The following is a 71,841-nucleotide window of genomic DNA, read 5'->3' on the forward strand; positions in this document are numbered from 1 at the left end:
TGACACACACGGAGAGGCCACTAAACAGCAAAAAAGCAACTTTGGAGCGCTACACTGTTCGCTCGCTGACGCCGCTTCCTGTTGTCTGCAGTGCACAGATAGAGGACACGTTGGCTTAGTTTGAACGTATAGTAACGTTGGAAGAGCGGTTGTGAAGACTTCTCCTTATTACGGCGAATGAAATGGAAAAGATGGGAATTCGTAACAGACGTCAGAGGAGCGACTTACTGTGAAGATGACTGCGTGGCGTGAAGGTGTCTGCATGAAAGGCACTGCACTTCCCGCGAATAACCGCCGATATCCGTGTGGAGGTTGTCCACTAATAGAAAAGCATGATAACAGCCGTAAAAATATTACAAATGAAGCATTTGGTAATATACAAACTCCGTATTTTGCTTCTGAGTCAGTCCACAGTTCAAATATGGTTTGCCGGCGCTAAACAGGAAGTACGTCACGGAAAATCTCAAGCATCCGGGCGCTTGTCGTCTGCTTCCATGCACCCAAATGAAACTGCAGCGGAAAAGCAGCTCGAAGTCTCACACTCCTGGGCGCGCGAGTGGCGCATCTTTCGCGTTAAGCGAGTGGAGTCTGAAACACTCGCGCTCCAGGGTGCCTACTTAACGCACCCAACGAAGAATCCGTCAACGACGACCGTGCTTTTGGCGGCCGTAGCTATGGAGACAAGCCGCGATTAACCGCATGGAGGTCCACTGGTAGCCACAGAAGGCCAGACGTTGCAATCGTCTGCGGCGATAAGCTGTCATCCTGATTTTATACCGGGTGTTTCAGTTAAATCCCCGGGCTAAATTATTCCGCGGTGCACCAATCGACGAACTTTCTTTTTTACAAGTATCTATCCGATACCACCTACAAGCTACGCACCGTGTGAATGAGTGGGAGGCGCTCATTATTTATATAAAAATTCAAACGAGTTTCGTGAAAATACATTACTTCTAAACCGAACGCACCATGAATGTGAATGGAAGGGTGATCGTGCACCAACGCCGGAAGTCTTCCCCTCCTAGTGTGAAGAAGTCTTGCTGCAGGATGGTGGTCGACGCTGACTCCCAATTTCCGTACCAGCAGGGACACAGGGATGTTACGCCGACGCTGTGACACAGCTTTGCAGCATGCTGCCCATAGAACCTGTGCTACAAGTGCACTCATCCGGTGGCACGACTGTCGACGATGGAAAGGCACTGGGCAGATGATGTTCGTATGCTGCCCAACTAATTTCCAAAAAATTATTGCAATCCGACAGTCAAAAAGCACCTGGCGGTTGGTCCCTAACTTCGCCGAAAGAATCGGAAAAGAAAGTATAAATGCGGTTAGTGAACATTGCGCGCTTCCACGACTTTTCTAAAAAAAAATCCTCACGAAACTTTATAGTTTCGGACTCTCGAAGATCAGGCGACGACACCGAGAGCTCTGGTCCCTGGCCCCTGGTCTGCGGGTGCGGGTCCACATTTTTGGTATTGTGCGTGTAGCGCGTCGGGTGCGGGTGTCACTATTGACTCCGGAGTGGTAACAGGTCGGACGCGGGTTACACGTTCAATTAAAACACATCCGATTTCCAAACCGAAACCTGAAACCAGGTTGAGGGCGGGTGAGGGTCTTTTTTCGGGTAAAACGCGGGTTGCGGGACTGGTGCGGGTAGTGCACCTGCACTCTTAGAAATGATGGTGGTGGTGGTGGTGGTGGTGGTGGTGATAGGGCTTGCCGTTGTCGGCCTCACGTATGTGGGCAACGTCACGACTCACGCCCTGGGGGAATGTGCGTCCTGGGCCGACTTCTAAGGGAACTGTGCCGACATATATCTGAAAGCGTCTGAGGAAAACCCAGGAAGACCCTTAGAAATGAACTTCACCACATAGCACGCTCCTAGCCAACCATCATCCCGAATGACAACTTTCTCGCCCCTGATTTGTTGAAAACGGGAGGTGGAGCCTATTTTGTGCTCATTATGCACGGCACAAAATAGGCTCCTCCTCCCGTTTTCAACAAATCAGGGTCGAGAACGTTGTCATTCGGTGTGCTGGTTTGCTAGGAGCGTGCTATGAGGTGAAGTTCATTTTTAAGAGTGTGCGGGTACGTGTCGGATGCGGTACGAGATATACCAAACCGGTGCAGGGCCTATGCCTACACTCTAAAAACAGAACTTCACCGTATAGCACGCTGTGCTCCAACCATTGTCGCGAATGATAGGGTTATCGCTTCTGATTGGAAGAGAGAGGGAGGCAAACGCCTTTTTGTGGCAATTTTCATATATCCAAATTGCCAGAAAAAGGCGTGCGCCTCCCTCTCTCTTCGAATCAGAAGCGATAACCATATCATTCGCGACAATGGTTGGCGCACAGCGTGCTATGCGGTGAAGTTCTGCTTTCAGAGCGTATAGCAACAGCCCGCGTCTCCGCACCTCTGTGTCAAAGGAGGCGAAAATCGACCTTCGAGGACTTCATGACGTCGTATACTACACTCTAAAAACAGAACTTCACCGCATGGCACACTGTGAGCCAACCATTGCCACGAATGATAGCGTTATCGAATCTGATTCGAAGAGAGAGGAGGCGTACGCCTTTTTCTGGCAATTTGGATATATGAAAATTGCCACAAAAAGGCGTACGCCCCCGTCTCTCTTCGAATCAGAAGCGATTACCCTATCATTCTTGCCAATGGTTGACGCACAGCGTGCTATGCGGTGAAGTTCTGTTTTTAGAGTGTAGTAAAAGATAGAAATTAATTTTATGATACTTTCGTTTCACAGAGAGATTCAATATTTTGGAGAATACAGTGGTGTACACGTGTATTGACATAAATTCTGGAGACACGAGATATATACAGCTCGTAGTTGGCAGTTGCACTTGAAGTGTTGTAAACCAAATAGAAGACCAACGACACACAGCACAACAAATGACTGATGCAACGCGGCCTCGGTGCCCGAATTAATCTATGAGCAATCCCGTCTTTTATCTCCGTCATGCATTCACTTAGTAACTAGTAACGATAAACTGGAAGCAGGCAAGGTCTCCTGTTAGGGGAGAACGGCAGCGCAAGACCCCGCCCAGGAACAAGTGTTGAGGTCACTCTCTCTCGTCCTACTTCACCATAAAGACTCTCACCTGGAAGAGACTCGACCGGCCAATCTTTCTTCCACCAGCCTCGGTAGAGCAGCAACCAACTCACGTAAGTGCAGCGAGTCACATTTTCTCCGGGCTGTACCGGGTATACCTCAATTCGGAAGCAGTTAGTACTAGTAATACAAAAATACAGTGAAGCTTCACCTGGCTTACCTTGGTTTATTCGAGATCGGTTTATTTGGTTAAAAAAAATCATAATAAATAAACGAAGGAATTGCTTCAGCGTTTTTTGTATTATTAATGCTCGTGCCGAGCTGGACTACACTTTTGACATTCATCGGAAGCCGTTATGTAAGTGATATCTACCTGTACGGCTGGCGTCAAAGTTAACTCGAACAACGCTCCAGCCTGCTAATCGGGAAGAGAGCCATCCTAGATGCGCCTAGCAGAAAACAACGCTTTCACAACGAGGGTCACCCTCTCTAACTGTAAATATATGACCAAAACACCCTCCGCCGTTGTTTCTACTAAGAACCACCAGGGTCCGCAGGCCGGAATGGTGTTCAAGTTTACCCTGATGCGAGCTGTACAATCAAAATCGTCTTTACAGGCGCTTTTTTTTAAAGCTGTTCCATCCAAAGCTTTGTCATGCTCTACGAAATACCGGTTTGGAAATTGACTGTTTTTTAAAGGCACACACATTATAGGAATCAGATTACTACCCAATTTTCATTTTTCAATCAATCAATCAATCAAGGGTGGTCGGGTGGCAGGTTTTTGACGAGCCATGTGCCTGCTGGTAACCGGGATTCGAACCTGGAGCACCTCCCAGTCTTCGCGTGGAAGGCGATCATCTCAGTCACAGAATGGGCCATACGGGGGATGGTAACGATTTAGGGAAACTAAGTGTAGTGCATGCTGTCAAAAGAGCCATACGTGACGAACAGGAAGATGAAATGAAACGACGAACTCAAGGCTGCGAAACTTTTTAAAATATGGAGCTTCTAGAGTATTTTTTCCCCAAACCTCTCTATTTCGTGCTGGCACCACGGAGCAACCGTGGCTTTAAGCGGTGTACATATGTGAACAGATAGAGAGGGGCGGTGAAGGGGAAGGGGACAGCAGGAAGGAAGATTATGTCATTAGCACGCCGACTGTAGGGGTACAATGACGACATCTGTCCTGAAAGTCTGTTGTAAACGAAGGGATATCCTCGGACAGCACAGCCGTCAACGTAATTGGAAATGACCGCGTACCTGCCTGTAGCGGACCTAGTCTCAGGGGAACCTATTATTTGCAGCTTCGGTCTCAGACCAGAGCAATCTAGTAAAAGTGAAGCAACGCAACCGCGAATGATAAGTGGGTGATTTGGCATACACGGAGAACGCGCTCCCTTAGCATCCGACTTTCGAGCAGTTTCATTCTAAACTGCTGTGATAGGACGAAACGTGTGGAGGTACCTTGATATGGGCTATGACTTCTGCGCAAATGCATGTTTTCTTCTTTCTTTCTGGGATTGCATGCATGGTGAAGCGCGTGCCAAAGTAAATACAAGCGCAGGTTCTTTGTAGCGCATACTATTGTCGCTTTCCTAAATGTACCATATTTCTATGTACAGAAGGATTGTTGACCAATTTTCCGGAGAAAAAATTGCGATGTGTGACTTTCATTATCATGTGTACACATCAAATTTCAAAAAGAAACATGACAAACAACGGGAGGAGCGGTGCTGCAATTTAAGTACTCAATTAAATCCTCAGCGATGGCTTTATGAGCGGGAACCAACTGACCGCTTTGAGTTCCCCGAAGAATAGAGCGTCATCCTTCATAAGCGGTTTGCGGCTTTAACAACTCCATATTTTTCATTTCCATTCTAATCTTATCTAATCTGATCTAGTGGACTTATAAAGTGAGTCATATGTGGTACTGAATGCTGTTTTTCGAACGTTGGATAAATTAATGTTAGACCAGTGCATTGAGACGTGCAGTGATAAATCGCGCAGAACATATCTGCGTACAAAAGCTAAACAGTAAAAAGTAAGAAAATAAAAAGGAGTGAAAGAAAGAAGACGAGTCTAGTCGAGCACTAACAGCACCACTGTTGCCAGCCAGATTTTTACGTGGAGTATAATTTTGACGATGATATTTACGTGTAAAGTGAGGGTGAAATACGAAACCCTGATAGGACACTATCAAGTGATACCAGGTTAAGAAAACATACGCTGTTTTATGCTCTAGCTTATTCTCGAAGAAAGCGAGTGAGAGAAAGAGAGAGAGAGAGAGATGTGGGAAGGGCACAAAGTGCGACCGCGGTTTCTTACCATCACATTAGAGTAAGAACTCGAACGGTGGGTTGGCTGGTTTAAAAAAAAGGGGAAAAAACGTGGAAGAACATGAAACGATATTTATTATAAACGAGAATTATTCATCTCACTCAGTCTGAGTTCTGCTTCTTTATACGTCCCTCAAAGAACGAAACCAAAAAACGGAAGTTATCTTGTCTGCAATTGAAAACGAAGCAGACGTAGATCATTACGGGTGGCAGGGATTACACCGTTCCAATTGGGCCGATAACCACAGCCGATAACGCAAATGCGGTTGCTCGAAGGGTCGAAAGTCTCAGAGACCCGTTTTCACGATGCTTGCATCACGAATGACCTGGAAGTACAGTGAGTGAAGCCCCGATTTTCCAAAGACACCCCGTAGGGGGTCCCCAAGATCGACGGTCGCACATTAGCCGAGAGACAGAAAAACCCGTTCCGAGTGTTCGTCGAGTACTGAAACTGCACGACGGCTAGTGGTAAGCGCGGAAGAAGAACGGGTCGGAAGAGTAAGGAAGTCTATTTTGATTAGGTTTAAATAAACTATTTGGAAGATGTGCGCTTTAATTTTCAGGGAGAGGAATGTGTGTTGGAAAAAGGTGGCGCGGAATGACGCAGGAAACAAGGAATTCTACACAGTAGAAAAATACGCTGTTTTTTTACGCTGATGTTCCAGAGTCCTATCATAGCACAATTCAGCAGTACAGTACCACATGTACATGAAGGAAAATGAAGAAAATAAAATTGTACAAACCCTGCACCCGCCGCAGGTACCCACCGACCCTCAGCAACTAGTTACTGTCTAAAGGATATAGAGTACATTGTACAGTGTGATGAGGGTCATTGGTGTATACAGGCTGTCCCTGCTAAATGCGAACATATTCTTTACAAATATATATATCACTTTTTCCGAGATGAAATCAATTGCAATGTAGCATATGCTGAAGGGCACTCCTTGGGAGGGCATTAGCAAACTCCTGGGCCGCACCTCAAGTGGCGAATTTCCCCATTCATTGTCATTAACTTATTTGTTGTTGTTGTTAGCAAACTCCTAAGGCAATGCCTTAATTAACTTTCAATAATTAACTTTTTAATTATAAAAGCTACGAAGTTGTCCCAATGAGAACATCTGATCTCTTCGGTCACCTTATACCGGAGCCGTTTTGAGAACAAAAATCCGTTCGATAGATCGTCCGCAAAAAATTCGTGAAGGAACACCATTTTCTTCTTTATTTTGTTCATTGCGCATCTTCGGAGAGGCGCCTTTCTTTCACCCCCAATGTGAGAGGGTGAAGTAGCACAGTGCCGCCTCATGCGTCGAAGATGAGCTTTAACTGGCGGAAACAAAAACAAAAACAAACGTATCGGGTGACTCTATCGGAACTGCCCTTATCTTTGGGTTGCATTTTCTGTTTTTTTTTTAAATCTTTTTCCAGGACGCAAGAGGCGATAGTGTGTCCTTTCATCCTCTCATATTGAGGGGGTGAAGGAAAGACTCGTCTCTAGAGATGCGCAATGAACAAAATAAAGAAAAAACTGGTGTTCCTTCACGAATTTTTTGCGGACGATCTATCGAACGGATTTTTGTTCCGAAAACGGTTCCGGTGTCAGGTGACCGAGAAGATCAGATGTTCTCATTGGGACAATTTCGTAGCTTTTATAATTAAATAGTTAATTATTGAAAGTTAATCAAGACATTGCCTTAGGAGTTTGCTAATGCCCTCCTAAGGAGTGCCCTTCAGCATATATTGCAATTGATTTCACCTTGGAAAGAGTGATATATATATATATTTAAAAAATATGTTCGCATTTAGCTGGGACACCCTGTATAGTCTACATTCATTTGAACTCTTATTATTTCATTTACCGGACTCATTCATCAGGTGGAGCCTGCTTGTCTTTGTGTGTGTGTTTTCTTTGTTTTTAAATACCTCTTGGTCATCTTGAGGCTGGTTTTTCTACTTTATTTTCTATTCACGAATACTATAGTGGCCTGACACAACTTTGTCGGGTCTCACATCTCCATATTTTTTATGTCTCAATCAATCAATCAAACTATATGTACACACTAAAAACTGAACTTCACAGCATAGCACGCTCTGCGCCAACCACTGCCACGAATGATAGGGTTATCGCTTCTGATTCGAAGAGAGGAGGGGGCGTACGCCTTTTTGTGTCAATTTGGATACATGGTAATTGTCATAAAAAGGCGTACACCTCCCTCTCTCCTCGAATCAGAAGTGATAACCCTATCATTCGTGGCAATGGTTGGCGCAGAGCGTGCTATGCGGTGAAGTTCAGTTTTTAGAGTGTACGTAGAAAGAACAAATTCTAAAGATAACGTCAAGCATGCGAAGGTGAGCAATTAAAAAAAAAGCAAGAGAGAGAGAGAGAGAGATGAAACGGTTAGGAGCATCTGCACTCTTAAAAACGAACTTCACCGCATAGCACTCTCCTAGCCAACCATAATCTCGAATGATATCGTTATCTTCCTTGATTTGTTGAAAGCGGGGGCGTACGCCTTTTTTGTGACAATTATGAACAGCATAAGTGTCACAAAAAAGGCGTACGCCTCCCGTCTTCAACAAATCAGGGCAGATAACGATATCATTCATTTATCGAGATTCTCATCATTCTCATCATTCGAGATTATGGTTGGCTAGGAGAGTGCTATGCGGTGAAGTTCGTTTTTAAGAGTGTGCGTTTAGCTATTTAACAAACTTTCGTGCATGAAGCTGCGCTTCTTCGGGTGACCGCTCTGAAACTGAACTGCGTGAAGACGCGCTACAGCTTGGTTGGTTTAAATAATCGCAGGCCCTCCTAACCGTTTATTCTCTTTCTTGAACCAAGTATACCACAAATAGTACGAGGAGGTGCAACGTTCCAGTGTTCAAAGTTTGTGATGGGGTTATAAACGTGCGTTTATTCAGGCGAGGGCGAATATTGTTTTCTTCAAACGAAAGCGCAATAGGCTGCAAAGACGTGACTGGTGCACACCGACATAAAGTGCAAAAGAAGAAAGCAAAATTTACACCCTGAACAGAACACCCACAAACATTGGCGCAGTCACGAGGGGTTTGGGTGAGGGTGGGATTCACGGTACAGGACCTACACTCTTAGAAATGATGGTGGTGGTGGTGGTGGTGGTGATAGGGCTTGCGGTTGTCGGCCTCACGTATGTGGGCAACGTCACGACTCATGCCCTGGGGGAATGTGCGTCCTGGGCCGACTTCTAAGGGAACTGTGCCGACATATGTCTGAAGAACTTAGAAATGAACTTCACCGCATAGCACGCTCCTAGCCAACCATCATCTCGAATGATATCGTTATCTTCCCTTATTTGTTGAAAACGGTAGGCGTACGCTTTTTTTGTGACAATTATGAACCGCATATAAATGTCACAAAAAAGGCGTACGCCTCACGTTTTCAACAAATCAGGGAAGATAAGGATATCATTCGAGATTATGGTTGGCTAGGAGCGTGTTATGCGGTGAAGTTCATTTTTAAGAGTGTAGCTGCATCTAGTTCCGCGCGTCAACTCCGCCCATAACTACATTGTCTTGGCTCAGAAACCCTACACTCTAAAAACAGAACTTCACCGCATAGCACGCTGTGCGCCAACCATTGCCGCGAATGATAGGGTTATCACTTCTCATTTAAGGAGAGAGAGGGGTGTACGCCTTTTTGTGGCAGTATGGGTATATGGTAATTGCCACAAAAAGGCGTACGCCTCCCCTTCTCCTCGAATCAAAAGCGACAACCATATCGTTCGCGACAATGATTGTCGCACTACGTGATATGCGGTGAAGTTCTGTTTTTAGAGTGCGGGAGATCCAAAAGAGGTGATGTGTGACCCTACTTTGACTTTTCAGGATGCATTGGCAATCATCGTTGACCCTGCTTACCATCCTGCTGGGCGCCTGCCTTGCTCATCCTTCTGGTGCACCAGCTGGCTCTTGCGAGTCCGAGGACCCCAAGCACGGCGTGGCCCCACAGGGAACTCAATCCCCGTATGCCGTTCAAGTTGAACCCACTGTTTCCACGCAAGGAAACCCTGTCTCAGGTACATAAAAGACGATATGTGTAGTGTATGTGTAGTCCTTCAGCATGTTACATGATGCCGAAGCAGAGGTCATTGAGGTCCGTTTTGCTAAATCTCCAGAGCACTGCAAACATGACAGCCACTTCTTGCGCAGTTTTAGAAACAGTCACTATCGCTCGCATTCCAGGTTGCATTAGTTATCATTCCATAGGTATCGCTTCTTGCATTTATAATCTCATCATCCTCCCACGGACTCGTTGTTCCTTCCGTTCTGTTTTATGGATTTCCCCTAATCTACATTAGTTATAGTCTTCTTTTCTGTACGGAACTCTTTCGGTTCTGAAAAATAATAAGGGTGTAAGACATTCGATTCAACCCCAACGGTCTGTTTTGTTTTTACTTAGCGCCAACCGTTGCGTGAAGAGCCGACAAATCTGCGTTCCATTCCTGTCCCTCGCCTCTCCACGCTTATGTATTACTTTGTACCCAGTATTTGAAAGCTCAGGGTAGAGCCCTGCACCATCCGCGGATATCCGCAAGATACTTGCGGATTCGGATGAAAATTTAGCACTTCCTGCGGTATGCGGATCGGATGCGGATGGCTCGAGGTCGGATGCGGATCGGACGCAGATGTGAAAGCAGCGGATCGGTAGCGGATCGGATGCGGATATACCGCGTGCTGTAATTTTTCGACTAGCAATTTATGGGTATTGCGCGCCGACAGCGAGCGCATGCCTGGGTTCACCTTTGACCATGCACGGCCAAGACGGGAGAGGAGGCATTCTGGCGTCTCGAACCACGCGAGCACCAGCGAGGTAGCGTTCCACGCGTTGCAGAAGTCTCTCCATATAGCGTTTGTTGAAAGGTTTACCTTTGCTTGTCGTCGTGAGTCCTTCCGTGACAGCATGGAGGCATCCGAAATTATACCAACATATGCTTCCTGCGGTCTTTACGCGTCCTTCGAAACGTGCGGATTTTGCGGATCGGATGCGGATGGTGCGTTTTGCTCAGCGGGTGGATGCGGATGCAAACTGTTGTGTATGCTGCGGATGCGGGTCGGACGCGGATAACGTGTGCGCGGATGCGGGTCGGATGCGGATGCCAAAAATCTCATCCGCGCAGGGCTCTAGCTCAGGGGCATATTGCCAACGTTAAGTAATTCGCGAGTCTTTTTATCGAATCGCTGGTCTTGATTGCTCAGTAGAATAGGGCCAATTGAAACAATTGGCTCTGAGCATCACGCGAAAGCTTGTGGCAGCGTTTGTGTAGCTTCGGTTCAGGGCCGAACTATCGAAATCCGAGTAGGGTAAGGTGGGGCAAGATGCGACAATTTTTGCTCGACGCCGCCTGTCTCAGAGACGCTTTGCCCCATGCGCTTGAAACCTTACTCATGGGTAGCTCTGCACGTTCGCTTTATTGCACGTGAGAATTGTCCGGATTGGTATTTGCGTTCAAGAGAGAAAAAAAAAAAAAGGAAAAATCAATCGGTTACTTCTGCCTGGAATGTAAAGACCCGCAAAACAGGCGCGATTTTCTGTAGTCCCTTTTCTTGTCAGCTGTGCAGCAGCGTGTCGCAGGTTTATTCTGTCGATGTAAGTCCACATCCTATTATTCATTCATCTAGATACATGAAAAATATGGGCACTCTTGGTTATCCGGTGTTAAACTGAAAAAATAATGCATCCGATGGTATCCACGGGGGAAGACGCGACAACTTAATGTAATTTAAATGTAATGCAATTTAAATTTAATGTATATTGTACAAACTGACCACTCAACAATTAAGTGGCGTTATGCTTGTTCCTCAGAGATTCGTTTTTTTTTTTTTGCATATTGCCTAGGATTTTCCAGCAAAAATTTCCTGCGTCCTAGGATATTTCCAGCAAAGCAGAAGCGCACTCAAAAGCGAGCGACCTGCGACACATCAGACTGGCGGTGCCTTGTTTGCAAAGGACGGTGAAGTGAAAGACCACCGGGTTCTGTGTGGTTTTATCGCACATCATGTAGGCGGTGGGCTCAAGGGGGCTGTGTAGGTGCTTAAATTGCAAAAACTAATTTGTATTGTTCATTACCACGGCGTGTCTCATCTTGCTCCACGCGCTGTCTCGTCTTGTCCCGAGAATTGGGGCAAGATGAGACAATCTGAATTTTGGAATTTCTTGTTCTGTGTTTATCTTAGAACCGGTTACGTCCGTTCTGATTTACAAATCAGAAGCTCTAGGCCTCTGAGAATGTGCCTATGGGTAGTTTTTTTTGAAAAAAACGAAAAATAAAAATTCCATATTCAATTGCAAATTTCTGTCTCATCAACCTAAATGCGAGTCACAAATACTTTACTGCAGCGCTACACTGTCCATCCGGAATTACGTTACATGCTTGCTTACGTCACATGGATATGTTGCTGACGTGAGTACCGTTGTCTTTGTTGCAGTGACGGTGTATGGCAACAGTCCATACAGAGGCCTTCTGCTGACCGCACGTGATGTGTACAGTAGTCAGATTGTACATGGCGCATTTACTGCTGACGGCAACACTAAGACGGTGGACTGTGCTGGAGGACGGGCTGTAAGTTACAAGAAGAAGGGCGCTCCTGTTGCTTGCGCTTTGTCATTGAAAGGGGTACATGTAGGATGAAACTAGGGGCACTAGGATGGTAGGGGTCATAGATTGAGAAGTTACCCGTCAAAAAGAACTCGTTACAAGTTACCGTGTGCAAAATGTAACTAAGTTAATAACGAAGTTCTTCAGCCTGAAATGTAACTCGCAGTTACTAAATTACTTAAAAAAAGAACGGGTTACTTCCAAGTTACTTCGGACACAAAATAGCATTACGCAGGTGCAGCGCGCGTGAGCAGTTGAGTTAGACCTTGAGTTGTCTGCGGAGTAGTGAAACACGCTTAGACCGTTTTCGTTTATGTCTAACAATAGACCTCTCCCTGTTTGTAAACAAATGACGTCATAGTGTTGGACAGCGCCAAAATTTGGTAGAATGGAACTACGCTCGAAGCTAGAGGCGAACAAGGTCGCGCCCGAAAGCCACGGTCTTGAGGGGATTACGCCGCGTCCCTTAAAGGGACGCGACCCTCGGTCCTACTTTTCTTTCAATGGGAGGCAGCGAACAAATGCCCGTTCGTGGAACCCAGCCCTCTCCTTCCGATTTGTTTCGGTTTCAGTGTGTCTATCAATGTCATGATGACGTTTCTCTGGTAGAGGTCTATTCGAACGCTTTGCATCTTACTCCCCTGTGGGCGCACAATGGTTCAGCTTCATTTCAATGGCAGCGGTTCTTACTTCCTGAATAAAATACTGTCATTGATTGAATATCACGTTCTATGGCAAAAAATGCCATGAAGGAATCTGAGAGAAAGTAAGAAAATATGTGGACGCGAGTCAAAAGCGAGTTAAAAGTAACTTGGAACTTAACTTAAGTTACTTTGGCAAAGTTACCCGAAAAAGGAACGAGTTCCTCTGAAAGTTACCACTGCCCAAAAGTACCGAGTTAGGTTACAAGTTACCAAAAAAGGAACTTAGTTACAGTAACGAGTTACCTCGAACTCTGGTAGGGGTTCGTGTAGGATGAAAGCTCGGCAATCGCTACAACCCAAAAGCGCTGTGACGCGAGCGAGTTGAGTATGATCCGCAAGGGAAGCAAGAGGGAACAGGCGGTCGTGTCGTTGTGTCGTCTCTGCACTCTCTTGCGTCATGGACCTTGCGAATCTGTACAGCTTTGAACTCCAAGGATTTTCGCAGGATTTTGACCTTAAGGGGGGGGGGGCACCCGCGGTGGTTTACCCAGAATCGCAAGCAGGTGGGGTGTTGCAAAAAATGGGAAGGGGGTGCCATAATGACAGTTAAGTTGTGAGAACTTGGCGGTATGTGTCTAAAGCTGATGATGATGATGATGATGCATAGAAGAAAAATGGCTGAGGCTGAAACAACAGAGATCACATCGGTTGTTGTGCAACAAAGGGGGAGAGGGTTGCAAAACATTTTGAGGTGCTGGTGGGTGTTGGGGGTCTGGATAAATCACTGGTGACCCATATTTGTTGGTTCAGGGGAATTCTTAGCCTATTTTTGATGTAATTTGGCCTCTTTTGCAGGTATTTTTTTTGGGGGTAAACGAATGAAGCCTCCTTTAATAAGCTTTCTTGTATAGTGGACTACTGAAGAAATGCAGCATATTACAAGAAAACTTTAGTATATTAAAGACGGCTTCACTGTTGGATTTCCTGCATATCGTTACTGTTCTGGACGCTGGCTGTTTGTTTTCTTCACTTCTTTCTGGGAGTAACGAAGAAAGACCCGAGACAGGGAGCACATGGACGAGCCACACCTTACGTGTAAATCTATTCCCAATATGATGGGCAAACCACGACACTTTCTCATACTGTTATAGCTTGTTGGAATACCTCTAGAGGAAGCGTATATTAGAGAGTGCAGGAAAAATCTCTGTTCGGAACCGCGTGGTATCATATTGGTGTCAGAGTATATTACAACTACGAACACATCCTGGAGAAACTTGGCTTGCAAACCTTGTCAAATCGTAGAAGTTTTAAAGATTGTGTCTTCTTGTACAAACTGGTTCACTCCGTCTTCAACTCCCCTGATTTACTATACACTTAATTAATCTCCATGCACCTTCTCGTTCGCTTAGATCTCATCCCATCTTTCATGTCGACTGCATATACAAACTAAGTCCGATCAGTCGTCTACTAACGTGCTGGAATAAACTGTTCGAGAATCATGGTGTTGACATATTCGCTGATTTTGCTTATGTTACTAATGCCATCGAGTCAATTTTTCATGTATAGTTTATGTAGTCTTCCCTTTAGTTGTTTCGTTTTCCCCACGACTGACTTTAACATTTGCTGTTTTGTCTACTGTACTTGATGTGTAGCTTCTTTGTGTTTATGTGTATTTATGTTTATCTTTGTATCTTTGGATTCATTCATGTTTGGTACACCATTTCCCAGACCTTCGGGTTGTTTATGGGCACCTTATATAAAATAAATTATTATTTTTATTATCATTATCATCATCATCATCCACGACGTGAGTTTTGACTGTCTATTCATTTCAGAACGCCATCACTCATAACAGCAACAGTGATAAGACACAGTCCACAGTGCATTGGACAGCACCGGCTGGGTACACTGGTAGAGTCTACTTCAGGTACATACTTCAAACTGCATTACTGTTTCTCCTTTTCTTGTTCGTTTTCCATTCTTAGTTACCGTGCCATTGCAATGGCATGTTGTGGATCACTTTGTGGATGAGGTCAGGGAACGCTAAAAAGAATGAAAGTGTTGTGTCTTGCGCCTCTATTTGGTTAGCCTCAGCTTACGTCAGAGACACGACCGTACTTATCTGATGGTCGAATGTACCTAAACGGCGTGTGCTCATATGTTTTGTGTGTGCTCCTCTTTCCACAGCGCAACGGTCGTTCAAGACTACGGAACCTACTGGAAACGCGTCACATCGGACGCAGTCACGGTACAGTAGCACGCATTGAATGAATTGTGGATTCTGGGCCGACTTGGCAAGCGAACGCTAGTTTGTGGAGCGTCAATAAATGTTTCCTCTCGTACCGGTGATTGTATATGTTCGTAGAACGTAAGCGTGTTGCCGATATGTGTGGTGTCCCTTCTTCCACTGTGAAACTTCGGAATAAAAAACAACAACAAAAACAAGCTTCTCAACGTAAAAATCTCTGATCCGACTTCTAGACCTATAAAGTATAAACCGTTCTGCGATACAGAAAATTAACCTGACAGGGTGAGGAAAAGGGGTCTCCTCACCTCGGTGCAAACAGCTCTGGCTATCTTAATCCCGTGCGGTGTTCACCATTCAAATAAAGCTGTTCGTTGTTTTGTGACGACGATGACATGCGGTGTTTCATGGCAGGAATTGCGGTGTCCTAACCAGGGAAGGGTAACGGACGTATTTTCATTACCGTTTCCATTTTCGTTACTGCTATATTTTCGTTTCCGTTATCCGTTTCTGATATCAGCCTTTCAATTTCGTTTCCGGTACGTTTCCGTTACTGTTTCCGGAAATGAAACTGCTGTTTCAGACCTGCGGGAGGACAGCCCGTCCGGCTCTGTCAGCAGCCTGTTTTGCCCATGTGCTGCTTCGATGTCACTCGTACACAATACGCAAGTAATTTTACGTCGTTGGGATGCGCACATCTTGCAAGATCTCTTTACAAAATGTAGGAACATGTCTTCAGTCTTCAGCCACTCCGAGTCCAACTCAAAATGGGCGTAACCTTCATCCAATATCGCATTCCCCCATAGGCCGACACTCACAGCCACGGTCAAATGAAAAATAGTAAAAAACAAGCAAATAAATACAAATCGCCGACTCTCATCCTCGTGCTATGGTGGAGCAGAGTGCGTTTTCACGTGTGGATGGCGTGAAGTTATGAGGACTCCAACGAGTATACTCTTAGAAATGAACTTCACCACATAGCACACTCCTAGCCAACCATCATCCCGAATGACAACGTTCTCGCCTCTGATTTATTGAAAACGGGAGGAGGAGCCTATTTTGTGCCGTGCATAAGGGCACAAAATAGGCTCCTCCTCCCGTTTTCAATAAATCAGAGGCGAGAACGTTGTCATTCGGGATGATGGTTGGCTAGGAGTGTGCTATGTGGTGAAGTTCATTTCTAAGAGTGTATAGGTAAGCGAGGGATGAACTCTCGAGATCCAATATTGCGCTTTGTTTCCATGCTCACGGGTAGTATTTGGAGCGTTACTGGGAATGGAGTCATCAAAATACAAAAATACAATTAAAAGTCACTGAAGTGTCATCGCACAACGGGAATCCATTACTCGAATTCAGTACCGGACGATAATTTTCGTTTCCGTTTCTGTTTGCGGTAATGGAGGACCGTGGTATGCGTTTCCGTTACCCTTCCCTGGTCCTAACTCATTACGTATGGTGACTGCAGCTATATGCACGACATGTGAGAATCGAACACATAATTAGCAAAGGAGGCATATACACGGTTGCATATATAAGTCGGTGAAGGTCTAATATACCTTCCGTCAAGCACAGCGGTCAATAGCTCTAAAATGGCGGCGTTCGCTTCTGCATCTGTGAATGTGCTCCACATACAGGGTCTTTTTTAAGCCTTTACGGAATTTTTATTAAAAAAAGCAATGGGAGCAGCATAGATGTCGTTTTTCCAAGTTGAGTTCTAGGACTAGGCGGGCATCATCATGAAGAAAGCGTGCACTACAAGATTTACCTACAGTTCATTAATTAACGTTCAATTAGGGGATTTCCGGCAAAACAAGCTCCATGAACGACGAGGGAAGCAGTGGACAAAGAGGGAGAAGAAAAAGCGCGGGGATTATTACATTACTTTCATTAGGTAGTTGTACCGCTGATGATGATGTCGATGATAACGGTGATGATGACAGGAAGACGAAGAGGAGAGGAGGTGAAAAGGAGCGGTAACCGCTGTCGCGTTACGTTTTCGTATTTGTAGCGACGCTACTTCGGTGTGGAGCAGGTGGTATGTCGCTATATCGTTACTTACATTAAGCAAAGACTCTCACGACGAGGACCGCCGATATTTCGAACACAGCCCCTCCCTCTTCTGGGCCTCTCTACGTCTCTATGTAGTTACTTAGTTTCGGTATTGTGTACAACACTGCTGATGATACAGTATAGGTATAAACACGATTTCTGTAAGTTCTTAGTGTTTATTACAGTGCACATCAAACAGAATCTTCGTGCTGCATCTCTCGCATCGTTGCTCGATTGCGTGGCGTGCACGGGAGCGGGAGCCCACAGCAATATCGGGACTAGTAGTCTTCGGAACAGAAGTTCTTGCAGCCATATTCGCAACAGAAATATTTGCAGTCATAGTGCGAATAGCATGACTTCTTGAACATAAGTCCGAAGCACTCGTAGAAAAATATCCTCTCCGGACAATAGACATTACCTGAAATGACAATGAACACCGACACAGACATGTTAGTGGACGTACTTAGTGCACGTCAAATTTCGGGGAGCCCCTGTGTTGTGGTCTCTTTCGGGAGGCAAAGCGTTTGTTACACAATCGAAACTAAAATAACTTCATCGATAAAAGTTCACGAATGTTTTGTGGTTTTCTCGCTAGCTATAATAAATGTCCGCACTGTGGAAATCTTAAACATCTCCGGTCTGCTGGAACGTCCCTTGGTCCTACGCCGTTAAAACACAGGTTCAAATGCAAGTGCTCTTGTCGACCTCGTTTTTCTTTCTTTTTTCAATTCGCACGCGCAGTTGACTTCATTGATCGGAGTTGCGGACAATCACAACAACACCACCAGCTGTAAGTCTTGTTGTAAGCCTTGGAAGTGTGTCTTTTTGCTTCATAACGAAAGGAAAACTCCTGTCACCACAGTTAAAATACTACACGAAGATTCCTTCATTCATAGTTCCTGTTTCTCCATTGTGGGTAAGAACTGTGACATAGCTACTGTGTCGTGACACTCTGTAGGTCTGCGGCGACTAGACCACACATTCTATGCCTTCTGGGTGTCATAACTGGACCTCGGCTTACCAGTCCAGAAAGCTTCATGATTCCTTACTTGCCTGTGTACAGTTACAGAGCTCCTTGAATGGCAGAGAACGGTAACAACAATTGACATCAACTAAATGACCAATGACGATGTCATGGGAGGGGGTGTTATTGTTTCCCTGCTTCAGCACGAGGATCATACCCTGGTTCATATGGATTGATATGATTTGATGAGATAGCATGACCCGCTGCGAGTGCAGCAGGGCAACGGCTTAGTTCATCCAGTATAAGCCACAACCTACTAGATTATAACGACCATGTCATTATCGGCATCCCCTACACTCTTGAAATTGAACTTCACCGCATAGCACGCTCTTAGCCAACCATAATCTGGAATGATATCGTTATCTGCCCTGATTTGTTGAAAACGGGAGGCATACGCCTTTTTTGTGGCAATTATGAACAGCATAAGTGTCACAAAAAAGGCGTACTCCTCCCGTTTTCAACAAATCAGGGCAGATAACGATATCATTCCCGATTATGGTTGACTAAGAGTGTGCTATGCGGTGAAGTTCATTTTTAAGAGTGTATGAGGAACCCGTCTGCACGATCCACTAGGAGCGCTACTCATCGGCCCACGAGATCTACATCTTGATTGAACAATGGAAATTTGAATTTTGAACGCGGAGAAGCGGACGTAGGACTACCGTAGCACCGTAGTGAGCGTAGCAGACGACAGCAACAGCTCATATGAAAACACGTAGAATGATGATGATAATCAACTTTAGAACGAAGCATCGCCTGTGGGACACCCACCGCTTGTACAAAATACTAAGGTAAGCTGAGGTATTGCAGAAATTGAGGACGCAATAACCGGACCGATGAGTAGCGCCGCCGCTATAGCTTCCCAATGCGGCGCTGGGCAGGGGTGCCTATGACATGGTCGTTGTAATCTAGTAGGTCGTGGTATAAGCCTCAGTTTGTTGGAAAATGCGGGTGTAATTCTGTTTTTCTTTAAAAAAAAGACAGTAGTCCCGATACGGAACTACGTCCGAAAATTCATAACCACCCAGGGCTAGTGTGCGAGATTGCTCCAAGGTCTAAAAATATTGCATATTAAAGGTTCTGATGGCTTCTTGTTGACCATACAAGCGTGTGTCTTCCCTCGTGTATCGTTGGCAGGTCATGAAGATGTGCTCAGTTGTATACCTGGGACAGTGCAGGTTATGCGTAGCGATGAGTTGCTGAAGTCAACTTTTACCGAAACACGGGGTTAAGGCGACGATGCACGAGGGACGGTTGTTTGCTTGTTTAGGGAGAATCGTATGTTTATTAAAAAGGGGGAAAGGTTCGCCTCCGCTACGGCGGCTTGCTATTCCCAGCAAAAAGAAAAGAAAAACAAAGGAAACAAAACAAAGACATAAACAAAAAAGAACTAGAAAAAGATAAAAGTCCGAGATTCTGAGGCGAGCAATGCGCGACCGCTGGAGAGGACGCTGGTGGTGGTAACGGGTGCAGTGGAGTAGCACGTGCGGAATGTTTCCTTCAACATTACAGGTGGTCCATTTAAAGAGGAGCAGTGGAGCTTGCTCCAGGTTCAGTCGAAGCCTGTGGAGGAAGGACTCTTCCTCCCTGGGGTAGCGGCCAGAGGTGTGGGACATCGTCGGGTCAATCGAGCGCAAAGGAGAGTCATTCCTGACGGCGTCTTTGAAAAAGGTCCGAGAGCTATCCGTACAGTACCGGCGAATGGCTAGCCGGCAGACAGACGGGGAAAGCGGAACGGAAGTGACAGGCCCAGCTGCACGGGCACACCTGGCCGCAGAATCAGCGAGCGCATTCCCCGTGATACCAACTTGGCCCGGAATCCACTGGATACTGACGATAGTGATACTGGAGATACTGACGGGGAAGCCGGCCCAGGATGCTGAAGGGCTGTACAGGATCCACTTTTCAGAGGACGAAAACCGCAGCGATGTCGATGGACTGCGAAACAGATAATAGCGTCGCAGATTGGGACACAAGTATATTCACTGTTTTCTCGTGGATGCCACCATGTTGAAAGCGCAGCGCCTTCTAGCCGGGTAGCATGTTGAAGACAGTTTGCCGCACAAGCAAGCGTGCAGGAAAGCACACGGGCCGTGCGCTTCCTTCCTTGGTATCGCTTTCTTCCGCTTTGGCTTGTGGCTGGCTGGAAAAGCGCTGGATGTGAGGCTGGCTGCGAGGCTGGCTGGGAAACGACGTATAGAATTCAGTTCTAGGAATAAGCGGAACTTGTGAGTATATTGTAGATGGGTAAAAATCCAGCGAACCGGTAGAATGTAGGAAGGGAGTTGCCTCAGGACAGAAGCCGCCGATATTTCGAACAGAGACTGTTCTTCTTCTGGGCACCGTCCTCATCATTGGCATGGTATTTAAAGGGTTAGGTGTGACGTGTTTAAAGGTTCATGCGAATTGTGGGTCAACAGCCCGGAGGGAAGAAAGGTTCCGTACGGGCTTTTACGGCCGGAGTGAATGGCTGCTTTGTTAGAGTGTGGAGGGGATTATGTGAACGTAGTGATCTAGGCTACAGACCGGTTACAGAAAAATGGAAGGTTCACGAACACGTGGTGACTCTAACGTGGACGAAACGGGACAACAGGGAAGAATTGGCAAGCATAGCGAAAGATAAGGAGGTTAGTGGTTACGTGGGGAAAATTCCAGAACCAGCAAAGGTTTTTTTTTTAATATTTGTAATGCAAAGTTGAGGCATGCAATAAAGAAAGTAGAAAGCAGTGGCCATGCAGAACATAACAGATGATAATGGAGGTAGAAGGGAAAAGCATATTTTATTTGTGAAGTGTTTCTAGGGTGCCTTGTGAGGGTGCCTTGTGAGTATATTGGGATCACGTATCTGAGTCCATTTTTTCTTAGGCGTTCGCAGCGTATGTGTTCATGCCGTCCCTGATGTAGTTCGCCTCGGTTATTTCTGGATGTTTCTGCAGGTTATAGGTCTCTTCGATTTGGTTGCACTCGTTGAACTACCGTATTTTCACGCGTATTAGCCGCGGCTTATGCGCGATTTATTTTTTTCGCGGACGCTCTGCGGCTTATCCGTGGGTGCGGCTTATCCGGTGACTATTTTTCCCTGGTACCTTCCCCATACCCCGGGTTAAACGAAAGGGCCGACAGTTCCTCATGTTTTTCGGAACAGGACCGCCCTGCCAGTGCACGAACAATACCGAACATGGGCGGGTCCACTCCACATTCGAGTGGACTAACCCGTCAATCCACGAAAAACAGGCAACAAGGGCACAATCCGATCTAAGTGGTAGAACACTAGAATTGATCTACTTTGTTATACTTCATGCCAACACCGGAATGTGGACAGGGTTTATGGCCTTCCCCACGGTCTCCTTTGTCGGCAGACGCACAGGAAGGGTTCAATACATCTGTCATCGGGATAAAACGTGGTCAGCTAAGCGTCAGTTCTCATTTGACGAGAGCAGCAGCATTCGTGGACACGGGCACGGCAGTTAGAGGTGGGGCATGGCTCCAACGCTGAGGCACAGCCACGACAGCGGCTTCAAACTAAAAGTCGTCAGGGCAGAACAGGGCAGCTGGCAGGGAGTACGGCGCTCACGAGCGTTGAGCGTCTCTGTTGATTTTGTATGTGCATCATTGGTTTAGCGCACAAAGCAGTCGCGTCGTATTACCCGCGGCTTATCTGCGAGTGCGGCTTATCTGCAAAAACATTTTCAAAATGTATCTAAAAACGAGTCCTGCGGCTTATCTGCGGTGCGGCTAATACGCGTGAAAATACGGTAGTTTAAGCGTTGCAGCAGTTCCGTACTCGTTTTGTCATGGCCGCTCGTGCCCTCTGCACTCTCGTCTTCGTTTTGTATCGGTGCATCACTAGTTCTGCACGAGTTCACGGGCTGCACACGCTGGACAGGTGCAGTACGAATGCACGCGGACCAGACGACACGCCTGTAACGCTGATGGTTCCTTGATATGTGTGTGGTGCAATACTAGTTGCATTGTCGCAATAAACACTTGGATATAGCGATAATGCGGTCATATCTGAGACCTACCGAACAGATGATTCGAATTTTTGCCTACAGGGAAGCATATTACACTTGTCTTTACTGTGTTGGAAAAAGGCGCAAGCTTTGGAGCGGCCGAGAATCGTTTTTCTTGCATAAAAATATACAGAGATGAAGGACCGAGTATAGGAAAAGCAAGACTCCTATTCGTAGCATCTTCCCACAGTGTTCCCGTGATAGCCGGGAACACGACTGCGATCTTCCTTCCCTTCCGCGCAAGCAAATAGAATGCCGTCGTCAACTCGTTGTTACTGTCGGAATCCAGCAGCTCCAATTATGCTTACTGGTACAGAGACATAACAAACACATATACCAATGACTAGTAAAGCGAATGAAACACAACTCACACAAACAGTATACATGAAAGGAAAGGCAAGCGTAAAGAACATAACAGTGGCCGCGGTGCTGGCAGCAGGCCACTAGACTGCACCTGCACTTGCTTGTTCGCTTTGGAAGCGCTAGTGTTGAACCTACACTTGCACTGTCTCGGTCTGTGACGCACACTCTTGGCACCACAGTGGCACTTCCCTGAACTAGTGCCTGCGGTGCAGGCCAAATCGAAGAGACCTTATATCTCCACTCGGGGAAGTAAATTTTTCAGAGGTTAGGAGAGGAGTAGAGTTGGAAAGAGTATATGTCACTGGACGAGGGTACGGTACATATGCTACACTCTTAGAAATGAACTTCACCGTATAGCACGCTCGTAGCCAACCATCATCTCGAATGATGTCGTTTCCTACCCTGATTTGTTGAAAACGGGAGGCGTACGCCTTTTTTGTGACAATTATGAACAGCATAAGTTTCATAAAAAACGCGTACGCCTCCCGTTTTCAACGAATCAGGGCAGAGAACGATATCATTCAAGATGATGGTTGGCTAGGAGCGTGCTAAGCGGTGAAGTTCATTTTTAAGAGTGTACGAACCGGAGTTGACAAAACCCTAGACGCATCCTACGTTAAAGGGGCTATGAACTCTACCAAGGTAGCCCACCGACTGTGTCGGCTCCAAACGGCGATTTTAACTTGTTGGCTGTGACACCTTTTGTATAGATGAATCTGATAGCTCCATATCTTCACCACATATGGCACACTGTTCAAACAGAACCTCACCACATAGCACGCTCCTAGCCAGCCATCGTTCCGAACAATATCATTCTGTGTCCTGATTTGTTCAAAACAGGGGGCAGGCGTCTATCTGGGACAACATAATCTGTCCCAGATAGCCACCTCCTCCCATTTTCAACAAAGCAATGCACAGAATGATATCATTCGGAATGATGGTTGGCTATGAGCGTGCTATGTGGTGAAGTTCTGTTTTAACAGTGCAATCTGCTCGCCAGCTACTATCCCCAATGACAAACATTCTCGTTCCTGATTTGTAATTGATAACGGGAGGCGGAGCCTATTATGTATCCATTGATATACGGCATTATGGCTACGAAATAGGCTCCGGCTCCCGTTTTCAACAAATCATGAACGAGGACGTTGTCATTCGGGGCTATGTGGTAAGTGTGCAGAGCAGAACGCTATGTGTACCCCCGCGTTGGCATCTGATTGGGGACTACAGTTCTTCAAATGACGCAACAATGGATAGAGGTTTCTGAATGGCGCTACGTCTGCTCGCCCGTATCCGAAAAAAAGTGCGTCTTTGTATTGTAAAGGGAAGATTTATTTGGCGCAATAAACTCTGCAACGCACACGCATACACCCCCAACGCCACACACAAACGTGAGAACACACATGAACAAATATATACAGATGAACAACGATAGCATGCACACAGGAATGACAATGATAAAATCTATCTACACAGTGAGGAGATCAGTCAGTCAGTCAGTTATGGTGGCGCTCTGATTAGGGATACGTGGCCGCCTACACAAACTAAAGGGTGGTGCCGCCATCGACGCCGGAGACGTTCTTCCCCGAGCGCGAACAGCTGTCGCTGCAGGACACCCGCTACAGACGTCCGCGCAGTACGTACCAGCTGGAAAATGGAGACATTGCGCCTACGCTGCGCGATCGGCTTACAGCGGGCGGACCACAGCCTTTGTACCTTTGTATTGACGCTGCACACGTTATAAAAGAGAAGTATTGAACAATACATTGTAAATAGAATTGCGAAGCGTAGAAGAACAATATTACACCTATTACACTCGTAACGAAATACCTGCGGATAGGAGTTCTTATCTCCTCTAAGAAAAACAACGGCTTACCAGACTTTAGCTTGTGGTGGGATTCCCGGCCATTCCAAGCGTACTGGTCTTCATATTCATCTATGAAAGGTGCGTGAATGTTCTTTCAGTAACCATTCCTTGTCAACACAATGCGCAATAATGACGTGGTGGAACCCCATCGAAAGCTGATTGAACCGATTTATATGAACACATACCCCGCAGGAGCGTTACATCAGGAAGGGGTGACACGAAAGACATTTCAGGAGAGTAGGTATGGAAAGACAAGAACAGAACAGTCAAGTATCACACAGGGATAAAACCAGTGGGGGTGGTGATGATGGAACCGTTTGCTGTAGTCGGCCACGCTTCGGCGGGCAACTTCGAGACTATTGCAGGGGGGTGGGGGTGGACCGTGCGTCCTGGGCCGAAAAAAGAAAGAAGAAGGAAAAGAAAAAATCTGCAGTTTAGACAAACCAACCCGTGTTGTCAACAGCGTATCTGCGCGAGCCTCTTTAACTCGCGGCTTACTCGAATTGCATTATAAAAAAAAAAGAAAAAAAAAAACCGCTCCTCAGAGTTGGTACCAGGGTTAACCCTGGCTATTTTTGGTGGCAGTGTTATGACCTCATTTCCGCTACCCGGGCTGCTCTGACTACTTTTCGCCCACTTAGAGTCGCTCGGAGTTGCCCGAGTTCAATAAGAAACCGCCCACAGGGTCACCTAGGGTTATGACGTTGCACAAATGCCCATGTGATATTGTCGTCTGCTACACACGACAGTTGGCCCTCTGTTGCTTGGTCATACTCATAACCGAGCTTTGAAAGCTTTTCGCCTGAAGTTAGTTTACGGAACATTTCCAATGTTATCTCTCCGACTTACTGCCAGATTACTGCCAATATAGAAGATTGGATCAGAAATGTAGATCACTTTCAAAGCGTGCACAGCGTACCCGCGTCAGCATGGCGTATTCTTTTTTTTTTTTTGTCGTTGTTCAACTGGAATACAAAGTATTTTGTAATAGTGTAGGCTAGGTTGTAGAGCACGTGGTTCTTATCTAGAGGGTATGATTATTTAGGAAGGCCTCGATATTCCCGGTTGTGAAATACCTGACCTCAAAATTCACGGCCTTGAAACAAAGAAAATGCCCGATTGCTTCGTAAGATAACATTACGTGCATAAAGAGCCGATATCGACGATTAACCTCTTAGCTTCACCAGTATTCGATATCTGTCGAAGTCGTTTTAGCAAATGAAAGCCACATTATAACGACCGTTATGCTTAGCAGGGCGGACGCACCGGCACAGCATGTTAGTTAGTTTATTATCAGATTAGTTCAAGTTGGGTGTTTGCATTTTTTTAAAAATCCAGGTTAGTCTGAGTCCGCTGTTGGAAATTTCCCTGGCCTGACCGCATTTCCGGCCGCTTATTTTTAATCGGAGGACCACAAAACATGTGTCCAGCAGTTTATTTTGCAACAACAACAACAACAACATAGATGAATGGATGATGATGATGTGGGATGTTTCCCTGCATTGAGTGCAGGACCCTACCCCATTCCAAAAAGGTTCACATGAAAGGAGGGAAGGAAATCCCTACAGTTCGTGAAGGAGGCCGGTGGCCCTCAGAAAGGAAAGAAGAGCGCCAAGTGCACGGCACTGGTGTCCAGGGTTACTCCATGGGCCGAGGACTTTGCAGATGTTGAATGGCCTCTGATCCAGCATTTCAAGTTGAGATTTAAAGGCCCGTCGCTCGCGTACGTACTGGCTGCAGTCTTCGAGAATGTGTCGGATTGTTGCCGGTAAACCACAAGTTGTACACAGTGCCGTGATACTGTGGCCCAGCCTATACCGGAGTGCAGGGGTGAATGCGACGCCAAGTCGTAAACGACGCACTAGAGACGTAAAGAGGCGAGGGAAACCGCTTGGCATGTCAAATGAAAGCGTTGGGTCAACAGCATACAGAAGCGACCACCGGGTGATGTCATGACACCATTCCTGATGGGCCCAGGGCGACGTCAAAGCGGACAAGAGGGAGCGCCTATCTCCATTCGAAAGTATGATGGAGACTGCTGAGCGGCGATGGTGAGCTGCAGCAGCTGCCCGATCCGCTACCTCATTGCCTCTTATTCCAATGTGGCTAGGGACCCATTGGAGGGTGAGCCGGTGGCCCCTGTCTTCTAAAACCTTGAGTGTCGTCAGGATGTTCACTACCACCGGAGCCAAGGAGCCACGGATGCCCATGTTGTCTATGCACTGCAGCGCTGCCCGCGAATCTGTGTGCGCGTGTGTGTGTGTTTATTTTGCAACAGAGATATCAACCACTGACTTTTTCTAACAAAGGAAAATAACCGCCGCGTGTTTTTGTATTCAACCCGAGTTGGCAGCGAGTTGGGTATGACGTTGCGTCACGTGACTGGAGTAGCCACCCTTCGCGGGGAATTTTCGAATGGTCTGAGTCATTCTGCGCTCAAGATGGCTTGAAGTTTCGATTTGCGCCACATTGTAACGGGTATTCAGGAAGAGGAATGGGGACAACAATATGTTTCTGTTTTCTCTACAATTCGGGATGAAATCGTATGCTATAGTACTTCGGCGTTTTCGTTTGTTATATGTGAGTCGTTTGTTTGTTACGTATTGTGCAGCAGTCCCCAGTAAAAGTTTCATGTTCCTGGTGGTCAAGCCTGCAATCCTCGAGAATTCTTCGAGGGTGCAGTTCGTTATCGGGATTATCGGGACCACTGGGTGTTAAGAATTAATGAAGGTGTTTGAAAGATATACTGCATATGCGAGTGAAAGAGGGTCATATACTAAAAACTAGCGCGGAAACGGGACAGTTCATTCGTTCAGAGGCATGGGCGAGTGCGCTGGTTGCGACACACTGCGGCAGTTTCGTTATCGCTTGAATGTGCCGGCGAAATGTTTTGGGTTGTTGTCGCTAACAGCGCACTCCTTTCCTCCCTCTGAACGAATGAACAAGCCCGCTTCCGCCCGCCGCCAGGGTGTCGCACCGAGGAGAAAATACATCGCTCGCGCGTTCCGTAAACTTTTGTCCAGCACTGTACATTGTAAAACGACGATAAAAACCGGAGACACGGAACAGAAAAAAGTACAACACGACACGTGTCTTGTTGTACTTTTTTCTGTTCCGCGTCTCCGGTTTTTATCGTCGTTTCAGGCTATGTGTTGTGTCATCCTCTGTGTTTCTTCGCCTTTACCTTCTACTGTGATCATGAGTATGGTGGGCGGATACATATTTTACAACTTGCAACATGCATTTTTGGGGTTGGTGCCTCTTCGCTCTTTTGACCCGGGCGCGCCGAGCCCCAAAGGTTGGTGTCTCTTAGCGGGACTTCCCGGGGGAGGCGGCGCCCTCCCTAGTTCATGTTCCGGGGGGGCAAGCCCCCCCCCCCCCCCTCCGCAGTCGGCGCCTATGACAACAACTCCCACACCACCCTGACGAGCGGAAGCTAAAATATCCTCGAACATTGTGTGTCTCTGAAAATCTTGCGACGTCCGCATAGCAAGTGAAATGAGTCTCTTGCAGCAAAAGTACGTCGCAACTAAAACTCCGTGCGAGGCGGTTATATCTCATATGGCCCGAGTGTGCATAAGGCCCAAGTGACCAAAACGTCCAAATGTTCATAAGACAAAAAAAAAAAAAAAAAAAAAATTGGGCCTTTTGCGCATTTGGGTCAGATGAGCAGGACAGGATAAGGTGTCCAGAAGGCCCTAACGCCCAGAAGGCCCAAATGGTCATATGGCCCGAAAACCAGAAAGGAAGACTAACAGTGTATTTTTTCGACCGTATTTTTCATGCAGTGTATAAGCGCCGTTATACATTCAAAGAAGTTCTCTGAAGAAGCCCTGCGCGTCATCTAATGTCATCATATGCGTGTCATCAACCTGCGCAGGACTTCTCCAGATAACTTTTTTTTATATATAACGGAGCTTGTACACAGAAAAATGCGGTACTTTTATCAGTGCGAGTTATATGCGAGAAATATTTTTCTGTAAAATCGCTTTTTAGGTGTGACTGCGCAGGAATTCCACACTTTGCCGAGAGTCGCTACGGCTTGGTATTTTGCTCGGGACAGATTTATTATGTTCATCAAGCAGTGCCCATTTTGGACAATTGCACTCGGTCACTCAGTGGAATATGCTCCTTCTGCAGCGCGCATCTCACGTGAACACAAACAACGCGCTTCTTCCGCCTTGTGAAATGTACTCTCCAAAGAGTTCAGTTGGAGAATCAATTCGAAGGTGTCCGCCTATTTGATAGAGCGTCATTTGGTCGAACGGCCCCGAAAAAATGGCCCCGGAAAATTTGGTGACGGAACAAATGGTATCGGAAAAAAATTGCACCGATGGGTTAGAGCGGAAAAAACGGTCCCATGCGTAGGCGTGGTTTGCGACGTTCTGACCCCTCCCGAAATCGTACCTTTGGTAACGCATCTGGAAGAGAGAAACGAGGAGTAAAACCCTTCTCTCCTATGCAAATTTCCTCCTGAACCCCTCCAGAAATATTTTTTTCTGGCTACGCTACTGCCGTGCCCGGCTTGGATACCTTCGCAGAAAAAGCGCTACATATTGTGCGTCATAGCAGTATTCAAGCGAAAGTTGAAAAGCTTTTAATGCGGCAAACGAATCAGTTGTTCTATAAATATATTAGGCACAGAGCTTACCAATCTGTACCGAGCGAAATAGTGAACGCCATAACGATTCATATTTGTTTGTATTTTACTTTTTGTCACATTTATATCTTATTTGCTTGAAAATTTGTTTCTTCATTTGTTTCTTCTTTTATTAATATATTTAGTTCAGTTACCTTTTTCTCCTCTGTCGCATTCAGCATTTAATATTGCGTATATGTGCAAACAAAATACAGTATCTATGTCACTCCTAGTCTACCCTCATGGTTTTCGGGCCATATGACCATTTGGGCCATATGAATATTTTGGCCTTCTGGACACCTTACCCTGCCCTTCTCATTTGACCCAAATGCTCAAAAGGCCCAAATTTTTTTCCGGTCTTATGAACATTTGGGCGTTCTGATCACTTGGGCCTTATGCACACTTGGGCCATACGAGATGATACCGTACGAGGCGGACCACTTCCAGTTTCTTAGCAGGTGAATGAAAACCTTGCACGTTTAGTGTCATTATTCGTAAAGCCTTTATCGAGAGAAGAAGTGCCGTAGTACGTGGGTTCACAGCCATTAGTGGTCCATCGGGTGAGAGACGTCTTGCGTACCGGAAGCAGTTCTTCTGGGCTTTTTCCGAGAAGGGCTCCTCCTTCCATGTGCACGGTCGCTGTCACCAGACGATGTCTGGTAGGCATGCTTTCCTATATCCTCGAGACCGATGTCACCGGACTCTGAACCATGAAGAGAGTACTGTGAGGTTGATGATTCACCTGAGGAAGTTGACATACTGCGATGCAACCTTTATTCACTTGATGATGGAGATTTGCGCCGACTACTTAGGGCCTCGTCATCATCCACCACTTGTCGAGGAGGGAAGACTGGGTTACTTCCTGACGAGTTACGGTCACATAAGTCCTCGTTCCCACTCTCCCTCTCCTAAGGAGCGACTACGCCCCCTGCAGAATGTTGAGTTTGAGGATGCGAAATGACTGATGCCACCGCCGAAGGAGACGAAGTGTCCACGTTGACATCACCGGGAGGGGCGGTCGCAGAACTGTCCGGCCCGGCCCGGGCCCGGGCACACCACTACCGGAAAATTACATTGTGGGGCCGAATGTCGTTGGCACCATCGACACTGCTGGGGACAGAAAGCGTAGGAAATTCTGGGCTCGCTAGCGCGGAGGGGGCAGCAGCAGGCCCCAGTCCAGCTGCAGTAGTGATTGGCAAGGTCTTCGCACTAGATTGTTCGCCTTTGGTCGCAGAAGAGTACGAGCGTCGCATGACGCAGTCGACTGTGGCATGATGGGAACCACACCGAAGACAAGACGCTTGGCATTCTTCAGTATGGTGACCGAACACGGCGCATCGCTCACAGCGTGGGACTTTGCAATCGCTCCGAATGTGACCTTCAGAGCCGCATCTGCCGCAAACTTTTTTTTAATTCCCTCGTAATTGATCAAAGCTCTGTCGATACCAAGAGTGAGGAAATTCGGCACTGGTTTTTTCATTTCGAACTTGACGAGGCGAGTGCCATTACCAATTGTTGGGCGATCCTTATAAACAGGAAAGGAGAATCCTTTCACATTTCCATACGGCGCAAGGACTTGTACAAGCGCATCATCAGAGACGTACCCAGGGAGGCACCTCACAGTGATGTACAATGTTCTCGCAGTGGAGACTGGGTCTAGGGGAACCTCGACGTCATGAAGTGGCGCCTTGCCAGCCTCAAGAACTGAGTCTCGGGCACGTTGATTCTTCTTGGAAGGACAAACCACCCTGGTGTTGAATGGAATGTACGGTTGGGGACACGGTTAGCTAAAATCGCCTGTCAGTACTTCGCCGTCCCATATTACTTCTGTTGCGCTTCAAGGTGCTGTGCCAATGTTCTATTTGAAGGTGGATCATGTGCTGCACGTGTTTATTGCTCGAAAGAAATACTCTAGCAACACCTGGCGATTTGAGATCAGCTAAACCACGGAGTGCTGATTTTAGACAACCGTGCCCCTACAGTACATGGTCATAACTCATAACCGGCCAACTCACAGACGGCATCCAGGACGGTGTCTACGGAAACCCCGTCAGGGCCAGTAAGGTTGAAGGCGTGACCTTTAGGTGCCCTTACAGTGAGGAGCGATGTAGGCGGTGTGGAAGACATGGTGCAGAGCCCTGGGGCAGACCACACGATGGCAAGTCGAACCCCGGGGAATCTTAAGGCTTAAGAGAGCAGAAGAACACACGTCTGTTCAGGAGCGCTTCGTCGTTGTCGCCGTCCACGTCCACGTTGAAGTCTCCGACGACAAGAAGCTTGTGCGTGCGGTAAGGCGCGAGTACATACACGATAAAGTCGCGGATGCGTTCCGGCGCGGCGTGAGGTGAGAAGTATAGCACACAGCCACCGCGAGCCCTGTGGGAAGCTGCATGGCACAGATTTCTCCGACGTCACCTCCCGTAAGGGTGACTTCAAGTGGTGTAGCCAGTACTCCGGCCGCTCGTTTGCCCTTGCCACTGCGACGCGCCCCGCAGCAGCACTTGAAGCCGTCGACTTGTACGGTCTCTCCGTCTTCATCTACGTCTACATCTCGTAAAAACACAGAAGTAATGTCTTACAGATGACGTACTCGTGTGCAACGTCTTCTGGGCGTGGAGCTGTAGAGAGCGTACGTTTACGGCTGCGAGTGTCAACGAGTAGGGCTTGTCTAGTTGTTCCATGCATTACGTAGTGATGCTTAGGCGGTGCTTCTGCAGTCGCTGAAATTCGTCCGCCAAAGTTCATATTCGCCTTTCCGTGATAGAAGTTGAAGTCATTGGCGCTCACTCAGCTATCTCACTTTCCATCGATAGCAGTTGTCAACTGGGGGGATTCTCCTCTTTACTCCCAGCGCTGAGCACACGTGCGATAAGAGTTTTGTGTCGACATGCGAATGCCGACGACGTCGACGCGATCTCGGGAAAGTTTGCACTACACATCCGACGCTGTAAAATATAGAAAAAGAATAAAACTGTGTGGTCTACAGGGTGTCCAAGAAAACGTGTCATTGAATTATAATAAAAAAACTGCGCCACCTAGAATCATGCGGTCAACAGCATTTGTTCTTATTAGGTTTTTGCCACCTCCTAATGTGAATGTCATGTACTCCAAGTTTAATTATGTAAATATTTGCGAACTGAACTCAGAAATTTGCCAAGTAAAGGTCACTTTTTTACCCCGCCAATATGAAGACCGTGCCGAATTCACTCAAATTCATGATAATTCACAGTGATACTCACGAGCTATCCCATTGGAAAAAATTGCCGAATATCATGCTTTTCGGAGCACCGGACCATAGCGCGCGATGAATTTTTGAGCGCAATCGCTCCCAGTGCGACGAAAGGAGGTTCCGAAGCCAGCCCACAGAGTGATAGTAGAAAAAGTAACAGTTCCTAAATTTGGGAGAGGGAAAGCATTATCCCAAAGAATGTCGAACGTGATAAGCCGTGCCTGTTTTATCTCTTTCTGCGGTGTCGGGGAGGGCTGGGTTTCCAACCTAATTTCGTCGGACTGACAAAGATTGCGCTGAAAAATTCATCGTGCGCTATTCTGCGCGACCTCCGTAGAGTATGATGTTCGGCTATTTTTTCCGATGGGATAGCTTCTGAATATCCCTGTCAATTATCATTAATTTGACTAAATTAGACACGCTCTTCACATTGCTGGGGTAAAAAAGTGACCTTTACTAGGCAAATTTCCTACTTAAGCTCGCAAAAATTTACATAATTAAATTTACGTTACACGACATTCACACGAGGAGGTGGCAAAAACCCAGTAAGAACAAATGCCATTGACCGCATGACTCTAGGTGGTGTAGTTTTTTTATTATAATTCAATGACACGTTTTCTGGGACACCCTGTATAACCGTTTGAAGCACTTCTACAGCAGGAGAACCACGACCTCGCAGAGCCTAACGGATTTGGAGGTTGCCATCTTGTGAAATATAGGAAGCTCAGAGAGGGCAGTCCAGGTTAAGTCAGGCCACTTTTTTTCTTTAGGGGGGAGGGGGGGGGGTGCCGAGATAGTCTCGCCTGCATCAGACTGTGCCGCCGAAGTGTTTTTGCCTCTTTTTGAACTACATGTTGAACTCCATCATCATCTCTGTTCTTCTCTGGTCCTCATCCCTTGGGGGTAACTAGTTACTGTAACTAGTTACCCCCAAAAGTAACTATAGTTACATTTACAAGTTAAAAATAACTTAGTTACTACCCAAGACTGTGAGTGCCCTTTTATTCAACTGGAATAGCAGGTGTTTTGTAATACTGTAGGCTAGGTTATACAGCACGTGGTTCTTAATAATAGGGTATGATTATTTGGGAGGGCCTCGATAGTCCCGGTTGCAAAATTCCTGATCTTACAGATAATCACGCCCTGGAAACAAAGATAGTGTTTGATTGCTTCGTAAGATGGCATTCCGTGTTCAAAAAGCGGATATTGCTGATTAATCTCTTAGCTTCATGGGTCTTCGAGTCCAAGTTATCTGTCCAAGTCGCTTTAGGGAATGAAAGACACATTTTAACTGCCGTTATGCTTTGCAGGGCGGACGCGCCGGCTCAGCATGTTGGATAATTCGGGTCAGTCGGGTTAGTTTAGTATCAGATTAGTTCAAATTTTTTATCCAGGTTAGTCTAAGTTCGCTGTTGGCAATTTCCCGCGCGTAACTGCATTTTCGGCGGCTTATTTTCAATCGCGAGACCGCAAAACGTTTGTGTACAGCAGTTTATTTTACAATAGAGATGTCGACCACTGACTTTCTCCAATGAAAGAAAATGACCAGGTAAACAGTCATAGAATTGTTACAGAATTGTCACAGTTGGTTACAGAATGAGCGTCATATGTTGTGTGAAACACATAGAATGAACTTTTATCGCAAATTTCTTCAACGTGGTCTGCCATGTTGGCCGAGGACGCAAAAATTCCTGGTGAAGGATGGCTATCCAGGGTCACGTGATGCACGTCATACCCAACTCTCTGCCAACTCGGGTTGATTAAAAAAACACGCTCATAGTAAGACTGCTAGGCAAGATTCGTGGCTGTATTCAGTGAAAAAGAATTCTCGAGATTGCCGACACCTGAGATTGACTTATTTCAAAACCTAGCGCCATCTCGTAGCACTCCCGAGAACCTACCGACATTCCGCCATGTATGAGGCGTCCCACCCGGCCCGAGCAATACAAATAGTTTTGGTTTCAACCCGGTTGTTTCTGACCCCTTCTGCCATGAAATAACCTTGTCTTCGTGCTTTTTCCGTGCTGGGTAAATGTCAGTCTCCTCTAGCACTGCTGGGCTAGCCAGCACTGTTACCGGTCCTTTTTCCTTTATTGATGGAATTGAAGGAATGGAATAGGGTTGCGAAGCCATTCCAGGAGAAGGAACTGACAATACTTTTTCATTCCGAGGAATTGAAAGGAATGGAATTACACACACATGTCCATTCCCCGGAATGGAATTGGAATGGAATGGTTGACCCCATTCCGCAACCCTGATTAGAAGTATAAAAGTGCGTGCAACACATTCCACTGACCGCGCTATGCATTCGTTCGCTAGTGGCACACAGCCTGTGGCAGGGCGAAGCTTCTAATGTAATTTATTTGGTTGATTATTGGAATCTTTGGGGTTCCATTTAGGTTCCAAATTTCCAACATGTAAAGAAGGCTTCATTTGCTGCACCGAAGCGATGGGGTGAGGCCCACCAGTATCATATGTGCCACGCGTTCCAAATACCTCATTGCTGAAGAGTTTGACACCTTACGAGCAATCGGAATATTGAGTAGTATAGATGAAGTAGTGTATAAAGGGGAAAAGTTTTCAAAATTAAAGTGTACTCAAGTAACTGGCTATTCTCTAACTCGATGTGCGGGCCCGTAAAATGCGCCAAACTCTCAACAACCTGCGACCAAGCCCCTTCAATTCATTTCATTTAGTTTATTTCCCATTCAGTGCAATGAGCGGGGTCGCGGAAACAGAGGCAGCTTGACGATCCCGCCGAACCTGGCCGGCATTAGGAGGCAGCATGTACCAAAACAATTGTGACGGGAACAATGTTGAACACTATGAACTATGTACTGTTGAGCTATGCACAATGGAAAAGCTTAGTAAATTATAATACGTCATATTACTACTCACAACAAGAACAAATAGCACGACGAGGTAGCACATTGACAAATTGAAACGTGACAGAACAGCAAATATCATAAATAACAAAAAGGAAAAAGCTTTCGAGAAAAGCCTGACGGTTTCGCAAACTCCCACAACCACCTTTACCATTCGGCAATTACCTGCAGTTAGAGTGCAGAAACAAGTAATTTTGCACTACAATACATCTGTGAATGTTGACACGGCTGTGCACGTCGCTTAGAAGAAAATTTCTGAATGCGCGGCGGTATGCAAGGAGCCTACAGATATACGCTAGTAGAAGCTATCAAGCCATCATGCATCTACATGTGTTGATGTTGAATTATGAAACAGGTTATTCCGACACTCGGATAATGCGCTATGACCCTGTTTGAGTAGATTTCTACTTTTTTATGATCTTTGTAATACCCGAGCATAATGTGTTGCGGAATGAAACCTCGGACATCATGTTTCTTCAAACGTAAAATCCTCTTAATTGAACAGAGGATAATTTTCGCTGTTCTTAACCCGCGTTACCACTGTAGAAATCATGATAGAAATATAGCAGTCACCTGCACCACGCACCAATTGGTTGATCGGTCAAATGCCCTATATACCGTGTTCATGTTGTAAGGCATTGAGGCTTGTCTTGTATTTATCTGTTTGTGTGTTCCAGCCTCGGATTCAGTGAGTCTTCTCAACTCTGGCTCCTTTTATGGGACGTCGGCGGAGACAGTAACGGTTAACTAGTAAACGAAACTGACTAACTAATGGTTGTTTGCTAATTAAATGCAGATATCCGCGGTTACCGCAGTGACACGCGGTTATATACTATATATGACACATGCACGCGGATAGGCTGCTATACAGTCAAACCTCGCTTTACGAACACCCTTCGTTTCTCAGAAAATCGTTCGTAAATCGAGGTATTCGTAAATCGAGGTCCGAGGTGTGCAGTGCACAAATACCTCACAAAACCATGGGAAATTGATTTGAATAAGTTTTATTTTTGAAAATACTGCGTAATTGTGCTTTGCACCATACTTTCTGCAGGGTCTATCATGTTTAGAAGAGATGACACAAGTCTGACACTTGACTCATCCACCGGGTCCTCAAAGTACCGTATCGCGCGCGGATGAGACTGTTTCCAACGGCAAATATTACGTTTGTCACCGGCTGTCAGGACTGAACGCCTTCTCTTGGAACGGCAAGATGTTTCCATCTCGGAGACCTAGTCCAAACTCACAACCGTTCGGCTGTAAACGCCCGAATTATTCTTTCAGGAAATGGTGAATCATGTTTGTGGAACGTGGTGGCGTTGGGACATTGTATGTTTGACCTCTGCAGCATCTACTGAGGAACTTTCATTATACTCCGGTCAATTGGCCTGTCCTCTGTACATTCATAACGCTCGTTCGTATATCGAGGTCAGAATGGCTTGGCTACTTTGGGTCCGTTCCCTAATAATCCGTTCATAGTTCGGATATCGAGGGTTCGTAAAACGAGGTCGTCGCAGAAGAAATGAGTAGCGAAAAACATGTGACGCTCTCGAAAGTGATCATTTTGTCGAACACACTGCTGCAGCACACCGAAGCAGCTCAGCGCAGCGGTAACGCGTGCGCTTGGAGACTGGGAGGTCCGCGGTTCGAATCCGCGGGCCGGCTGTGCCGTCTGGGGTTTTTCCTGGGTTTCCCTCAGATGTGTAATAGGCGTATGCCGGCACAGTTCCCCTGAAGTCGGCCCATGGACGCAGCTATCCTCCCCCCGAGCGGATTCCGCTCGGTCTTCCACTTCACCCTTTCCTCTCCTCCTCTCCACCACCTTTCCCCTCCCGAGAAACATGCCGCCTAATCAGGCAGGCAGACCTCTCGGGTTCCTCCCAACGACACTCCTCCTCCTCCCTGTGGAGCCGTTCGTAAGTTGAGGGAATTCGTATATCGAGGGTTCATAAAACGAGGTCCGACTGTATATCCACACTTCTATCCATTACCCGGCCAGATTCAAACCCAGCCGAGGGCGGCAGCAACGTTTTTTTTTTTTTTTTCTTTGAAGAGTACGAAGCCAAATATTTGGCTGACATCTCTCACAACTCAAAAAGAAGAAGTGGGGGAGATAAACAATGCTTCCAGCACCATGTGTCGGAGATTTCCGGCGCACTAAGTCATAAAACCCCAGGTGGTCGAAATTATCAGCAGTCCTACGCCGCGGCACGTACGACATGTCGCCATACCACCATATTATTCGCCTGGAGAGCGAACACCAGCAGCGCTTCGGTCAGCCGTATGACGTGATGCTTTTACGTCACGTGTTGGATAGATTCTGGCGTGGGTGGACTTCTCCGTGGTTTCTGCGCGTTGCATCGATAGTTGTTTCGTCTGAGACACCTGCTGTGGTCGTTTTGTACCGTCCAGCGCCCCAGTGCAAAACTTACGCATCTGAAAAGGCCGACAGCATCCGCTTGCACCCGGTTAATGCGAATCTGCGAACATATGGCTTGTTAGACCCGAAACGGGGAAATCAAATTCCCGTCACAGTCGCGTGTGCAGCAAGCACTTTGCAGAAGATGGCTTCGTTTATCCAATTGATGATGCCTTGTTCGGCAAGTTTGAATTACATTGGCAACAGTGGTAGCTTACGAAAGCCAGCAGTATATCTACAGTGGTGTTTACTGGCCGCCTACTTAAAGGGTGGAAGAGCAGAAAACTTGCTTGGGGAACGGTACCAAGCAGAAATCTACCACCACGACAGCATGAGAACGTGCATGGTGGTAACGTCGGATCGTGCGACGGGCTAGAAAAGCGGCAGATGAGTGGTAAGTAAATTTATGTCGAAGTGTCTGACTTATGGAACGATGAAGTAGGAAGCATGGGATGACACCGAAATAAATCGTGTAAAAATAAAACGTTCAAAAATAAATCTCTTAAAGATCAAACTTTCAAAATAAACTCTTCAATATAAATCATGAGAAAATCCACGCTGTCGAAATAAACTCCGAAAAATAAACTTTGAAGAATAAACACTTCGAAATAAATCTTTAAAATCAACCGTCCCTGATTGGTGGACAGCTGGCGGCTCTACGTTCGCCGCGGAAAATAGTGCGCTCATCGCGCTTGTGGCTAGCCGGGGCAAGAACTGTGAACCAGGATTTCTCTACACCGGAAGTAGGTTGTCTCTCTCTATGTGACACGTGGCCAGCGTTCCCAACTTAGTTGGGGGAATGTTTTCTGATTGGGCGGCTGGCGAATTTTATTGGTCGTGTATCCTGGCCGGCTTTATCTCTCTCTCGCTGGCATAATAACATCCAGTGCGAATGACTGTCGCCGCGCAATCACCGCCATAGCCATCTCCCCCCCCCCCCCCCAAGCCTGTCATCCTCGTTCACAGCTCAGCTCACAGCTGGTTCAAGGGTCAAGAGTGTGTCCTGTATTCATACGCGCATTGTCCTCATCATTTTTACACTGGATATTTAGAAATCCAAAGTTGTTCTTTGAATAAATGTACTTGATAACAGTACAAACATGAGTAAGATACGCCCTACAGCTGGCTAACCTTTTAATTGACTTTCATCTTTCATCATAATAGCATGTTCCGCCGAAAAGAACATCGTGTCGCCCATAAACTATCATACGGAACATTACCTTGCTAAGTCTAACCATGATTTATTTTAACAGCGTTTATTTTGAGGGCGTGTATTTTTAAGCGGTTTATTTCAGAAAATGGATTTTGAAGGGTGGAAGTTTAAGCGTTGGCTTTCTAATGTTTTATTTTCGGCGTACAGCCGAAAGCATCACATTGAGCTTGAGGAAATGGAGACCTTGAAAGGAATGACCTTGAAAGAAAGAAATGACCTTGAGGCTTATGGAACGAGACAGGACAGCAGTGTACGATGCACTGTCGTTGCGTAAGAGACTTCTGTCTGCTTATTTTTTACCTGCCTGTTAAGTACGTTTACTTCTTGCACCCAATGCATTCGTTTTAAATATATCACGTCGTTTATGTTTTGAGGTGCAGCTGCTGGACTTCAGGAGCTTCCTAGGGAAGTTGAACTGCATGCTCATACTGTTAACAAGCCACAAGGAGAACGACAACAGCTAATTTCAATATCCAGAATCCAGGCCCCAGAATCCAGACCCCCATTTCCGAAGAAAGAAGTCGTTTGCTACACATGAGATACACAAGACCGGTCGATAGCCGGTGCCACATTGAGTGGGGCTATCTAGCGAATATTTTGCAGCAGAGATTCCGCTTTGACTTCTTGACGTATATTAATGATATTGTAACAATTACTGTAAATGAAACACCAGACTGTTGTTGAAAGCTTGCTTGTATTTTCTTTGGATGTGTACACATGCAGGCTCTTCGCCTGGGTCAACATTTATATATTAAAAAAAAAAGGGTGTGGTGTCACAAGTGTGGTGTCGCACACAGTACCAGATGTCTTTGTGTGAGTATGTGTGTTTACCCAAGAGCAATTTTGGTTTTGTAAACAAACATTAGTGAAATCCGCGCATGTATGTTTTAATTAGAGATGGGACGAATCCAAAATTTTGCGAATCCGAATCCGAATCCAAATCCGAATCCAAGGAAGGTTCTGCGAATTCATCAATCTTACGAATCTCGAATCTTCCGAATCCTTTCTTTAAAAAGAGTTTCAAAAAAAAAAAAGAAGAAGAAGAAGAAAGCTTCCAGTGTTTTGAAGCAGAATCTGATACATTTGTTTAATGAAAAATAAATTAAATAGTTCAGCTTCGGGAGATAATGTGGCCATATAGGGAGACTCCGCACCAAAAACGTCTTGAGGTAACAGAGCAACAGGTAACATATTTAAGAAACAATTTCCCATTCCCAAGGGGCAGAGATAATTAGAAAATGAGTACTTTCTGTTGAGTGGTTAGGGCATCCTCCATGGAAGAGCAGCCCAACAACACTGGGCTTCACCTCATCGGTATTCCTCGTGTAGGGGGGGGGGGTATATAAGTTTAAAGGTACTGTAAAGCAGCACCGATCAAATGTCATTTAGTGTGGCTATTCGATAGTCCAAGCTACCAGGACAAAAATTGTGCAAGTTTCATTCCAATCGACGGTGCAGTTAATTAGAAAATTACAATTAAAGATTACGGGCAACACTGTACAAGGTATTCGAAATGAATCCGTACTTCTGACACATACGGCGGCAACCACATTGCATGCGTATAACACTGGGCCCGACATAACAATCCACCACAATCCACCATAAAATCCGCCCCTGCAATCCACACAACGATCCATATCTGAGGATAAACGGATAAGCGAACTGAAATGAAATGCTGAGCCGTTGAAAAAAATGTGTCAGACGTTCAAGAAGCCAGACAGCGTCGGGACTTGTTTGTTCACACAGGTTCACAGAGAAAGTTTGTTCGTTCGAAAGAGGCCGCGAACAAAAGGAGCGCGCAGGCGCAGCAGAGAAGTAGAGAGAGCCCCCATCGAACAGTGGCCAGCACTGGGTTACTTCGCAAAAACAGGGGTTAACAGGTTAAACTGTTAACAGGGGTTTCAGAATGCATAGGTAAACAGGAAAACTAATAATATGATTACTAAAATAACGAAGTTCCGATGTCATAGTGTGTAATACCAATTTTCAGTGTTGCCCGCTGTACAGGGGGTTGTTTGACACCAGGCGTCGCACCGCTCCACTACGCCGCATCTTTCATGGCAAATTAAAAATATTTATAGCGCGTTGTCGGTCGTATGGTTCCGCATATGGTATTTCGAAGCAACAAAATCTCTAGTCACATCACCGGCATATCATGCTTGTCTACTGCTTTACAGTACCTTTAATGAACATGAGGTGGCGTCCACGCAGGGAGAGGTCAGCCAGACCCATGTCGGCTTGCTACGCCCTGGTGGAGCAAAAAAAAAAAAAAGCCCGGCTTCGTCGCAGTGGAGGCGAGCGTCCAGTGCCGCGGTTCTCAGGTTACAGCGTAACCCTCAGCTGGGTGTCCTGTAGGTATTGCAGGAGAGCCCTTGTAACGGCTCCCTGCTGGTGGCGTGCGACAGGGCCGAGAAGTACGGCCAGTGAGAGCGAACCGTGTCCCAGGCGTTGGAGGCGATCGGCGAGGACAGCGCGGGCTGCAGAGTACTCCGAGCAGGTTAGTAGGAGGTGCTCGACGTCTGGTACTGCGCCACAGGCAGCGCAGCTAGCTGAGCGACGCTTCCCGACCCTGCACAAGTATTGCGGTGTATATGCGACGTTGAGTCGGAGCCGATGGAGCAGCGCTTTTTCTGCGCGGACGAGCTGCTGGGATTTGGTGAATTACATTGCCGGGTCAATGCACTGGATATACGCATTGGCGCGTACAGCGTCTTCGGCAGAGCGGCGCATTTCGGAGGCACACCACTGGCGGATCTTTATAAGGCAGGCGGACGATGTGAGCGGTATACTAGCTGGCGGGCCGACGTCTTGATGGGCACGCCTCGCGGCGCCGTCTGCTCGGGTGTTCCCACTGAGACCTTTGTGGCTGGGAACCCACTGTAACCGCACACCGTGGCCCGAGGCGCAAACAGAGTCTCATGCGGTGGTGATATCCGTTTGGAGGTCGCTGATGATTTTGGTGGCGTGAGAATTCAGGATCTCCAGGGCTGCCTTGCTGTCGGTGAGGATCGTCCACTCTGCAGGTGGGTGGACGAGATGTGCTGAAGGGCCATATTGATGGCAAATAGCTCTGCTTCCGTGGAGGACGTCTCGTTGGGGAGCTTGGACGCTTTCTCAAAATCTTCATGGGGCACATAGAAGGCTGCAGTTGCTCCACCAGGTATCACAGACCCATCAGTATAGATGTTCCGCCTTCCATGGTGCAGCGAGGCAAGGTATTTCAGGGCAAGTTGATGTGCTACAGCCGCTGGCGTGTCGCTTTTTTTCCCCAGGCCATGGATGAATGTGCATATGAGAGCTCGGTCGAGAGCCCACGTTGGGGGAGCATACGATACGGGGGATGTGGGAGGTAGGACAACACCCTTCAGACGGCGCGCTGCGCTACCAAAGGCAGACGCGGGGCTGTCGTGGTCGATGGTCCTGAGGTAGTGGAAAGGGTGTCGAGTCATTAGCCGCGTGTAAATGCGGAGGGTCTCTCTATCTCGCAGGGTGTTAACAAGTGGTTCCCTGGCCTCTGCAAGTACCGGATGAGTTTCCGTGGCCCTGGGTAAGCCCAGGCATGCGCGAAGGCTGCGAGACTGGATGCTCAGGAGTTCCCGTTCGTGAGTCGTGCGTAGGCCATGCAGCACTGGGATGCTGTACCCCAGGAAGCCGAGCACGAGGGCGCTGTGAATTTGGCGAAGGTCGCGACAGGTGGGGCCCCAAGACGCTCCGGAGATGCGCCGTAGGACGTTCACTGATCTGCTCGTCTTGATGGAGAGGTTGCTTATGTGCTTAGACCACGAGAGCTGTCTGTCGATGATCACGCCAAGGTACTTGCAGTGCGTCACAAACTGAAGCGGGGTTCCGGCAACATGGGGAGGGTAGCTAGCGAAGGGCCGCCGAGTAAATGCCATGGCGACTGTCTTGCTAGGGGACACACGGAGTCCTCTGTCAGCCAGGTAAGACGCGGTGGTGGCGCCTTGTAAGCGTTGTTGAATGGCATCCCGTCCGACTCCGGATGTCCATATGCAGATGTCGTCGGCATAGATTGTGATGCGGATATGCTCACAGAGGCACGCCGGGAGTGATGCCATAATCAGATTGAACAGCAGCGGGCTCAGTACACTACATTGTGGCACTCCACGGGTGACGGGAAAAGTTGGCGTATCTCCTGATGCAGTGCGCACGAACAGCGTCCGGCCGGACAGAAAGTCACGGACCCAAGAAACCATGCGAGCTCCCACGCCCGACTCTTGCAGGGTAGCAACAAGAGCACTGTGCAGAACGCTATCATACGCCTTAATGACATCCGAAAAGACGGCAACAGTAAGATGTCCTTCCGACTGTGCTTGTTGGACACTGGATACCATGTCGAGCACGTTGTCGATGGACGACCTCCCTTGTCTGAACCCTGCCATGGCCTCGGGGAAGTACCTCACAGTTTCAAAGTGCCAGGTTAGCCGCGAGTGTACCATGGGCTCCATTGTCTTCGCCACGCAGCTGGTGAGTGCAATCGGCCGAAAGGAATCGATGTCGTGGGGCGATTTTCCAGGTTTTAAAATGGGGACCACCATTGCCGATTTCCATTCCGCGGGATCAACGACTGCGCGCCACGACTTATTATGGAGCCGCAAGAGCAGCTGGCGTCCGCGGAAGGGTAGGTTGCGAAGGGTCTTGTATGTCACTTGGGGGGGGGGGGGGGGGGGCGTACGCTATTTTGTCGCAATTTTGCTATATGATAATTGCTTTTGCCACCCTTTTACACCCTTTATCAGACGCTATGTTGACCTAGGTGGTAACTGTAGAAGTTATCACCTTTTCACACCCTTTTTTTTTAGAGTGTAGCAAGTGTAACTTTTGCGAATATCGTGCTGTTGACTATGAAATAAGACTAATGGCGTTCAGAGACGTATGCAAAAAAACAACAACAAAAAACACATGGTCATGCATTTTTAGAAGGGCCCCCTCGTTAGCGATATGACGATTGGACAATCCTTTATGACGCGAGACAACTTTGATAATGAGCGTCGCTATACCAAGTGATCAGTCCGTGGACTGATTTTGCACACCTGATGGGTCCTTAACGTTGTTAATACGTTGGCAATTCCTCACTGATTTTTATGGAAGTTGGCCTTATCGTATACGATTGGATAGTTTCCCTTTTGGGCTGACAACGTGGAAAAGGTAGGTGGAGTGACACATAAACCGCTTGACGATCGCTCAAGAACGACGGAAAAGAACTCATATAAAAAGCCTTGGGTCAGTTAGATTATAAGGTCCAGTAAGTTGAAAATGGAGGAAGATATTATAGGTTTAGAAATCAGCTGCCCGGATCCCAGTTTAACGTATATCATATATACATCAAATTCGCCTCCACACTGTTATTCGAAAAGGTGTTGTAATGGAGTGAAAAAGGTACATTTCCCATTTATGCTCTTTTCACGTCAGGTTTACTCCTCACTATAGGAGAAAAGGTGGTACTCTTCCCCTTCATTTGAGAGGAAAGGGTATAGGAGGTGTACGAACCACCCCAACGTTGAACCGAAATATGGCACTACCGCAAGGGGTTGACCAGTCAATCCCCAGATAATTAAAATCGTCGAGTACCGTAATTAGAAAACGACACACAAGTGATGATTATACGTCAGAAAGCCTGCAAAATCTCTGTGCCAATAGAGACCACTGAAAATCACAGATTTACCTCCACCTGTAAACAAATCACCAAATACGAAAAATATACCGCGAAAGAAAACATGTGCTCACCATACCAGGGCCAAACATCCTGAGATGTTCTCCTGCCGCGAAATTCCAATCCTAAGAAGGATTGATTATTGTGAGTACAAGTAGTGAAGAACTAGGTGGAGTCATGGGGTCACCTATTGCGCGATTGGTGTTTCCTGATAGTCACTAGAAAAGAGACCGCAAACGGTTTCGTGCTCGAATCGGCTCCGGAGAAGGTTTTGAGAAGGTACTTGAAATGGCGGCAAGCAGCCCTACCCCAACGGCTAACCGCCGTTACATCATGAGCAGCCTCCTCACATGTCACCCTCATTTCAGCATCCTCACACTTCAATAATAATTTTGTGACGTCTGCGCCGTTTTCAGCCGAGATATTCCGTAACTGCGTTCAAATGCCAATAATCGTAAAAGTAACAGAAGCTGCAGATGATTTTCTTCCGAAGTCTCCCTTTAAAACGTGCAAAACTCCAATGGCCGTATAGGGGCTAGGTTATCCGGTATTAGCCAAGTTAGGCCAAGTGCAACGTCCTTTCCCTCTCGGAGACCAGGACCAACCTACCGCGACGTAGAAGGTCTCTTCGATTTGGCCTGCACCGCCGGCGCTAGTTCAGGGGAGTGCCGATGTGGTGCCAAGAGTGTGCGCCGCCCACTGAGACAGTGCAAGTGTAGGTTCAACACTATAGCACTTCCAAAACGAACAAGCGAGTGCAGGTGCAGCCTAGTGGCCTGCTGTGAGCACAGCGGCCACTGTAGTGTTCTTTGCACTCTTTCCTTTCATGTATTACCGTTTGTGCGGTTTGTGTTTCATTCGCTTTACTAGTCATTGGTATAGGTGTTTGTTATGGCTCTGTACCTGTAAGCATAATTGGAGCTGCTGGATTCCGACAGTAACAACGAGTTGATGACTTATGCATTCCATTTACTTGCGCGGAAGGGGGGGGGGGGAGGAAGATCGTGTTCGCGTTCCAGTATATCACGGGAACATTGTGGGAACTAGGAAGATACTACGAATAGGAGTCTTTTCCTACTCGGTCCTTCATCTCTGCATATTTTTATGCAAAAAGTAAAACGATCCTCGGCCGCTTCAAAGTTTGCGCCTTTTTCCAACACAGTAAAGACAAGAATAATATGGTTGCCGTGCAGGCAAAAATTCGAATCATCCCTTCGGTAGGTCTCAGATATGACCGCATTATCGCTACCCACGTGTTTATCGCGACAATGTAACTGGTATTGCATCTGCATTGCATCTGGTATTGCAATCTGGTATTGACTGCATTGCATCTGCACTTTCTATACAGCAAGTGCAGCCCGCCCGTGAACTCGTGTAGAACCAGGGCTGCACCGTTGCAAAACGAATACGAGAGTGCAGAGGGCACAAGCAGCACTGACAAAACGAATACAAAAGTGCTGCACTCGTTAAACTAGTTCAGGCGGTGCAGCACTTTTATATTCGTTTTGTCAGTGCTGCTCGTGCCCTCTGCACTCTCGTATTCGTTTTGTAACGGTGCAGCACGTGAAATACGTGAGATACGGAAATAAACACGTGAGATACTGTTAATACGCGATAAATACGTGAAATAATGCGGTTACGTTTTGAGACCTAACCTACGGATAACTCGAATTCTCGCCTGCACGGGGCCTGCGCCGGCAAATGACGCAGAGACTGGAAATAGTTTTGTAATGAAAATATACACAGAGGACGGACCAAGTAGGAAAAACAGGAAGAACACGTGTTCATAGTATCTGTCACAACGTTCTCGTGATAGCCGGGAACACGATTACGATCTTCCCTATCTTTCGTGCAAGCAAGTAGAATGCATACGTCGTCCACTCGCTGCTTACAGGTAACGTGCCATAACAAACAATTATTCAAATGACTATAGTGAAGCGAAGGAAGCGTAACACACACAAACAGTACATGAAAGGAAAAGCAAGCACAACGAACATGACAGTAGCTGAGGTGCGGACAGCAGACGATTGATTGATTGATTTTTAAAAGAAAAAAAATGGAGATGTTAGTCTCGAGCCACTCGGGACTGGCTACTCCAGGACGCGTTATTAAGAAAAGAAAGGGAAACTATATACACAAAACGCGACGCCCAGCAGACGACCATCCTGCTCCCGTACTCGCTTCTTCGTTTTGGAAGCGACCGCGCAGCAATAGTGCTGAACCTACACTTGCACTGTTTTCTTCGGCGGTGCATCGGCACTCCCCTGAGCTAGTGCCGGAAGTGCAGTCCAAATCGGCTCGTGATGCGTTTCTCATGCCAAGAGAGAAAACAACCAAAGCGCCGCTGGAGTCATCTACTCGAGAAATTACGAAACTATCTTCGCGGTCAAGATAGTCACCTTCAAAGTAGACCAGCTAGAACACGCTTTAGCATAGCTAGCATAGCTTAGCTTGGGGGATGTTTGGGGAAGGTGCGGTCAGCCTGCTCGGGGGCGGCGGCTTGATGTACCAGAGGTGGGGAGGGAAGGGTGAAAGAGAGAGAGGAAAGATGATTATGGTACCGGAGAAGGAGAGATGTGCAGTCCCTCTTGCTTTGGGAATCAGGCAGTAGCGAAGAACTACCCACCACAGAAAACACAGGAGAATCTCTCAGTAGCCTTCATTGGGATGTACCACGCTAACCGCCGGGGTAATTGGCGAAGTTACGTACCCTAGCTATGCATCAGCCTAGAAGTGGACTACAAGGATTCCCCCCACCCACCTCATCGTGCTATTATACAGAACACCGGGATCTTCTAAAGGCAAGATCAAGAGGTTCCTTCTGTAGCCAAACTCTTCAATTACTCTGCAAGCAACACCTTCGTAGAAAACTTGATGGAACATAACATGCCCATGATTGTCATGGGAGACTTCAATATGGGCATTAAGGAGTCCCAGAACAACTGGTTCGTGGTCGTTCTGAAGGAAGTTCATGATTTACATTTAGCCAGTGACGATAAAGTTCCCACAACCCGTGCGGGAAACGTTATAGATTGTGCCTTTGTCAAGGGCATAGACAAGCTAGTGGATGCTAAGTACGTCAGCTACTTCAGTTTCCACAGGCCTCTACTGTCCATCGCCGGAAAAATCCCGCGATAAGCTCATAAACGTTATCGCATTTCAAGGACGATCTGCACAGCGATTCTCATTAACTGCTTTCTTGTAGAATACCACAAATGTATAATTGTTGCCTATATGTACATGAGATGTTTTGACGTTGTCGCGACTATGTGGCAATATGGAAGCCAGATTTCACAGTAAAGTTCGGGGATACTCAGGAACAGGGTGTTGATCTGCTTTGTATACATGAGGCTAAGTCTCACTTGAAAAGCTCCATAGGTGAGCTATAACAAATATGCCGTTTGCCATATCGAGGACTAAGAGAAGGCATTAGATTCCCGGAGAGACATTGAGACTAAACCTCCACTATCGAAAATGACATTACGGGTCTACAGCTTTACTTTTTTTGTGGCTTAGCTAATTATGGTCATTAATTGGATAATTACTACAGCTGCCGCATTGAAATATATGTATGTCGGTGCGGAGCTATGCATATACCTTTGCCCGCATGGCCCCGTACTGTGCTTACCTGTTCCACCCAAGCAAGGACATATCAGAGACATGAAGAAGGCCAGCAGCATACTGAAAAGAAATTTAGCTTTATTATATCAATATAATATTTAAAGATATTGGAGTATGATCCTTGTTGATAATCCGTGGTTCCATGCAGCAGCAAGCGATCACCTCCATATATGTACCTGCCTTTTGTGACGTCAGCTTGCACGTAAGAGTGCCGAGGGCACAGGTTACCGAATAGATAAATTGCATGATATTGTACATCTGCTGCTTGAGGGTACTTTGAGGGTATTGTTTGAGGGGGGGATTGGAGAGAAATATTCAATTCTTTGGTCGACAATATTGTTCGATGTTATTGTTGCCTAGGTTCCTCAACAAGATCTAGAGATTTTTATAATAGGGTACGTGAGATTGAGAATAGGAGAAGGGGGGGGGGGCCCAAATGCAAACGCTACGTAAGGACTTAACGTAAGCCTATACAGAATAAGGTTTTCATAACGCAGACCGGTGTGCTTGCGCTGCTCACTTGCAGCACCGCTATACGGCTTCCAACCGACACTTACAAAATAAGATGAATGAAGAAATAAAAAAATATCGCCTTTTTTGCAAACATGCTCTGTCGTAAAAATGATTAGCATACCGTATAAAAAAAAACAACAACAAAAAACAACGTCTTTGTTGTTTTTATTATTGTTGCTAATATTTTCGGCCGTTCGCAGGCGACATAGGCACTCGTGCCGGTCTCGAGCCAGTTTGGAAGCACCACGCTATTTTCAAAAAATAGTGTGCGCACCCTAAATCCAAAACGCGGTTTCTCGATGCGCTATGTCTTGGGGGCCCTAAAGCGCTTGGATCCCCTATTCCTGGAACACTCTAGTATCTCCCCAAACCAGACGTGTACAAAATACCGGACAAAGGTATTTAAAATAAGGTACCAAATACTAAGAGCCGGTACTAAGGTAATACTAAGGTACCAAATACTAATTAAAATACAGCTCAACATGCTTGAAAACAAAAGTATTTAAAATAGAGTACAAAATACTTCACAAGGTATTTAAGATACGTTTAAGATACTTGAGCTCTGTTGGTTGTAAAGAAGACCTGTGGGTGTTGTTTCGAGACTTAAAACTGAGATATCACCATGGACATAGAGGCGGTGCTCGGAAGGCTCCATGCTGCAATCTGACAAAGTACTGGAATCACCTCTCCGGTTCATCAATTGTAAAGAGAATCCATTTTAAACATGCATTAACTGCCTGCACACTAAGTTTCAAAACACCCTTTTTGGTGTAATTCGGCGGTATCATAACTGACTCCCTTTTTGATGTATATCAACACCCTTTGGGAAAGTTACACCCCTCAGAAAAGGTGTACTCCTTACACCCAAATTGGTGTATTTCAACGGTATCAAAACTGACTCCCTTTTTGGTGTAATCCTACACCCAGTGGAATCTATACACCCTTCTGGAAAGGGTGTAAATGGAGTGCACCATGTGTCGTATATGAGACACGGCGAAATGAAGTCCGCGAACGCGTCTGAGGAATGTCTGAAGATGCCATGGCTGGGCTTCGGAATCCCGGCAATCTAATTCCAGCAACCACTGTAAGCCAAACTGATACAGATACATAAATGATACGGATGATACAGATGAATACATATAAATAAATAAAATAAAATAAGATATCGTAAAATATAATAAAAATAAAATAAATAAATACAGATATTAGTACAAATTTTGTTCACTTTAACATACAGTTCTTCATGGGTTCCTGTTTGTTAGTGCAGTATGTACCCTTGTATTCGTTATGCAAATGCTCTCTTCCTCTGTTCTGTGAATACACAACTTTTTGCTCTGCCAATCCTTTATCGTAATTCTTTTTTGCTGAATATGCACTGCACTTGCTTACCACACTGTATTGGGCTGGCTGACATCTGACATAATGTCCACAAAAACATTGGGCAGGACAAGTATTTTTTACTTTATGGTATCAGTTAATGATGAAGGCATGTCGTAAATATTAGGCACTGACAGCACAAGAAGGTAATTCGTTTCACCCACATGTTTCACCCACCGTGGATGTCCCCCAAATAAAAGTCTCATTAGTATATACAGTGGCGTAGCCAGACCTCCAAGGTAGGGGGGGCTCGATACGAAAACTCGCCCCCCCCGGCTAATCCTGTGTCGACAACACACACATACTTGTGCACACTGCAAACTGAGGATTAAAAAAAGGAACGAAAATAGTTGATTTAGACGTTCACAGTACGGTTACATGTATAGGCTGTCATGACCAATGAGGTGGTGTCACGAGATTGGAAGTATTTTGAAAAGTTCATACTTTGAAAACCACTCAAGAGTGCTTCTTAGATAGACGCCATGAACTGCAAGAACTTTCGGGATCGTCACACTGCTCCCCCCCCCCCCCCCCACACACATATATTATGTTCTCGGATTTGCACGATTTGTGTGGGTCGGTCCGTGCCAGGTAGGGGGGGCTCGAGCCCCCCCTAGCCCCCCCGCGGCTACGCCACTGAGTATATATGTTGTTCATTTACACCATACTTACACGAAAATGTGATAACACGTTGGAAAGAGGGTGTTTCGAAACACTAACACCCCATTAACACCACTTGTGGCGACTGTTTTTTCCATAGAAGGTGTAATAGGGGAGTATATGCAATGTTACACCCTAATTACACCTCAAACACACCAAAAAAGGTGTTCTGAAATTTACAGTGTACCTCACCACAGACCCAGGTTAGGTCCCTGTGTGTATGAGCGTTATCTCTAATTATTATGTTACGATATTCTTATCATGTTGAACAATTATGTGTGTTTTCTCCAATTATTATGTTATATTGAACAATTCTCTGTGTGTGCGCGATAATGGTTGTGTGTGCGATGCTTCTAATTATTATGTTATGTTCTTATTATGTTGTACAATTCTTTCTGGCACTGCTTTGTTGAGCGCAACACATTTCACACTTACCAGTAGAGCATTCCACACTCATCACGTTATTTTGTGATCCCCTCTCCGCTCTGCAACGCTACCGCCCGGAGGGTATGATATACAGGGTGTTCAAAATTCAGCTTTCACGAGCGCTACGCAAACACAGCGATGACGGGAAACCGGATGATAACTTTACGCTACTTGTGTAAGAAACAGGTGCTGCTAATTACGTAGCACCTGTTTCTTACTCAAGGAACAGAAAAAATAGCACCAGTTTTCTTTTGTTCGCCTATTTATAAAGTGCTAGTGAAAGCTTAATTTTGAACACCCTGTATAAATAAATAAATAAAAAGAAAAGAAATGGTGAAAGGCTGCAAGGAACTGGCAGCAGTGCGAAGACAACTGACAGAGTAATTAAAGTACTGCGTAGAAAATACCGAAAAAAGTATTTTAGGTAGAGAACAAAATACTCATTGGAAAAAGTACCTAGTAAAATACTAAATACCGAAAAAGTATTCAAAATGCAGTATATTACATACAATACTTAAAATACGTACAAGTCTGCCCCAAACTATACAGAGCGCACACATGGACTCAACTTGTCGGGTACCTCTGCGCCAATCATCCGTGTTCCTCGTTCAACTGCTGCCACTATTCGCACCAGAATTTATAGTTTTAAACTCATTTCAGCCTCTCCACAACTCAAGATACGTAGTCTTATCGAACAACATATGCCCTGAAGTGTGTCCTTCTCACAGGTACGGTTCCCTGAGTTCCGTTGCCTCACTGCTCCTCTCAGGTAGTCTCTCAACGAAACATGACGCCGAGTGTCACCTACGTGTGCTGTCTTCGATGATAGTGACACGCCTTCGAAGCTAGTCCTTCATTGCTGGCTAAACCATCATCGTAGTTGTCATGTCTAATAAACGTGTAATCAACTATACTAATCAACTAATCAACGTAGCTGTCATGTCGGGATACACAGCAGGCTGCTATACTGCGAAATAAACCCGAGCCAAGGGTACAGACAAATTCTCGTTATTTCTATCAAAATCTCTCTCCTTGTCTGGAGTTTATTTCGCGGTCATGCACCAGCTTATCAGCTCCATTTTGCTTTTGTCGAGGCTGCTATTGTTGTTTGCAGAAATGCATTGAACGTCAACACTATTACACTATTTAGAATTCAGTTCGATGAGAAATGCACAAGCTACTATATACAGAGCTGGACAAAAGTTTACGGAACACGCTCCGGGGGTTCTATAGAAATCTATGGATAGGCGCACCAGCGATACTAACGCACGCGCCCTGAATGTTAATGAAAAGGTGATCGCGACACCGGCGCCGGAAACCCTGCCCCTCCTAGCGTGAAGAAGTCTTGCTGCAGAATGGTGGTGACGCTGACTCGCAATTTCCGTATCAGCAGGAGCACAGGGATGTTGCGCCGACGCTGTGCCCCACACGCCGTTTCGAGTGTATATGCGATATATAGTTTCTTTCTTCGAGGGAACCTAAGGGGGTTGTTTTCCACTGCCTTGGGTCAACAAGTACAGGCGACAAGACAGAACTAGAACGTGGCACTTACCTGACAAAAAACTTTTGCAGTCAATGGAAGTGTAGTTCAGTGTCAGGTTCTGCTTTTGGCGTATACTGCCGCAACAGCTGTAACAGGTGTCGCCCTCTTCTTCTGGTTTCTATTGTCGTGTGTATTTAGCTTGTCTTTCAAAAGCTGTTCGTTCACCTTCATATTCTGCGGACATCATTTTGTTGACTGTCTGACTTACATGTGCCGCGTGCACAGCACCGTTCTGGAAACATCGTTCTGGAAATTCGTCGAAAGAGGAATTTGGGCGCACGTAGCTCTTGCTGAATTTTCCTAATCGCAAAAGAAGTCATTATCCTCGGCGAATGTATACAGGGCAATAAAGAAGCCACTTATGTGCGTTAAACGCCAACTGACAGCCTCTTGAGAGACTGTCGCTGAGATTCTTTTCGAAGCGGTTCCACAGGTGGCTTTACAATTGGGCTGAATGATTGACGAGGCAATGATGGGAAACATAATAGGCCTTGGAATGGAGACACGGTTCCTTGCAGAACAAGAGCACATAGCTCGCGTAGAAACATGTACTTACTATATTTACACTAGCCTGTAGTGAGGACTTCCTTGCTTTCTTTTTTTTTTTTTTTTTGACAGTGGTTGTAGAGACAGTGACCCTGTGCCTTCAGAAACAAAAAGCATCCGTCCTGCTAACGATAACGTCATAACCATAGAACCATCAAAATGCAAGCGTTGATAAAACACGCGCTTTTTGCACCGTTTCTCGAAACAGTTATTGGCTCCGACAGGTTTGGGAGCCACCCCATGGTGTTCACTGAACGAACCGTGTCGTGGGGATGTTCCCGGGCAGTATCCGCACATTGCATTGCGTATCAAGGCATTTCACGTGTAAGAGGCTGTCCAGCGTTTATATCCTGGTAATGCATGACGTCGAAAACGACATATTTGTTCCAAGTAAGTCGAATTTTCATTCCAATGTGACAGTTTTTACTGTAAGTAACAGAAACGTTACCAGAACGAGTATCCCCACCAAGAGGCGGCACAGTGGCGCCCCTAGTGAGGGTCTATAGTGAGGGTGCTTGCAGACGTATAGGATTAGATCGGATACGGTGTCTCGTAATTCCGATGGGTGCTCATCGTGCACCGTAGCACACATCAACAACCTGTTACAAGGAATGTTGAGGGGGTGAGGTTGCCCACGTGCCTCCGTGTCTGTGTGGTTCTACCTCACCAACTCCAAAGGCACCAACTCGCTCGAGACCGTGGAGCTGCGACGCCCGATCAAACGAAGGGGTTGTCCTATACATTGGTAAACCGCGCCTCGGTTGGCTCTCTAGCCTACGTGCCTGTGTACGCAACGGCAGCACTCCCGTGAGTCGCGGAAACGCGGGGTGCTCATTTTCTTTCGGCATGTTGTTGTCTGTTGAGGATAACTTTATAATCTTTCTTGGCCTTACATCTGCTACAGACGCAGATTATTCGCCTTCTTACCATGTGCAGATTTCCACAAGGCGGAGGCGCTGTCTGGTAAGGGTAAGTTAGACAATCAGCTGTGCACATCACAGACCTCCGCCAGTGGCAGCATCGAACTAAACCTTCGCTTATGGCAGTCACACGCTTATCTGTACTTTTTTATTCCGTGTTAGCGACGCAAAGCAACTTTAAGAAGCGTACAGACGTGGGCAGATTAAGAGAGGACAGCAGGAGGGAGTGTCGGACATTGGGAGCTAGTATTTATGCATTCTGGGCCGACTTCAGGGGAACTGTTCCGACATCAGTCTGGAAAGACTGCTGGAAAGCCTCAGACAGTTTGTTTCGTGCTTATCTTTGGTCACGCATCACACTTTATCAAGACCAGAAAACGCCATACATGGCGTATTTTAATTGAAATAATTTTGTCCAGCATACATGGCGTATTTTAATTGAAATAATTTTGTCCGGCATTGCTCTAAAGATTCCGCTAAGACAAAACGGCATGAAGCACAGTAAACATAGCAACCGCCATAGTATTAGAGGCGTGCCTGCATGTCTCCATACAGAACGAAGCTGCTGAGCTACGCAATGACACTTTACTTGCCGTAGTATTGAGTAACAGTTCACTGATGTTGACAGCGTCGCTATCAAGGGACAACATCCGTTCACGTTCCTGTATGTCAGTTTCACTCAAGTGATTCGTCGCCAGGCTGTGGCAAGCATTCTCTCTCGCCACAGTTCCTCTGGGACAGAGGCAGTGGCCCCCTTTGCAGACGGCCTTCACTCTGTCACACTCACTTTGATTCCTACACGAAGCGCCAATCTGGTGCCTCATGACGCACGACTCGTTCCGAGAATTTCTCCTGTAATTCCCCTTGCAGTCGCACCTCCCTTTGACACTGCACTCTGTGTTCTGCACAGCGTACGAGCATTGCTCATCGTAGTGGCAAGGCCAGTCAATGTAGCCGAATGACCTGCATGTCGTATGGGTCGATGTTAAGCGTACCGGCGCGGAATCCTTGCACTCGCATTTACCGAACACGCAGACGGCGTTCTTAGCCTCGCAGTCTGTGCTAGAAAGGCACGAGTCGTTGAAGAAACCTGGGACTACGATGCTGGCTTTGTCATCAGTGTCGTCCGCCTTAACGATGCAGTCGAAATTATATTTCTCAGTAGACGAAGGCAATGCTTCCAGATTTGAAATCCATAAACGAGAAGTTTTCAAGTTGAGCCCTGCTCGAACACTATGCGAGGCCCCGACTGAAACGCAGTCCTCCGGTGCGTGGCCGTCGATTCTCCAGGCCACGTTCGCCGATTTGTTATAGGCCACAACACAGAACAGCTCCAAAGAACCGTTGTGCTGCGGAGTCTTATAGATAGTTGCCTTCTGGTACGCGACGTCTACATCTGGGACCCTCAGGTTGCCAGAACTTTGGTCGCTCGAACCTGTTATTTTGATATCGCGGAGCGTGCCGAACCGCTGCATGGAATCTTTCTTGATCTGAGGTACTTGTTTCTTACTACGTAGCTGGTTCTGAATCGTTTTGCGTGCTGGACCATGCGTGCTACGCCGACCCTTGTCTTGAACATGTTGCGCCGTCTTAGCCTTCCGCGCGATTTGGCGAGCGGTACTCAACCTGGTCGAACCGACCCGTCGTGTGGTAGAGATAGGTCTCTTGCGGATAGGCCTATGTCGTACGACCTGCCTTGTACGCTCAGTTGCTTTCACAGTAAGCGTCGTGCTGTCCGTTGTGGTTTCTGCCGTCGCAGCTGTACTGATCACCGTCGTTGACGTGCTCACTGACGCTGTAGTCTTTCGGAAGTATCTGAACCTACGAGAGCGCCTTGCTAATGGACGAACTTTCATTGTGGTACGTTCTGTAGCGCCCTCTGTGGTTGTCGTGTCGAAAACCAGACGTGCTGCTTCTGGCGAGAGTGTAACTTCACGAGGCATGTCGTCGAAGAGACCTTCCAGCTTGTTGACTTTGCGAAGGATGGCCCTGAAGACGTCCGGTATGTCTGTGCCGTTTACAATCTCGTCGAGATGCTGTGCTCTACGTAGTGCATGATCTAACAACCCATGAGGGTCATCTTCAGCCAGTGCCAGGAGGGCGCCGACGAGAGCGATGTACACGGCGAACATTGCCAGAATGACGTTTTGTCTTCTTTAGGGCGCGTGCACAAGCATGTACGTATAAGGAAACGTGAGCTGTCTTCTCTTTCTTCAAGAGTAAAATATTGACGACGTAGACTGACAATTCCTTTAGTTTATGGTAGCCAAGTGCTCTCATATCTGAGCGTCAGCCTGCAGAGGGTGTTTTAAGAAATCTATACTTGCCTGATACATATGGAGTCAATAGTGTGTACGTTTAAGGAACCTTTGCCAGCTTTAATATTGCGGGAAAATGAATTTTCTTTCTTGAAATTCAGCAATTTCCTTTTTTTCTCCGAAATTCAAGAAGCGAATTGTGAATTCACCCCAATCCGTCACAAAATACTATCCGTGGAACAACTAGATGCTGTAGCAAGGATGGAAAACTCAGGTCCCCGAAGAGCAAATAACACCCAAAAACAGTAGACACCAAAGCGTTCTCTACTTATTTACGGTACTAGCTTTCCCGTGGACGCTAGAGGACGCTGTCCGACTGAACGATCATCTCCAGTCTATCGGCCCGTCGATGGATTTCGTTGTCACACACCACTGCTCGCGTCGAGAGGCGTCCATTCTACACCGACTACGACTTAATGCCGCCAGGAGACCTCTGCTTCTCTGTAAAATGGGTCGTCTCCGCTCGCCCAGACGCCCCACTTGCGCTGTTGAAGCTGATGTTCAACATCTTCTCATCGACTGTCACATATTCGACACCCCTCGAGCCGCGCTCAGACGACGCGTACTCGAGCTGCGGTGCACAGATTTTTTTCTGGCCACTCGGCTCTCGGCCCAGTGCAACATGACACACAACGGTCTGTGACCAAAGCAGTTTTGATTTTCTTGGGCGATTCAGGTCTTATGGACAGCCTGTGAACTCCAGTCGTGCAATCCCATTCTTCAGTGCCCCACTCTTTCCCTCAACGCATTAACCGCATGCTTTTCTTTTAAAGTCATCTTCTTGTGTAATCAATCTCATCCATCTTTCACCGTTTGTTAGTCTATCCTTTCTATTTCCTAATTATTTTCTGTTCTTTTTTATTTATTTTATTCTTCTTTCTTTAATTTTTCTTTTTTCTTTATGGAATAGCAAGCCGACGTCCCGTTTGGCTGACCTGTCCCCCTCTTTTTCCTTTGGTCTGGTGAAGATTCCGAAATGATGTAGAAAAGCATCTACTGCCTTTGTACCCACTTCTCCGTAAGAAGCAGCGCAAAGCAAGACCACAGCTAATTTCTAGTTTCCTGTTCACGTCTTCCCATACTTTTTATATTTTTTTTATTTGTTTCATTGATTCATTTCCGGAGGAACAGGAAGTGGAGGTTAGGAGCGAAAGGGATACGTCACTGACGAGGCTCGTAACCCCCACAGCACAGCGACAGCAGTGTGACACATTGATCATGATTACGATGAACAGAATTATCAGCAGACACGTAAACTATACACTAACCCGAGGTCATATTTGTAAACGTTTCAGAACAAAAGTTCCTGCAATCATTGCGACAACAGAGATGCTTGCAATCTTCGTTGGTTTCACAGTTATCGTAGAACAGCAAACGCACGCACTGGAAGCCACTGATGGTCGAGGGACACTTGGTAGGATCTGGAATAATGAACGGTGAGACATCAGTGCCGCAGTGTCCCTTATCCCAAAATAAAGTATCACAAGAGAGAAACTGATGTTCTGAGGCTGGAACAACATAGAAGGGACAGATACAAACAAAGCCTCAAATGCCTAAGAAATCAACGATGAAAGATGAAAGTCACTGAAAAGGTTAGCCAGCTGTAGGGATCGAACCCACATCTTCTGGATTACCGTTACCGTTAGGTTAGCGTACGATCCCTACAGCTGGCTAACCTTTTCAGTGACTTTCATCTTTCATCGTTGATTTCTTAGGCATTTGAGGCTTTGTTCGTATCTGTTCCTTCTATGCTAATCCAGCCTCAGAACATCAGTTTCTCTCTTGTTCAACAGGTGCCGCTTGCGTCGATTTCCGTCGTATGAATGTGTGTATGAGTGAGCAAAAAATGTAAGAGTGAAAGGAGGGTGAGTGAGAGTGAGTGGCTGGTTTGTCGTCCCTTCAGATGACGCACCCCGAAAGTCACTGGAGAGGCGTGTTAGCTTAGCTCAATTGGTAGGGCCCTGGACCGGTAATCCAGAAGATGTGGGTTCGATCCCAACAGCTGGCTAACCTTTTCAGTGACTTTCATCTTTTAAAGTATCACATTCGTGCAACCGTTGGACCGTTGGACCGTGCGTGTGAGCCATCCTCTACCCCTATACACCCTTTGATCCCTTCCCGAGCAACGTGCCACCAAACGAGGCGGGCAGACCGCTCGAATCCCTCCCCCCCTCCCCCCGCAGTGTTCTTTTTAGGACACGTTTTGATGTACATTATTTCTAAACACGTAGTACTTCACCCCATAACAGACTGGAGGCCAGCCGCTGCGGATGGTGATAGTGCTATCGCGCCTACATTTTGTGACAATTAGCGTAACAGCATTAAGTGCCATACACACGCTTTTTTTAATCCGTATTAGCGCCGCGAAGCAACGGTGGCGATGTGGACGGATGGAGAGAGAACAGCTAGAAGGAGTGTGGGACAGGGGGTTAGCATGTGTCCTGGGCCGACTTCAAGAGCAACAGTGCCGACATCCGTCTGGAAAGTCTTCGGAGAACGCAGGGAAAACCTTAGACAGCACAGCCGGTGGTATATAGGATTCGAACCCACTACCTCCCAGTCTTCAGCACGACCTTGGCTGCCACCAACCAGCGGGACGCCTTAACCTGCCCTGCCATGCCGCTGGTCCACACACGCACACATACTGATGATGTGGTGGGTCATTCACTGCCGCTGTATGGCGGCCGGTACACTGCCCCATTGCATAAGTGTCACAAAGCGGCCTATACGCCTCCCCCTTTCAACAAATCAGGTGAGAGACCAATGCTGTTCGGGTATGATGGTTGGCATAGAGAGTGTTTTACAGTGAAGCCCTGTCTTCTGAGTGCGGGAGGTGCCCAAGGGCGGATCTGGATGTTTTTCTGAGGAGGGATCCATCCTTGGGCAGCATGCCACATCACTATCTATAGGGTCATTTGAAGTATTACACTCTTAAAACTAAGAGTGAGCAGTAACTCCTTTTTCGGTAGTTAAAGTACACCGTACGTGGCGACAGAAGTTGATCGAAAGAAGTGACAGGGCGCTGACAAGCTGGTGCATGATGAGAGAGGCGGAACCCGAGACGGGGAAGGAGAGAGACAGAAGTTGAGGGGCGTCAAGACATACGGACCCCCGGACGCTTCGGGAGATGAGCCCGGCTCGAATCCCAGTACCGGCTGTGCTGCCTGGGTGTTTTCCCTGGGGTTTCCTCGAGCGCTTTAGCCACACTCTTAAAAATGAACTTCACCATATAGCACGCTCCTAGCCAACCATCACCCCGAATGACAACGTTCTCGCCCCAGATTTGTTGAAAACGGGAGGAGGAGCCTATTTTGTGCCGTGCATAATGAGCACAAAATAGGCTCCTCCTCCCGTTTTCAACAAATCAGGGTCGAGAACGTTGTCATTCGGGGTGATGGTTGGCTAGAAGCGTGCTATGTGGTGAAGTTCATTTCTAAGAGTGCACGTGTCGGCACAGCTCCCTGTGAAGTAGGCTTACATGACGCACAACATTCCGTCCTCCCTAAAGTCACTGTATTGTGGAAAGTAACGCCATGCTTTCCCTTTCCCGCATCGACCTTAGTGCAACAATGGCGGCCGCCGCATGTGTTGGCATCCTACGGCCGTCATTGTTGCTCCAACGTCGCTGCGGCGAAGATCAGAGGATGACAGTACTTCCCCAGTCCAGTGGCTTTAGTCCTCCCCAGAACAGCATGCCACCACACGGACAGGCACACCGCTCGGCAATAACACGCAACGACCTGCCGCCAAATCTATTTTTAGAGTGTAGAATGCCCTTTTTCGAAGGTCCCGAAATATAGCCAACGTAGCCCAATGCACAGGCACGTAAGAGTAGCACAGGCAAACGTAGTACATTAAACGGAATGGCAGTAACTTCACCAGTTCTTCAGTTCAGTTCTTCTCTGGTCATTATCTCTTTGTTTTCTCATCATCTCATCATCTGTTTGTACTTTCTGTGACAGTTCGACTTCGTGGAAACTCACATCCCCATTTTTTGCTTTATCACATCACATTACATCAACTTCACCGCCTACACTCTTAGAAATGAACTTCACCGCACAGCACGCTCCTAGCCAACCATCATCTCGAATGATATCGTTATCTGCCCTGATTTGCTGAAAACGGGAGGCGTACGCCATTTTTGTGACAATTATGAACATCATAAGTGTCACAAAAAAGGCGTACGCCTACCGTTTTGAACAAATCAGGGCACATAGCGATATTATACCAGTTGATTGTTGGCTAGGAGCGTGCTATGCGGTGAAGTTCATTTTTAAGACTGTAACCAACCATCATCTCGAATGACATCGTTCTCTGCCCCGATTTGTTGGAAACAGGAGGCGTACGCCATTGTTGTGACAATTATGCAGGACATAGAAAAAGCATACGCCTCCTAGTTAGGAGGTGAATGAATGGTTGGTTAGGAGGTGAAGCTACTGCCATTTCGTTTAATGTATTAAGTTTGCCGTGTGGAGGTGTAAAAGAGGGTAATTTCATTTCCTTTGTGGGAGTAGCAGAATTCGTCAGGTGACGAATTCAATGTCTTCCGTTTTTTTTTTTTTTTCTATAATCAAGTTCAAACTCAAACTCAAAGAGTGGAAGAGGGTGAAGGTGCCCATCGGGTGATTCCTTGCATGCCGTCAACCGGCCCGGCCGGCCTATCGCATGCTGTCAGATCATCTCGGGGGAGGGGGTTTGAAGCTCCCCCGAACTAGTACTTTGGTAGTGCATTTAGGAAAGGGAAAACTGGGATTGAAATCCTCCTCCCCATGTAATGTTCCCAGAATCCCATTCCAAAATATAATGGCTACGCTACCCAAGCAGCACAATAATCTTGGCTGGATACCCTCAATTCTGGTTCAATACTGGACCAACATTGGACCAGTAGCTAACCAATACTAGGCAAAGGTGTTGTGCTGCTTGAGATCGCTTCTGCTCAGTACACCGAGAAGCTTGAAACATCAAAGCATGTCGTTCCTACGTGGTTTAGTCATACGGTCTTTGCTCCAATTATTAGCTTTATTATTAGTTTATTATTATGTTATGCGGTGATGGCAATATGCTCTGTGCGATGTTTTTCGGGGCAGCCTAAGTACAATTCGGAACACATTTTAGCTGTATTTCCGCGCCAATTGTTGGACGAGGAAGGTCAATTTAAACATATGATGCGAGTACTAGTACTGGGATATTTCTTACCTCCACCGCGTCTCATCCCAGCTTCTGCACGAAAAAGCAGCACTAAGAGCAGCCACACCATCTCCATTCTGAAAAGAGAGTATGGAAAACGCAAAGGCACATGTGATGTATGTACGCGTTTTGTCGCTTGTGAAGCCGTAAAAAATGTGTGAAACAATATTTCATTACCGCTTCACGAAAGCATAATCACATACGCAGCTGATAGGTTAAAAGTTCTTCTTTTCAGTTCCCATTTATTATGTTTACAACGTCGTCTGCACGATGAGAAACATGCGCATTTTTGTATGGGCGTGCGACTGTGTTTGCGTTCACAACAGTAGTAAACAGTGCAGGGGCTCTAATAAGTAGTACCCTAAAAGGAACTATCGCATCCGGGAACGTATGTATGAGATCGATACGGTAATATTCGCCACCGTTTCGCAGTCAACTTGGCCAAGTTTCTATTCCGAAAACAGCTTACATATTAACTGAACGAGTTTTAAAGTTCACTAAAACATTCAATTGGGCTTGTTGGTACATTTCATTGAGGATAAAAGCGCTAAAAAGACGAGCACAGACGACACAACATAGAATGTTCTATGTTCTGTTCGTTAGCGCTTTTATCGTCAACGAGATTTAAAGATACGCACTCCCTCTGCAGCTAACACCGTGATGACGTAAGCCAGGCACACGATCTCAGCGCAGGCGATATTGTCTCCGAGGTCGTCTGCTTGGCGGTCGCATCGCAATATACTATAAGCGAAAAGTCCTCGGTAAATACGCCGACTTTTGCTTACCAGTGTGAGTTTTCCGACGTGACCATGTTGCATGAAACGCATGCTAATGGCTGCACGAACCATTACGCTAATGGCTGTACGAACACGCCCGACTCTAACCAGAAACAACATTCCGCAAGCCGATCACAGAGCAGACGCCGTCCCCTAGTATTCTATAGTATTCCGGCTCGCCCGGCCGCCAGTCGGTCGCCAAGGCCACCAAGGTCCCTCCAGCCGCTCCCTATTTGTTCTCCTCCGCGCCAAAGGGCGCTCAATGATTGGCCTTGTTCGGGTGACGTTTCCAGAGAGCGGAATACTCTCAATGTGTGTCGTCTACTCTTGCCATGTGTTGCATCAAATTGCGCAGGAACAGCGCCACCAATTCGCATCGGATTTTCGGCGTTATTGATCGGAGTGATGAACGCGGAATAAAACGGCACTATAGTTGCGGAATCGACCGGGACAGACGCGATAGTCCCTTTAAGTACAGCACAAAGTACCACATTGCTAATGTACTCCAAGTAGAGTACAAGAGAGTAGAGTAGATCAAATGATGATGATGATGATAATGGTAGGAGAAAAAATTTAGATGTGAGCCTGCTCACCGCTGGACAAGCTACTCCAGGTCTAGTAGAGAAAAAAGAAAGAAAAAGGAAAAAAAAAAAACGTCTGTTATCTGCAGAAATGTAACCATGTAAAGAATGCATGAAAATCAAAAGCGTGTGTGCCTTTCAGTCTCTTTGTTTTGTTATTCATGTAATACGTAGAAGCCAATTACACATTGTGAAATAGAATGGTAGAATGCAGCAAATGTTCTCGAGTATTTTCTTTTTCGTAATCAATCAATCAGAATGGTTAATAACTGCCAACAGAGAAAACAATGTAAAAATGCACTAGAATTAGGTATTGGGAGAAACGGAAAGACAACCCCAAGTCGTCTTGATACCTACCGCAGTGTCATAACTTCTGTCTGTCTGTGTCCCCGTAGAACAACATGAATGTGACAATGAAAAAAATGGCTAGGAAGCAAGCGAGCTGGTGAAGATGATGCATAATGTAAAACCCCCGAGACTAGGGAACACGAAGGGACAGACACAACACGAAGTCTCAAACACAGCTGTGTTTGAGACTTCGTGTTGTCTCTGTCCCTTCGTGTTCCCTAGTCTCGGGGTTTTTACATTATGCAACATGAATGTGCTGTTGTTAACAATTTGTCAACATTTCAGGCCTGTCGACAATAGAGTTTCTCTAAAAAACCAGAAGAAAAGATAGGAAAGAGGAAATATCAGCCAAGGCTGATGCAGGCTTGCTATTCAAAAAGAAAAAAAAAGAAAGGAAGAAACTAAGAAAAACATAAACAAAAAGAATTTGCCACCAAGCACTCAAGTACACAGCTGGGACTGCAGACCAAAATTGGGAAAATACGAAGAAATGATTTTTTGTTTGTCTTGAAGCCCTTCAAGAAAGCCCTTGGGAAGAGGCGATAGTGTGCTCTTTCACCCTCTCACATTAGGGGTGAAGGAAAGACGCGCCTCCGGAGATGCGTAATGAACAAAATAAAGAGAAAAAAAAGGTGTTCCTTCACGAATTTTTTGCGGACGATCTATCGAACTCATTTTTCTTCTGTAAACGGCAACGGTATCAGGTGACCGAAGGGACCAGATGTTCTCATTGGGACGACCTTGTAGCTTTTATAATTAAAAGTTAATTAATGATTCTTAGGTAATTAGTCATTCGACGGTTGAGCAACAGATGGCCAAGAACGTCTGCCGGCCCAGGGATGATAGAAGTGAAAACAGAATATCTATAACTCTTATAGTTTTTTTACTGAAAAATCTGTATTAAAAAAAGACACGCTGTATATAAGGAAAAAATAATAACTTTGAGAACAGGGTTGCGGAGTTGCCACTCCGGAGTTGGAATGATTCCGGAATCATTCCAGATTTAGCATAGCCCGGAATGGAATTGGAATGGAATGGCGGAAACTGTCCTAAGAATGGGAATGGAATGGTCGGGGTGCCCCGGTGGCAGTTTTGGTTTCAACGTGCTGGTTTCTGCCCTCGCACCCTTTGCACCGCACCTGCACGCGGTCAAGAGTGAAATAACCTTGTCTTTGTGTTTTTTCCGTGCTTGGTAATGTCAATCTCCTCAAGCGCTCTGGACTTGCCAGTATGGTTACCGGACCTTTTCTTTTATTGAGGGAATTAACGGAATGGAATTGGGTTGCGAAGCCATTCCATGAGTGGGAACTGACCATACCTTTTCATTCCGAGGAATTGAAAGGAATGGAATTATCTGAAATCTTGAACGGAACGGAACGGAATGGGAGACCCCATTCCGCAACCCTGGTTGAGATAAATGGGAGACAGAAGACAAAAGCAGCACGTTTGAACACGCACACAAACAGAAATGGGATGATGGTGCGGTGGGTAATTCACCGCCGTTATGGCGGTACACTGCCCCATTGGGCTTGTGGCAGGGATGAGAAACTGATAATGATGGAAAGGTGACCTTTTAGAGTTCGTCCATTAGCAGAGTGCTGGAGAGGAACTAAGCAACAGCTCGTAGACCTTGCATCTGGTGTGAGGGGCCCGACCATGGCCCGATAATTTTGGCGAAGTCCAACTGACGTTGATCGACGCATTGCAGAGCAGTTTCCATGAGGGCGCGCTCGCTATCGTACTGTCCGCAGACCAGGAGGATGTGATGGAGGTCGTCGCGCACCCCACACATGGAACAGAGGCCGGATGCGCCGACACCGAGGAGGTGTTTGAAAGCCGGTGTAAAAGCCACATTAAGTCCCATGCGGTGGAAGACAGTGGTAAAGGAACATGGCATTTTGCGGGGGAGAGTAAGGGACAATGTGGGGTCAACGGAGTAAAGTAGAGAGTGGGTGGCGATGTCATGTTGCTATTGAGAGTGCATCTTGGGGCCAGTGAGGCTTGAGACGAGGTAACGGCGATTCCCCTGAGACAAGATGATGGGGACACGCAGGGTGTACTGATGCGCGCCTGCGGCTGTTCGATCTGCATCCTCGTTTCTTGTGATGCTCACATGACCCGTGATCCACTGGAAGACGATAGAGTGACCCTGTGCGCTTGCTTTCTTATATCCTTGCAGAATTTCAATGATCACAGGGCCGAGGGAACCGCGAAGTCCCATAGTTGCCGCACGCTGCAGCGCAGATCTGGAATGTGTAAAGGCGACCCAGGAGCGAACGGGGCTGTCAGTAATTTTCTGCAGGGCGAAAAGAACAGCACAAAGATCGGAATGACAAAGGCGGACGACGAACTTTCCCTCGTGGTTGAGCCGTCCGTGAATACTGCGGTGGAAGTCTCATAACATGAGCTCATCATATCGAGAGTGAGCTGTTTCGTCACGCATGCAGCAACGTCGCCTTTCTTCCCTGTCAGCCCAGGCATCGACAGGGAGATGCCGGGTGCCGGAAAAGTCCACAAAAGGAGTGCTGGGAGCTATGGGTGTGACCACAAAGTCAGGTATACTAGTCTTCAGTTGAGAGACACATGAGTGTACGCTGCAGTGCTTGCGTCTCTGGAGCTTCATGACTAGCGAGTGCCACCGATGGTGAGCTAGAAGGCGGAGGTGCTGCCGACACATCTCCCCGTAGCGAAGAACTTCAAGCGGTGCTTCCTTCGCCTCAGCAATGACCATATGGGTCTCTGCCGCCCGAGGGACTCTCACGCACACTCGGAGACTTCGCGCCAGGAGGCACTGAAGCTTATGGACTGAAGAAGGTGGGAGACCATTCAACAAAGGCAAGCTGTATGAAAGTGACCCGCGAACCAAAGCCCGGTGGACGGTCAAAAGCGATGCCGTGGCACAGCCCCACTTTATGTCTGCCAGATGACTGATCACCGCAATCCATCGGTGGACCTTGACTTCTAAGCTCGCTATGTGCTTCACCCAAGTGGCGTCTACCGTGACACCGAGGAAACGATGAAAAGATGCACTCCTCAGCTGTACACCAGCAACTGAAAGAGGGAAGGGATGCATGTTCTTTCTCGTAAAGGGGAGTACCACGGACTTTTCAGTCGAGATGTCCATGCCGGCCGTTGCGAGGTAGTGCTCAATAGTGTTCAAAGCGCGTTGCAGGCGCCGCTGGATGGCCGGACGGAATTTGCCGCTTGTCCAAATGCAGACGTCATCCGCGTAGATCGAAATTGACAGTTTGAACACTTTTTGCTTCAGCTATCCAAATTACGGATGTGCTATGCGAACACGACAGTTGGATGTAGCTGCTGAACATTTCGCAACAAAAGAGTGTGGCATATAAAAAGAACTACACAGGGTGTCTTAAAAATCATGGAAAAATATTCAACAGAAAAACGCTGGGGGAAAATATGCGATCAACGATACAATTACACGGTCACGTACTGCAATTAGTTTTATCAAACTTTAATCGAAATTAATTTAATCACGTCATTTGAGCCCCGAAGTTTGCCATGGCAATGTAACTTTTTTTTCCGTCAGAAACAGCGCATTCTACCCCCCATTCTATTTCTAAATACATTCCCCCACCCCCACCCTAGTACAATATCGCTGAACAATGCAAAAACAGTCGTTCTGAGACACACAGAGAAACTTTATTTTGATGATTGTGATTGAGGAGTTCCATCGCCAGGGAGAGGGGGAGACTGGCGACAGGAAGACTGGCAAACTAACCATTGTATTACCCCAACTATTACATTGTGGAATGTACTTCGTAGTGGAATGGGATAAATCATATATGAAAAACTTTCTCTTTCTGTCAAAGAATGTTACATTGCCTTGGCAAATTGTGGAGTTTCACTCAAGAAATGAAGTTTCTTTAAATTAAAATTGGACAAAGTTACTTGTAGCACATGGGAAAAATTCCCTATACATAAATGTCGTTGATCGCACAGTAGAGATAAAACTAAAAAGCATTTCGGTTGAAGTATACTAGCCGATCACGGTGAGGAACACAGACAAACGCATGTACTGTAATGTACTGTAGATATATGCAGCTTACGTTTTTCTAGACAGTTACTGGAACACCATGCATACACTGCCTGAATAAATGCTGGTGTACAGCACTGTGCACACTTAACAGTAACACGACCTCCATACAATCGATGGCCCCAGTAGAAAGTGCGCAATAGTTCCCGAGTTGCAAACATGATGGTCAGGTTTCGACTTACATGTTTACTACTCGCATTGTGGCGAACCCTTGCGCACTTTCTACTGGGGCCACCGATTGTACGGAGGTCGTGTTACTGTTAAGTGTGCACAGTGCTGTACACTGGCTGCTCATCTGTTCACAGTGCCCATACTGCCAAAACCAGAACGTTTTCTAAAGAGTGTCCTAAATAAACGCTGTAGTGTTAGCGAATTAGCAACTTGTGCGTACTCGAACAGCTACATTGGTAGGTATGTCTTGATTCAACCTGATTTTTGCAAAACACATTTTTACACAACGCAAAATAACATCAAGACACGTGACGCTAAACATGGACCCAACACACAACCGGGATAGCCATCGCTCAACGTGACGCCCAAAGCAGATATCAACCGGGGTAGCCATGAATTGGCATTAAAACCCCTGTGAAACCACAATAAGCCTGAGGCAAGACTAACGTCTTTAGTTGATTTAAAGGAGTACACAGGGCCATCCAAAAAAATTTCACATTAAGACATCTGATGAAAGTGTGTGTGTCATTGTACGGAATAGCGCGAAAAGTTTTGATGTGTGCAATTTGTTTCCCAGAAAAAAACTCACATAAACACGTGTCCGCGCGTTCACCCTTAACTCGCCACTCCGGGTATAACAAGGAGGAGAAGTATGATGCCACGTCACCGATGACGTTACAGGGGTAACTCGTTCTGGTTCGCTGGTCAGTGGGGGTCAGCGCCCTGTCCCTTTGCCGCCGTAAACCAGTTTTGCCAGCTCCCCCGGAGAAAGGGGGGATAGAAGGAGCGGCCGAATCGTGACCGAGCCAGGAGCAATGCTTTCCCAGAACCACGAACAGCCGAGTAGCAGACGACAGCTGGGTAGCAGACAATATTTCTCCGGACCAATCAACCAGCGTGGCCCCCGTAGCGTCAGCGCATGCTGCACGTGCCGCAGGGTAGGACTGCCGATAATTTCGACCTCCTGGGGTTCTTTTGACGTGCGCCGGAAATCTCCGACACACGGTGCTGGAAGCAATGTTTACCTCCCTAACATTACTACCGTCCTCGGCCGGGATCGAACCCGCGATCTTGAGCTCCATCACGTAGAACAGTTTGCATATTTTATGGGATTATTATCGGGGAAACAGATCACTCTTTCTCAATAATTGCCTTGGCGGAACGACAATTTTTAGGTAGGAGAATATTTCACGTTTTTAATAATAGTTTTGTAATTCGGGGCTTTACGCCGCGAGACAACTGCTGTCATGAGCGACGCTACAGTAGTCGGATAACTGGTCGAGCAACTCGTACCCTTCCACCAAATTGTCCCATCCTTGGCCGGGTTTGAACCCGCGATCTTGAGCTCCATCACGTAGAACAGTTTGCTTATTTTATGGGATTATTATCGGGGAAACAGTTCACAGATTGAGACCGTTTTGCGCTTTATTTCCAAGTTTTCCGATTTGGTACGCTGGGACGTTCAATCACGCAGACGACAGTGTTTCTTCTCCATGGCCACGACCGTTGAAAGCACGTTCGTGATTGGCTACGGCCGTTGAAAACACGATCCTGATTGGCTGACTCTTAATTGTTACGTCACGTCGACGAGCGCGCAGGCTTTCTGTATCTAGGTGATGTTGGTTCGGTCTCCTTGTCAGATAGAGTGAACTTCACTTCCGCTTTAAAAGAAAGAGAAGATGCGCAAGTCCCGGTTCCGAATGAACGTTAATAGATGGCGCTGCAATACTGGCAGTTGCAGTTCTACACACCCACCCTGTCACAGGGCACTAAATTGAAAAGGGCAAGACAGCTGCCTAGATGAGGGGGAGGGGGATTTTTTTATTCGCTATCTTCAGTTGATACAGCAGATCACCGTTTGATATTGGAATGTCACTATAGTGATCGACAGAAGCGAAATGGCGTTGACAAGCTGGTGGACACGTGGGTGGACACTTCACAGTCATGCACCACTATAGTGGCTCCACTAGCGGTAAGTCCACCGTAAAGGCAGTCCTTCTCGCAACGTCAGGCAAGATTGGCAGGAGCCTGGTTGTTGTGCTTATAATAAATTCCAAAAAATTGTTGCTTCGAACGCCAACTTTGAGTCGGAAGTTCGACATCCCAGCACGCCTAGCGTCACCCCGACTTCGATGCTCTTCATATTGCAACCTCAGATTTGCTCTCACTGCGAAGTGGAAATGGAAGGAAAAGAAAAGCTTAGAAACGTAGGCTCAATCAATATGGATGCGAGACTATCCTACGTAGAAGTTGTTGAAGAAATATACAGGGTGTTCATTTTTATCCACCCTGAAATCCACGATGAATTTGGGCTACCATGAAATCTGCTCTCGACCGGCTGGTCAACCGCACCTTTGGCCTCGTAAAAGTGCTGGGTCCTTGGCCACCTGAGAAGACGGATGCTGCCTCGTCAGCGCTTGTGGCATTTATTCAGAGCAGTGCGTTGGAGTCAGTCTATTAGGACCGTGTGATTCATTGTGCGCTACGTTAACCTATGATTTGGCCTTTGGTTGATATTTATCGGGAAAGTGGCAGGTTTTTCTTGTTATTTTTCTTTTCAGGGGGCGGGGGGGGGGGCATCCTCACGAGGGCAGATGAGGGTGAGGGTGCCCTCACATCACCCTCACCTCACGCACATTGAGGTGAGGTGAGGAAAAATTCTCAAAAGAGAGATTGAGGTGATGAGAGGTGAGGTGAGGAAAATGTTTCCAGAGGGAGCTGAGGTGAGGTGAGAAAAATTTTCGAGAAGGAGGTTGAGGTGAGGTGAGGTGAGGAAAATTTTTTGAGGGGAGGAAAAATTTCCGAAATCGAGATTGAGGTGAGGTGACGAAAATTTCTGAGAAGGAGGTTGAGGAGATGTGGAGCGGCTATTTTCAATTGCACGATCGCTTAAAGGGCCCGGAGAGTCAGCTTTTTCTATTACCAAGGTAGCAGAAATGTTTTTGTACTGTGAGCACAGGCTCTCTGCACTAAAATGTGTCCGATGTAAGCCCGTTAGTTTCGGGCTTTCCGTTGAGTCAGATACATGATAGACGTCTCAGATCAGATACACGTACAAGTGAATATAGTTTATGTGTGCTTTATGTATTTAGTTTAGATTTCAATACAGTCAAACTAGTCAGTTGATCACATACATGATGTGTCAGATACATGGACAAGTCAATATAGTTTGTGTGCTTTATGTGTTTAGATTTCAACAAAGCCAAACTAGTCAGTCTGTAAGCAGATGTGCTTCACGTATTGTTTGGAACGGCAGTGCATGACAACCAATGACCTTACCAGTCATTCCCGACGCTGATGTAAGAAATGGAGGCAACAACACGCACTTTTAGCGCAATAAGCGCAAATACTGGCATGTATTTCGTATTACCACAAGTTGAACCATTGAGCTTTTAGTACAGCAATGAAGTTAGGTAAAAAGGCACAAGAGGTTTGTGTCTTCATAAAGTAATTTAATTAGTATGTCAACACATAAGTCACTAGTAATCTGTACAGTTCACCTATCCCGATGGCTTCAAAACAAGGATCTTGAACACAAGGTCCCCGAATTCCGGCTACAGATGAATACGTCTGCTATTTAAATAATATTAATCGATGGTGTAAAGTCACAACAGACAGAAATGCAAAATGTACCAGTAAATTTGAAGTATAGCTGCATACCATCCCGAAAATGACCTCCTCAGCTTCCATTCCTCTTTCGCCAGTATGAGCTCAAAATTGCTCGGTTTGTGGAACTCCTCTACTCACGTACCCTACGTCAAATTTTTTTCTGATTGTACATTTAGTGGCTATTTGTTGCAAGAAGCACGAACCAAACAAGGTAATGAATCTTAATAGTGGGTCCGGAATTTTTTGTCCGGAATCAAGCAACGAAGCAGTAAGAAGCCAACTAAGACAACTACGACGTATACACCTACCTTCTCATAATACTATTTTCATTCTGTGTTAGCGCCGCGAAGCAACTGTGGCTATGAGCGACGCCACGAGTCGCCACGACTGAGACGAGGCAAAAAATTATGACAAGTAGGTTGAAGTGAGATCACGTGAATATATTTTAGAAAGAAGTTGAGGTGAGGTGAGGAAGACACTCTAGAAAGAAGGTTGAGGTGAGGTGAGGTAAGGAACATTTTTCAGAAAAAATGAGGTGAGGTGAAGAAAGTGTTCTGGAAAATGTTGAGGTGAGGTGAGTTGACAAATATTTTTCAGAAAAAATCAGGTGAGGCGAGGAAAATAATTTAAAAATTTCAAAGTTTAAAAAGTTTTCAAGTTCAAAAGTTTAAAATTTAAAGTATTTAAAGGGACTGAAAAGTGAAATATAAACACCATGTTTTAAGATACCATCATGTAGAACTTGGGGGGATATGTTTATTAAGAAAAAAGAAAGGAAAGGTCAGCCAGACAGAGGTCGGCTTGCTCTTCAAAAAAAGGAAAATGACGAAGGAAAGAAAAGGAGAAGGAAAGGGGAAGAAAAGGAAAAGAGGAAGACAAAGAAGAAAAG

General features: G+C 46.5%; 2 protein-coding genes and 1 long non-coding RNA gene across 4 annotated transcripts; 1 reads left to right on the forward strand and 2 right to left on the reverse strand.

Annotated features, from left to right (window-relative positions):
* Positions 1-3,136: 3,136 nt before the first annotated feature.
* On the forward strand, positions 3,137-15,014 carry LOC135392794 (putative defense protein 3). The gene is made up of 5 exons (XM_064623511.1): positions 3,137-3,183; positions 9,271-9,461; positions 11,872-12,005; positions 14,521-14,612; positions 14,873-15,014. The coding sequence occupies exons 2-5, from the start codon at positions 9,272-9,274 to the stop codon at positions 14,940-14,942; spliced, it is 486 nt and encodes a 161-aa protein (XP_064479581.1). The 5' UTR covers positions 3,137-3,183; position 9,271; the 3' UTR covers positions 14,943-15,014.
* A 2,127-nt stretch (positions 15,015-17,141) lies between these two features.
* On the reverse strand, positions 17,142-52,724 carry LOC135392795 (uncharacterized). Of its 2 annotated transcripts, XM_064623512.1 has the most exons (5): positions 52,449-52,724; positions 47,928-47,980; positions 44,374-44,424; positions 24,253-24,312; positions 17,142-17,397 (listed from the first exon to the last, which is right to left on the reverse strand). In XM_064623512.1, exons 2-5 carry the CDS (start codon positions 47,977-47,979, stop codon positions 17,258-17,260), a joined length of 303 nt encoding a protein of 100 aa, XP_064479582.1. In that variant the 5' UTR covers position 47,980; positions 52,449-52,724; the 3' UTR covers positions 17,142-17,257. The 2 variants fall into 2 exon arrangements, with proteins under 2 accessions (XP_064479582.1, XP_064479583.1); XM_064623513.1 differs by lacking the exon at positions 44,374-44,424.
* A 4,578-nt stretch (positions 52,725-57,302) lies between these two features.
* Positions 57,303-61,531, reverse strand: LOC135392796 (uncharacterized). Its single transcript, XR_010422224.1, has 2 exons — positions 61,420-61,531; positions 57,303-57,644 (listed from the first exon to the last, which is right to left on the reverse strand). It is a non-coding gene; the product is annotated as an uncharacterized LOC135392796 (long non-coding RNA).
* Between the last annotated feature and the right edge of the window lie 10,310 nt (positions 61,532-71,841).

Source organism: Ornithodoros turicata, chromosome 4 (genome assembly GCF_037126465.1).
Source record: "Ornithodoros turicata isolate Travis chromosome 4, ASM3712646v1, whole genome shotgun sequence".
Lineage (NCBI taxonomy): Eukaryota > Metazoa > Arthropoda > Arachnida > Ixodida > Argasidae > Ornithodoros > Ornithodoros turicata.

What these genes read in the sequence shown, in the direction of transcription:
- LOC135392795 (XM_064623512.1), bottom strand. Translation starts at nt 47,979, where the DNA reads ATGCTGCTGGCCTTCTTCATGTCTCTGATATGTCCTTGCTTGGGTGGA. An exon ending in TCCTTGCTTGGGTGGAACAG is followed by an intron (nt 44,425 to 47,927) that starts GTAAGCACAGTA and finishes AATCCTTCTTAG; the next exon opens with GATTGGAATTTCGCGGCAGG. An exon ending in CCACCACAAGCTAAAGTCTG is followed by an intron (nt 17,398 to 24,252) that starts GTAAGCCGTTGT and finishes TTGTCATTTCAG; the next exon opens with GTAATGTCTATTGTCCGGAG.
- LOC135392794 (XM_064623511.1), top strand. Translation starts at nt 9,272, where the DNA reads ATGCATTGGCAATCATCGTTGACCCTGCTTACCATCCTGCTGGGCGCC. An exon ending in GCAAGGAAACCCTGTCTCAG is followed by an intron (nt 9,462 to 11,871) that starts GTACATAAAAGA and finishes TCTTTGTTGCAG; the next exon opens with TGACGGTGTATGGCAACAGT. An exon ending in ACTGGTAGAGTCTACTTCAG is followed by an intron (nt 14,613 to 14,872) that starts GTACATACTTCA and finishes CTCTTTCCACAG; the next exon opens with CGCAACGGTCGTTCAAGACT.